We start from the raw sequence: 70,821 nt of genomic DNA, 5'->3' as shown, positions 1-70,821 counted from the left end.
TGTACTATTACATTAACGTAACTTTGTAATAGAGGAACATTTGAACATTTGGACCGCGCTAGTTATTTCGAATCTAGAGATGGCGACGCGGGTTTCGTCTGCGACCAAATTCCGCGGGTACCACGGTCGAGGGGGCTGCACAACCGGTGGCTGCGTTAGTTATCCTCTGTCTCGGAGAGTCTTCCCCTTCTGCCTGCTCTCGTCCTCGGTGACTCACAATGGCATTAAAATTACCGAGTAAATTCAATTCCCGGCTGGATATGTGTCCCGCGCGCGCTTTCGCGTAGCCCGCGCTCTGCCATGCGCGAGAAAAAGCGCCGAAAAATCATGGCGGACGGATGGCAGCGTCGAAGGGGGTCAATTCTGTATCTAAAAATAAGCGGTTCTGTCTCTTTCTAAGAGGACAGTTGGAAAGAGACAAAGCTACTCTTAGCATTTTCACCATAGTACTCTGGGAAAAAAAAGACAGCAACCCATTTTTGGGCCCACAATTAGTAATCGAATTATTTGGATTGTGAACTAATGAGTCGTGCTAAAAATTTTCACCTGTAGACTTCTTAGAAATTTTTTGTCAAACGCAGGTTTTCCAAAACAATGTTACCCTTCGATCGCCAATTAACGGCAAACGCCTCGCCTCGCATTTTCCACAGACTATTAAAGAAATGTGCGATTAATTAATGGAAACTTTGCCGGAATGAGAGCGAGCTAAAATTATCGCGTGCGGCATTACCGAAATTTGATTGCCATTGAAATCGCTCGACAAATATTTGCGCAAGTGCCAGTCTTCGCGAATCTCTGCTGGGGTACTAACAAGTCGATGATAAAGCAACGTAGCGTACGGTACAGAATGTGTACACACAAAATATGCATACAGAGTTTAAAGCAAAGATGCTTTTCTTCAACACTTTTTTTACGAATAGAGTAGCTTATTTTCTCATAATCTTCTTTCATTTTTATTTGACTCCCAGAGAAGTTTAAAAAAACTTGATGCTCTTAATTGTGTAGCTATTTAAAATTATTTTATTGCGATAAGTTACATACTGTACAATATTATAAGATGGGTCTACTCAATTTTACTATAATTTATAATTTAAAAAAATTTTTTTCTAAATATTTATTTAATGAATTTTCCAAATGTCTCATATAGTTTAAGTCAGTAACTGATGTAAATTAATACCAGAGTGATTTTTAACTACTCTCGATTTAACTACTCGAGCAAAAGATAACAAATGTTACAGCTGGCGAAATTGTCATACACAGTGTATGTACACAACTTGTCGAGATGTGACGAAATTGCATACAAGGTTCACTTCAAACATACAAATTATGCTCTATATAAAAGGTATGCGTAATAAAATATTAACAATTTATGTTAATATTTGCATCTACAGTCTTCTCAAGAATAGATTTTGGAAACTTTTACTGTAAATGTTTAACCTGCAGATCTACGTAGAGACAAAGAAGATTTAAAAAGAAATAAAACTACAAAAATTTTGTACCGTATATTTGCTAAGTTGTATTTCCTAATTCAATATAAGTTTTAGAAAATTAAAAAATTGCTTACGGGGTAGCAAAATCGTCAACGCTGGCGAATATGTAAACACCTGTCTCATTGTATTGTGCACTAGTTAATATCGTAAGTCAGATTTGCTCCGAAATGTTAAGTGGCGTTAAAGACACTAATTTTTCACATGTTTCTTCAACGTCTATTTAAACGTTCCTCGGACGAGGGTTCTCGAATTCCCAACTCATCGGAGAATTTCTCAGGCTGAACGAGGATACGTTTGGCCGGAAACACCCTGTATACGTCGCGCCACAGCCACGTAACCAGTAACCACTATGGATAGCTTAGGTTGGTTAGTTAGCGTGCAAGTACACGTATCAAAGGCACTCAGAATCCGAGCTTAACAAAGGCAGCTTCGGGTTTACCAACCGTGTCACGTAGTACGTGTATACCTTACCTGCCTGCCCGCGCGCTTCGCAAAACCTAAACCTCCTGGCGGGCCGTATAACTTTGGCCTTAATGCGTTAGCGGGATAAGTTTCGGGCGGGTCAATTAAAACTAATTATTCCCGTCGGCGTAATCGGAGCTCCCGCGGGCGATCGCGGCTAATTGTATACGCAAGGGCGTGTTTAAAGGGGGGGACCCGCCGTTGGTACCGGCAGAAAACAACACCGGAGGGTTTCCGAGATAAACTCGCGAAACTTCCCCGTCCGGTGATCAATTTCGAGGAATCGAGGTCTCGCGAGAATTCGACGTTAAACTTTAACGTCATTAACGCTATCGAAATTCTAACGGAAGATGAAGAATGAATTAACAATCAATGGGACGCAGATAAATACAGCGGCCGATATTCGAGCGAACGTCCGTATATAGGAATGTTTTCAATTAATTAAACCACAACGGACGGATATATTTCGATATTGAATTTTGCTTTGGCCCGAATATACATACAATATCTGTAGCGTAATGTCGTGTTATCTCTTTAGAGATGGGGGCATGAAGGGATCGAACGTATCTACAGCAAGATTTTATCGAGATCTTTCAATTAACCTTTTGAGATTCACACGTCTATCATGAGAGAGGATGTAATTTTATCGTGACAATTATGTTGATTCCATGATTTTCGTTTCACGCTCACTGTAATATTCTCTTTATCAGATATTCTAATTTTCTTTTGAGTTTGACCAATTCGTATTCTACTGTATTTCATGTTTTTAAAATAATTTCTTAATAAATTTTTTGTATCAGATCACTGAAGAAGACCCGAACATGGGTCGAAACGTTTGAGCAAAATAATATTTTTTCCACATATTAAACCGCGCACTGTGTTCCGCGTTTATTGGCTCACATTGACCTTTCCCCATCGATTCTTTAATTAAGCTTTTGTTCTCAATTTGCTGTGCAACTGACAAATATTTGCATCAAGGCACATAAAGCGAGAGAAACCCGTAGGGTAAGGTGACCAAATTCGGATCAGATACCAAGTGTGGATAAAAACTTTGATGAGTCGCAAATAAGTGACATTTTATAGTGATTCACTTAAATTCTGCTCTTTTATATATTTACAACTTTATGCTATAAAAAGGCATCGACGTGGTTTTATGTCGCTTATCAGCGACTCGTCAAATTTGATATCTAGTCCGAATTTGGTCACCTTAACGTTGGCCGCAAAGATGAATTCAAACTCGAAATATATTAACGTGACGTAGCCGGACACCACTTGGGTCACAGAGGAGTGCCGATAAGCATCGCAAATTCGGTCTCGTGCGCACTCCACGGTGGGGGCTATCACAAATTTCAAGCCAAATGTGCAACTAAGTACCTACTTAGGCCCCCGTTTGACGCAGGGGATTGAGATCGCATTTGAATGGGAGATTTGCCCGGCGGATTTTCGTCCCGAATTGAGCCATTGTGTCCTTTTAAAACGACCACCTGACGGCCCTTGACACGCTACCGTTTGCCTTTCTGTATTTTAAGCGCGCACTCGGGCACCGCGGATCGCACGCCGGATCTCGACTGACAACGGCGATCCCTAATCCCGTGGCCTGCCACTTTTCCGAGTCGCGTCTTGGTTTCTATTGCGTCGTTGCTTCACGAAAACTTGATACAATGTGGAGAGAAAAAGTTGAAGCAAGTACCAAAATGTATTATCGCGTTTCACAATTACTGTACTTAGTAGGTTTATAATCAAGCTCTTCTGATTTAGGGCCAGTTTCACTAACGTCGGTTAACCGTTAACCACAGTTCAGTCGACTCCCTATCTTTTTCTATCTTATTATTTAAGAAGAGACGGAGAATCAATTAAACTTCGGTTAGCAGTTAACCGATGTTTGTGAAACTGGCCTTTAATGTTAACATATGCATCTAAATATTCTTGTTGATAAAATCAAATTTAGCTGTACATTTATTGTTGCGCGTATAGATGCTTAAAAAATAATTTCCAACAAATATCGAACGTGTACTTTTGCGAGCTTTATCGCCTCAATTTTGGCAGCTGCATTAACACTATTTTTTCCAAGCCACAGCGCCAATCTGCCCTAAAGCATAACACGAAAATCTAATAGGCGCGTCCACGCCCAAAAAATTAGCTCAAATGAATAAATACGAGCAGGCTCGACGTGAAAAGAATTGACCCTCGGTGATCGCGCGTCCTTTTATCCAGCGCGTTTAAAAATGCATCGTCGATTCCGTTAAAATTCAGAAATTCGTGTTCAGCGGAGTCGTGATATCAATACGATAAAATAGAAATAAAACTGATCGGTTGGTTTCGTGATGGAAACAAGAATAAAGGACGGCGATTCTTTGACAATACTTTCTCGAGTAGCACGAGATGTTTTGGCACCCCAACGCGCAGAAATATTCGTCCCTCTTGTAATACGCCACCCCATCTATCGAATTATTTTGATTCTGCGATAATTCACCCTTAATACGCCGTCCCCTCGCTACGTAAAGCGAGAGGAAGAGGAAAATGGTGATTCGATCTTTTTGATGGAAATTCGAAAACATCGCGCGATAGTCGCTCTTCCTGAAAATTCGACACGAGAGATTAGCAGGATTTATAAAAAAAAACGTGAGATATATGCGAGCGAATCCTGTTGCAATTTCACGTATACATTTGAAACAAATGTTTGTTAAAACAGACGCATATTAATAAATAATATCACACCTCACAAATAAAAAGAATTGACTTAAAAACAATGCAATTTTTGTCGCTAAATTTATAGTTTTCGCTAAATTATTTTCAGAATTTTACAAAAACTGTGTTGTTTAAATTCACACAAATGAACGCAATTGCTCGGTATGTAATCCCTTTCTCAAAAAAAGAGATGTTATCGGCGTGAATGTCGTTAATATCGAACAGTTGAGGCCTCTTTTTCGCGATGCCGATTTTTCGAAGCGCGGTGTGCGTCACTTCTCTTTTAGATTCATGCTTCGCCTCGCATGTGAATTTTGACAGTTCGTGAAAGGACATACTTAAAGAAGGTTAGAGAATAAAGAAAAAGTTAAAGAAAAAGAAGTTAAAGTTTAACATTTGATTGAGTGAAAAAGAATGACACTGACAAAGTGAAATTTAATGAAAACATGACGGACAGTTTGAAAGAATAATCAGAATGCATTGAAATGATACCAGTTTAGTAAGAATGGATGGAGACGAAAGGTAATATGAAAAATAATTATAATGCATTAATTATTAATTCAAAGAAATTATTTAACTGTTAACTAACGTATCAAGTGTATGGAACAGTCTGCCCTAAAATGTAAAAATACGAATAATGCTAAATGACGCGTGATATATTGTTCTAGTCATAAATGAAAAGGAGAAATATTTTCAATTATGTTAATGAAGGCTCTGTGTAAGAACAATAGTGATTTGAGATAAGGGCGATAAGAGTCTTTGACAGATTTTTAATACGATATTTAAAGACGTTTTCACATAGATGGAAATGAACAAGAACACACCAATTTGTCTTTTTGAGTGTTAAATATCGACAAATTTAATTAACGTCGGACATTTCGGTTACTAAAGGTAACCCTTTTTAATGACAGGGTTTTCAATACATAAAGAAAGAATTTTGAACCACAAATTTATCACAATTGTTAGAAATGAAAACGCAACGCCGATTGAGAAATATTTTATTACAAAATCTGGCAATAATTCGCAGTAATGCGTTTTCCAATGCGCATCGCGACGCGTTATATTACCCTGCGGTTTCCCCGAGGAAAATCTCCTTTCGTATGTTCGGCACGATGATCGAGTGCCGAAGCAAGGGCTCTCTAAAGTTTGTCGGACGGCTTAGCGTCGTCACGCGGGCTCCCCGGCGGTGAAAGAATGGTCGTTAGCACGATTCTCGCGCGACTCGCCGAATCCTTTGGCCGTGTCGAATCGGATCGAGGGAGGAACGAAGCCGATTTCAACGTAATTTTTGGAAAGTACAGCCGGTCGCGTATCGACGCGCGCGCGATAATCCGTCGGCAGCGACCATTGTCGACGTGAAATTGTATTTCGTCAATTAGATTTTCGGCGTTTACGGTTGGTTAATCCAACGCGCCCGGCTCCACAATGGACGCACGCCACGTGGACAGCTGTACACGTCGCGGTACATACTTCTGCTTCGCGCCAGATCACCCCCGGGGACTGATTCCCGCATTATTATAATGTGGCCTCGGGCCTAATTTTACCAGATCACGAACCCGTGCCTAATGCATTGTCCGTATTCAGGGTCGCGACGCGCGCGAGATAGCTCAGTGGATCCGGATAATTGGTACCGATTCCGCTTCGATTAGTTCGCGATGAACGGCAGGCGCGGAATGATTTAAATATCTGTTTATTCCGATTGATTTTATGTTAAACTGGCTCGAGCACGAATTTTAGGCCCATGTTCTGAATCCTCTTTTATCGATGAAAGCGCCTCTAAAAGTGGCTAATAAGCCTCTGATTGGCTGCAAGCCACCTTTAGAGGCGCCTTTATCGATAAAAGAGGATTCAGAACACGGGCCTTGGTGTGTAATATCAGTGCTCTGGAATGTAACGATAAAAACGACGTAACTTGAAGAGATTAAGGTACACTTTTCTCTTGGCGCCATAACGAAGATACCGTAAGATTTCTCCCGAGGCGCGCAGATTCATTTATTTATCTCGTTTACCTCGTTCGCAATTTGCGGTAAAAGTGTTTAACATGATTTCAAATTGGGATATTAGAGATCGAGATAAAAATTCCTCGAGAAAGTCCCTACGTTCGACAGCGAAAGAAAGGCAGCCGCGCCGGCGAGTTGCCTGCGGCAACACTTTGCTCTTAATTGAAATGCCTCGAAGATCGTCGCTCGAACGGACGGCGGATTTGAATATTCCTTCGGCTAATTCCCGACCGACAAAAGATGTTATTCTCTCCCCTCCCTCGTCCCGAACTCGCGTACCTCTTCCTCGCTCTTTCGTCCCGTGTTCCCGGGGGAGTCGAAGTTTGCGCCGAGCGTCTTGGTTAATCACTATAATTGATATTCCGCTGATATCACCGTCGCGAGTAACGGAGTAACGCGGTAACGAAGTAACCCGATTAAAGGGGGCCTCTTATTGGCTCGCTCGCTCATTCTCTTGGATTGAATTATATTATTACCGCCGGGATAGAGCGAGAAGGAGAAAGAGAAAACGGGTGAGACAGTTTCTTGTCGCGAACTAGACAACGATCTTCGAATCCGAGAATACGACGAACAAACACCGATGAGGTCGACGTATCCTCGTCGATGCCCTCGCTAGCGAATTATTATTCGTAAAATGTGACAAATGTGACACAGACGTCGAGCGGACCATCGCAGGAAGAACTAGACATTTTTTATTAAATTGCAAATGAAAGTAAAAGCAGGAAATGTCTAATTTAATAGGCGAACAATTGAATCCTTAACGATCATAAAGGAATAATTTTAAATAGAACATAACGGTATCATGGGACGCGATTTAAAACGAAGTAAATAAAAATTGAAAACTAATGCGGGCTCTCAATGTTTTGATAAAACTACGCGTTATTTCCAGCAGTCAATTATCCATTGTTCACGTAACAATGCTAAGTGATCAATAACACGAAACAATGTATCAATCTAACGACAGTATCATCCTTGACTATAACAACGTCGCCATTATCCTTGGTGAAATATGGAGCGATCGCATTTACAAACCGAAAATGATGATTATGCCGGAGCGGCTCGCGCGTTTCCAAGAGCCGAGACAAAGGTGTCGTGACACCCGTTCTTTCCGGCAGCAGCGATTCGTTTAGCAGGAACAATGACGTATCGGCGACTTCCGGCACGCGGGGCAGACCGCCGGAATCCTCCGCGCGCGGCGCACAGGACTCCATTGCGGCAGATCCTGGGGAACCGCATCACGCAAGGGCGGTTACGAGTACGGGCCGCTGATTTCCGACGTTAATGACATATTTGCGACAATAATGTTCTGTGTAAACGAGTATATTATATAATGGCGAAATACGCCGCCGCGGGAAACCGAGGGGCGCGCCCAGGCTCGGACTGAAAGAGAAAAAAATCTTTCGACAAAAATTTAAAAAATATATTTTGTACTTAAATAATATCAGTGCATATAAATTTAAATTATATATACAATATATATCATAAATTATATATGTACATTATATAATTATACATGTATATAATTTTATGTTACAAATTGCGGCGATCATGTGACGCAAAGAGTTGTGCTCTATATTCTAAATTTTGTATATACACACGCATAAAATTGTATATAAACTTAAGTTTCTCTCATATTTTTGAATCAAGTGTTAACACATATAAATGTAAGATTAGACATTGGGTTATCCAGAGTTTTCACACGGGTGATCCAAGCTCTAATCTTTAAATTTTTCGCATCATGTACATGTTATTATTATTTTGATTTTTTGGTTAGGTTTCAAATTAGAAAATTGTCGTTTAATTCCTGAAATAGTAAAACTGAATACATTAGACTCGTAACTTTGAGTATGACAAAATATCTAGAGCCATTATAAAGCTTAAAAAATCAACACTTATCGTTGCAACATATTACATACTTTCAATCTGAAATATTTCCAAGGGTGCACCTTGACGTGTATCTTAAGTTATGAATTTTGCATTTTTGAAATAACAAAATTTACCAGACGTGACCCACGTTGTTCGCAATTTAATTCAAAATGCAATTTGCGTAATACAAAATAAAGAGCTGTACAAACGCGAATAATATCGCGCTGCCTCTGATACGCCGTTGAGAAATTTCTCATTACATTGCCTGTCCAGTCCGACCCTGAATGCGTTTATGAAACGTACGCGTGTAGACGTGCGCAGGTCGTTACATACCGGTCGTATACATATCGTGCGCACGAAGTACCACTCGTGCGTGTACACGCACGGGCCGACACGCGTGCGTTTTCCTTGCCGCGCCGCAGCGTGGGTGGAAGATACTCACGGTCGCAGGAAACAGCGCATCATGGTAATAACCGTCATCAAACGACAACCACTTAGAACCAGGTCGAGTTCCACGTGGAAAATTCGTTGTTTTATATCCGAATGCAGGGATACGGTGCACCGTGAATCGCCGAGGAGCAACACGGGAAAGCCGCCGGGGCTCTTTGCAAAGTTTACCAACGCTTTAATTTCTATGTTGAAGGACAATCGCAAAATGATACGATTGTATCATAAGTTTTTACTATTGACACGTTAATGAATAATTAACAGTCGATCTTACAATTATAAGCAATTTAAAATAAGCAATAAGATACATATCAAACATTTTATTTTCATAACTAAGAATTGACTAAAAAAAACCTTTAGAATTTTACGGAAAAATTATCTTTCCTTTTTTCTCCCGAATTGTGTCGCTATATTTTTCAGGTTTGTTAGGTAGAATCTATTATTGAACTGTTTCAACAAGTCTTCAGTTGTCCTTTCTTATTCGCTAACCTTATTTAAATAATTGATTCTGAAAGCTGTTAGATTTGTTCGCGCTTTTCTCTAAATCTGCAGCTAATCGAAAAAGGATTTGTAATCAGAGGACGTGAATAGAGTACTTTATTCCGTAGATAATAAGTAAGTAGGTAGCAATAAGTTCCTAGTCACGTTAGCTCGGGTCCAAAAATAATCGGGAAAAAAGGTGGTAATTTAATGACACACTTCGATTTGACGTTTATTGCCTTTTTGCGGGAATATCTGTAATTCCAAGCATGGAATGCCGTGTTGATTTTGTACCAGACATGCTCGTTCACGGACGCAGGAAACGGCGCATCATGGTAATAACCGTCATCACACGGCGACCAGTTAGAGCCGAGATGGAAGATTCGCGGAAAATTCACCATAGCTACGGCGAAACAATATTTCAAAATAATCTAACAGAGACGTATCCCCAATTGAAATAAGGCAGTTTAAAATAGATATCCGTACGTCCAACGGTTGTTACATAATATTTTTCTTATTGGAAACATTTTAAATTTTTTTATGCATGTCTCACGGTAGAAGAGAAGAAGAAGCGAGTTAGAAAGCTCAAGTTTCTCAGTCGTGTATTAACGACAGTACAAATTCTATTATTTTTCTCGCGTTTCTTTATAAAATATTTTACACGCATTAAAGTGCATATTTGATATAATTTTGTTTAATCTTACATTCCCGTGCGGTCTACTGCGAGCAAAGTTCGCGGTGTATAAATCAAATTAAACTTGTAACAATTTGAAGAACAATTGCAAAGATAATAAATTAAGGCTGCGGTCGCAGCCGAATATAAAAGTCATCGACAAGCCTCCAAGAGCAAGCGGGACGAGTAAACTGATAAACTCATTGCTGGTTAATGTCACCGGCTGATTACGCGAAGCCCACAAGGTGAATTTGATTTAGCTGAAGCATCGTTCGCTAACGAGCGGTCGTGATGTTGGCGCGGCATTAAACTGTCCGCAATATCCGCCATTTGAAAACGGGCCGCGAGCGAAATAGGGAAGAAAAAAATGAGAGCGGGATAGAGACGCCGCGGTGGAGAGAAAGAGAGGAACGGGACGGACGGACGGACAGAGAAATTACAGCCGCATGCTGCATTCAGGAAACGGCGCATTCTATTGTGCTTTTGTCATAGTTAAACTGTCAGGCCGATTCTGCGTCAAGCCAATTTATGCTCACGTGTCCCGATTCGTCCGCGATCCTCTGGCTGCTACACGTACCGGCGCACGTTATGCTGTCCCGCATAATTCCACGGAATTTTCTGCGGCTGCATACGAGACGTAACAAAAAAAATAAAAGAATGAAACGGGCGAACAACGGTGCCCGACATCGCGGAACAATTTGCGTGGGTGCCAAGTGCTCGTTCACACTCGCACGGACATTTTCTACGCGGGATCGCACAGATACTCGTTTATCATTTCATTGAATTAGTAATTTGTGAGACTGACAAAGTGCCGTTCCAACGAAAGAAAAAAATTATTTCAATTCTTGCTTACAAATTTGTGAATTTATGGACATGGTATTTGAAGAAATTTCCATTTGAATGAATTTTATGCAATGTTATTTGTCACAGCTATACAATTACAGCAAATACTATAACTGTATAATTATGAAAAAGAACTTGCAACGTCTCAATCAACACAACATTCAAAGCAAACGTTAAAAATATTTTAAACGTTCCTCTGACGATCGCTTGTGCACATTTCTAATTCCGGTATTTCCTATGATGAAAAAAGGATAGAACGAATAAGAAAAATGGCAATGTGAAAAAATTGCGTCGGCAATTTGCATAATGTCGAGTAAATTAATTAGCGCGTCTAGCGGCGACGATCACATCCAAGCGAACCCGATTCATTTGGAAGCCGCGAAGTTTATTCCAGCTTAACGATCGCCGCTCCCCCGGACGGCCCGCAAATCGCAAGAGGCCGGGACTCGGCGGCGGGCAATTAGCGTAATTAAATAATAATTGAAAGGAGAGAACGGTTGGTCGAGAGCTAGTAATCGAGCCACGCCCCGAGCGTTCGTGATATGCCGACCAATCGGGCAGGACGACAATTTCCTCCCGACTTGTCTTGATCGAAACTTCATAAAGAGTGTGCTCTTCCAACAAGAGCGCTCTAAATCCAATAAGCTTCGTTCACGAGCCTCACGATCATCGCTAACTAGTTCGACTGAACTTTTTTAATTATTCACCACGTAACGATCATCGTAGCCTCATAACTATGTCTATTGATCGTCGCGTTTATTGCAAGTACAGAGGACTATTTTTTAAATTAATAATCACGATCGATACGTTTGGTCGATAGGTGATAAATAAATTAGTCAAACCACGTGAACTTTGAATATTCGAATAAATAAAGGCAATTTTATTCTTCGATTAACCCTAAATAGACTTAGCTTAATATGTCGTTACGAGGGGAGTATTTTAATGTTACATGAAATTGGAAATTTTAATTTCGGTGGAAACGTGGATTCAAGAAAACATTTGTTGTAATTTGTTGTTCGTAAATATCTTTCGTGATTCAATTCTCTGGCAGTTATTAAAACACGCTTCATTATTCGGAATTCGATGAATTGCGGAGGAGGGCGGGGAGGGCGGATTCGCTCCTATTATGTATTTTAAATTATTCCCTCAAATAAATTGCAACGCCGCGAAAGTATCGGAAGTGCGAAACGATCAGCGGAGACTTTCATTCGCGGCACGTAACCACGCAATTAGTTCGAGGTGCTAAAATATTCTATGGTTTCAAGGAAAAGTGGTGTATACGCACTTAAATATAGGCGATTCTGCTCGGCGGACGCTTTCGATGGACGCGACGTGCATGAATAAAACATTATTTCACGGGGTTCAAGAAACGGACGAGCTTTAAAAAACACTGCTCTTCAAAAATAATAATATAATTCCTTCTTTGTGCTATATATATGTATAACATCACGCCATATAGCATGTAGATCTACAAGATATGTACTAAAAACATTTTATCCTGCTGGTTTATGTATTTAGCCCATTCTTTTTCGGCAAAATTCAATGGCAAAAGTGTCAGTAAATGGCTCGATCATTAAACCTCCGACTAGATATCTTGAATTGAGAAAGTGCATTTTTATTTATTTAATCTTATCTCACTTTTTAAACTCAAATAATAATTTTGAGCAATAAACTCGAATGATTTCCTAATTTTCGACGTTACATGAATTAATAATTCTTGTAATATCGACGTTGAAATGGCAGTCATTGTTTTCAGTGCTGCTTGGAAAAGTCTTCTATGCAGTAAAACTGTACCTCGTGTATCAAACCTCAGACTAAATATCTTGAATTGAGAAAGTGCATTTTTATTTGTTTAATCTTATCTCACTTTTTAAACACAAATAATAATTTTGAGCAAGAAACTCGAATAGTTTCATAATTTTCGACGTTACATGAATTAATAATTCTTGTAATATCGACGTTGAAATGGCGGCCATTCTTTTAATGTGCTGCTCGGAAAAGTCTCCTACGGAGTAAAACCGTATCTCGTGTATCATATATCATATTGATAAATGAGTGATATCGCTGAAAGTAGGTCGGAAGGGCAATTATGGTTCGAGTAACATCCAATGGTTTTTAAATGTATAAACGAAATAACTGCGTGACAGCCGTCGCGAGGGGTGGGCTTCGACATCTAGACACTCGGTTCAGGAAATTACGTTATGCCAGCGGGATACCTGTGATTGTAGTCAATGACGTCAGCAGCATCGGTCGTATAATGGAATATTCCAGTGTATGGCGCGTGCATTAACGATTCCATCAAAGCTCTCGTCGAGGAGTTTACCTTCCTACAACGTGGACGTAACGGTCCGAAATTCTTTGCAATGAAAGGTTACTTCCTTCTTGCGTGAGGCGCAAAGTGATAACTTTGCGCCGTAGCGAAAGATTATCTCAGGACGATTCGGGGCGTCTAAGGAAATAATAGACGCGTGTCTCCTTGCGAACGTTCAACTCCAATCTCTCGAATTAGCCATGTAGACGTCTCGAGAGCACGTTCGATCCAAAAGCGTTTCCACTTTCGAAGAGAAATCCTACGGCAAAAATAGAACGTGATCAAAGGTGAAAACGTCCCCCATTGTCGGTAGCGGGCGACCTGGTTCGCGAGAGTATACAAGGATCGCCGTTGTACATTCTCACGGTTAATTGACTTTTATTGGCGTTACGTCAGCGAAAATGTACGGAAGCGCGATCGCTGCTTACTTCCCGGTCTTAAGTTTCTAAGGATTTCACGGGCTCGGAGCCCGGGCTCGTTTCCCGGGAGAAAAACGGAACGATAAAGTGTCTTCACGACCATTTTGGTGGCGCGGGCGGCAGGATGTGGGGGTATAAAGTATATGCTCTCTTTTCTGGTGTCTCAGTGACTGCCGGGGTGCCCGGGGTGCCGAAGTACCCCGAGCGACGATGACGACGGCAACGACAGGCGGCGGGCGGGTGGGTGAGGTGGCTGGGGTGGCCTCGTATGTGCGGTCTGTGTGCATGTGGCTCTTGGAGCGGCACCAGGATCTTCCAATGAAATCGCGGCGCATATATATATCGGGTGGTACGACCCGGCGCAGACGCGTTAGACAAGCTGAAGCGGGAGGGTGCGTACTTCCACCCTCTCGACTTGGTGTGGCGGTGCCGTCGGCGTCGACGTCGCCGCCGCCGCCACCGCCACCGCCGCGGCCGGGGTGTGAAAATCAGGAGCGCGAGCTGCCGGAGGAGCGAGATGAGGGCGGCGGGGAGTGCCGGCGGTGAGTGAGAAACTGAAACACCCTCCGGGGTCCAGTGGACTGCGAGAGGGAGGAGGGAGGGCGGGAGAGACGGAAGGACGAGGGCGCGAGGGATGGTTGGCGGCCGCTCGAGTGAGAGGGAGAGATTGCCGCCATTTTACAGTGGCGCGGATCTGCATAACGATCAGAGACTGTCGTGTTTATCAAAGGTTTTCTCCGCCATCTGCATAATTTTCTGCCGCGCCGGGGATGAGGCGGGTGGGCGGGTAGGAGGGAGCGAGAGCGGCGCGAACGAGATAGAGAGGTGGCGAGGGGGTGGACACTCTTACTCTCCATTCTCGAGTGCATTTTATGTGCACGACTTATGAAACTTTAACGCCCTTACGAATAAATTACGCGGGTAAGCACCAACCGCTGCAGTGTCCCCCCGAACGCGTGATTGAGCCATTTGCATTCGAAGCGAAAACAGAGTTGGCGAAAAAAATATATATATACATGTTCGGCCTTAAATGCGGAAGCAATCGTAGAGCTTTGATCTGGTTTCAGCATCTGATAAGATACTGGAGTATTTTTATTCATCGCACGTTGTCTGAGGAAAACTACAGAACAATTTTCCTTAATCTTCACAGATTACATTTTAGAAAAGTTACAATGGGGTAAAATACAATGATAAATAGGCTCCAAAGGATAAATACAAACTTGGTATTAATAATTAAAATAATAGAAAAGAAAGTCATTAGGAAGCCGTCAGCGGATAAAAGGTGACGAATAATAAATATGAGATTCAAAATATATTATATTAAAGAGGTGGTATCGTAAGTATACGAACAAGTTAAACGTTTCCGTCACGAAAGTGACCCTCTTCAGTAACAATCTGATTAAGAAACGCTAAGTCATTATTTGAACGGCGATGGGTCGTTACAAATAAAGTTAATTGGAATTAAAATATATAAAAATCACAGAGCGTCAATTAAGATATAACAGAAAGAAGAGCTGATTTCACAGCAAAGCATTTGGGGTAAAATACGTCATATACGCAAGTGTTACAGTCATTTTTACGATACACAGCCGAAATGATATCCGACGTCAGCGCAACGTCCGGCGAGGTGATTGGACGTAATCTAACTTGAGCCTTTTTTTTATCAAATATTGAGAAGACGAAAATCGATCTTTGTCGAAATAAGCCGTCCATTGAGGACATATGCGTCATGGCATCACGGACGAACTCCCAGAGCAACCGTTGAGGAAGAAAAATATTTAGTGACAGTCCCCACATGCCGAAGGGACGGGGTAGCCCGTTATTAGGGCTCTTATTAGCCCAGCATATGGACCAGAAGGGCGACTTGAGATAGCGATCGTGCCAATTCGGCCCTTCCAGCGATCGCAGATACAGGCGGCAGTTTATAGTAACAGGTCCTATTTCAAGGGATTACAGATAGTCGTAATCTGCATCGGCCATCTTCCGCTTCTCGATCCATCGGGAGCGAAATGCAAATGCGCGCTCCTTTCCGACCGCAAGGGACGAAGGAAAAAAAAATGAAATAAAACCGCGACGAGAGAGTAACACTACACTTCATCCCCCGGTGGTGTATCGTTTCGTATATTTCGAGATCCGTCGATCGCGACGATAAAACATACATGATATTTCATAACGTCATCGGGTAATACGAAGCGCTCGTCGCTCGCCGAAACCGGTGCGTCATATTTTGGATGAATCACGCGACTTTAACCCTTTAACGGCCGCTATTTTTGCAATTCCGTTTAAGTTTCACAGTGGATACAAGTCGTATATTTCAAGTGGTGAGTAATATCGTTTTACACCGGAAGAATAAAATGAGAGCCTCTTGTTGAACCCATTAAAAATGTTATGATCTCATTAAAACATAAGAATGTTTCTTTAGTAATTTACGATTTATTGCACAGTGGTGTGCACTCCCTAAAAATAAATCAGTATTATCACTGAAAACAGTGAATAGCCGCTGATTTACAATCATAAGTACCCAGGAAAAAAATGTATATAATCTAATCATATCTGAGTATATTTAACTCGGGTATAAGCAGATATGAATTTTGTCCTTAGCTAATCATATACAACGTTCATGTGAATACACCCACAGAAAAAATTTTCCGGATTCAATTACACTTCAATGTATCATAAAATAGAATCGATATAGCGCCAATCATATTTATTATAGGGAAAGGAATATTTTTATCTTAAATGAAAAATTCTAAAATCTAGAATAAAATGATGCGTATCGTCTTTTGTCGAATATCGCGGTGTCAACTTCGCGCGTTGTAAGATGGAGGGAAAATTTATTCTAAACGCAAGAATATATAAACTTACATTTATACAAGTTACTCTTGTCTCAGTATAGTAAGTCAATTTTTTAATTCGATAGAGGAGAATAAGAATTATTGATTTTATTTTGATATTGTCTTATTTTTATACTAAATGAGGTTGTGAGAAATATAAATGCGTCAAGAATGTTTTTTGTCTCAGTGACAGAAATCTTTTCTGAGGATGTATACTACTGAAAATCGCAATGGAATCAGTGACTATTCACCGTTTTCAGTGATAATTCATGGATTGACTTTCAGAGAGTTCTCTTGCTCTCTTCTTTTAGAGAGCAAAATGGTTGCGATACTTTGCTTCAAAGCGAGTTTTATTCGATGGCCATTCCGAAACCATTTTGAGGGTTTCCGATCAATTTCTCAAGTAAGGTATTCCCCGGGGAGAAGAAGATTTCGGAACGTAAACCTGAATCTAAACGCGCGTTCCCAAACTCATTAAAAAGTGTCGCAACCATTCTGTCCCTCACCGTACACTTTAGATGTTTCCTTTCTACCGGCAAGAGAGAAGCTGGAATCGAGGCTCGAGCGGCCATTGAACGAAAAGGTGTCGGAGCCCTTAACGCGTACATAATGGCGTGAACAAATTCAAATTAAACCACTAGGGTGTTTATCGGTGAACCCGAACGAACGGAACGGTCGAGCGGTTACCGCGTTAGTTCACCTGATTTGGAGGCTTAATGAGCCCGTTGACACTTTGATGCAGGGCGTACCGCGTGTCGCCGGGGAATTGCCAGCTCAATAATTCAGAGCCGGCCGTAATGGAACTTGTCCGCGGGACTCGATCTATCATAGGAAATTGCACGGAGCCCTTTTACCGCCGCTCATAAGAAACATACATATTAGAGGAATAACGGCCAGCTCGCTCGCCTCGCTTGCTCGTAACCCGCTCGTCTGTCGTTTCGCCTTCCGAGAATTGATTAGATTCCGGAAATCAAACGGACAAACGTGTGGGTGAACTCGCGCGCGCGCGCGGACACACGTGTTTGCGCGCACGTGAGTGTGGGTGCACGTGGGGTTCGAATATTACGGCGTAATATTTGTGAAAAATGCAACGGTATCATTGACGCACGCGGCACAACGCGGCACGCCCTCGCAAATCATAACGCGCGCAATCCGAGCGTGATATCCCGTCCAATGTGAGGTCCGCCCCGAGGTGAAATGAAAAATAACAAGTTCGCATATTTCTGTGAACGTTAGCTTCCGCGAATTCCTAAATTTCCAGAGCGACGCATCTCGCGCGAGGAAATCTGCCCGTGCAGCTTCTCGCTACGAAGAAATCGAATCGGGATTGACGAAAGCGTCCGCATGTGAAAAGACGTGGGACGAGGAGCTGGCGCCCCCCCCCCTCTCTCTCTCTCTCTCTCTCTCTCTCTCTTTCTCTCTCTCTCTCCCCGTAGCGCGTTCCATCTCGACCGAAGCCCCGAAGTCGACCAGACTTTAGCGACGCACCTCTCCGCCTGTCGACAGCGCGAAATGCCTCGGCATCAAAAGCAAAGCTCAGAGGCAATCATGAGCTTTCGAATGCAAAACAGCAGCTTTCGCCTAGCGGCACTCGGCACTTTTACATTTAAATGTAAACTTGCTGAGTGCGCGCCGCAGAGCCGCCTCGCCGTATCCTCCTTCCCCTTTCTGGGGGGCAGCTTCCAACCCCCTTCCGCTCTCTCCCATCGCCCTTTCCTCCACATTTCTCCATCTCTCTTTCTCTCTCTCTATCTCCCTCTCCCCCTTCGTCCTTCGCCCTGCCGAGGACGCAGGCGATATGGCGGAGGCGCCTGGATTTAATATTTTACACCTCAAATGTTCGGCGCGCGCGCGAGAAATGCAAAACAGCCCGACAGCCACCCTTCTATTCCCTTTCCCTCCTGCCCCCCCCTCCCACCCCCCGTATTCTCGCTCCCATCCCCGGCATAGCCATCCACAACGACTCCCCCTTTCAGCACGGATTGGATTTAAAACGCGCTAATTTGTCGAGCACGACACGACCCACGCTTACAGGCTCTTACGTGTGGCCCGCGCGGGTCGCGCGCGCCACACGGACGCGTGCATGCGCGCGACACGGCGCGGCGGCGCGGCGTGGCGGCGCGGGTGTGTGTACGGGCCACAGTGGGCCGCATCTAAATTTAAAATCTGCTTTGCATAATGCCCGACCCCGTCGCTGCGCCCGTCGCCGACCCCGGGGCCGCCTAATTGCGGGCTCGTTCGAGCCTCGTGTCCCTTCGACACCTACGGCGGCAGCCGTTCCCGAAAAACCGGCTCCTTCCGCCTCCGCCGCCCCGTCCCGGGCTCACTTCCGTCGCTTTGAATCGCCGGCCGAGATAACGCCAGTGTCTTTCTGCCTCTCGGCGGTATGATCGATACCGCGCCCCACCGCGAGGCGAACGCCAAGTGATCGATGCCCGCTTACTTAACGCCCAGATTCTGGGATGACGCGTACCTTCGCGCTAACACGAGTGATTAGCAATGGTAGAGTCCTCGGTTCGATCCCTTCGGTTAAGGGAAATTTCAAAAAATTCCGCGCGCGAGGGAGTTTAAGCGCCTAGCGTTGGATTCGGTGTTTAATCAAAATTAAGCATTAATTTCAAGCAATTTTAAAAAATATATCACGCTGATGTAACGATTCAAAGACGTTCCCACAAAGGGGTAAACTTAAAGAAAAAACGTCGATGTTTTCTTGACCATACCTGGCATTTTTAATAATACAGAAAATCAAAATAGTCGAAATAGACGCGTGGACAACATCTTTATACTGTTATAGCGACAAAAATTTCATATGCCTCGGTGGTCGAATTGGTGAGGCGCCCACCTAAAATGTAGGGAGGTCCAGGTTCAAACTCTGGCTGAGGTAATATTTTTCGCAATAAATTTTCTGTATTATTAAAAATGCCAGGTATGGTCAACGTCACACTGACGTTGTTAATTATCGCTGGCGACATTGAAGAATTCTTATTAATTTGAAAAAAACGCCCAGATTCTTACGAGTCTCGGCGCGTTGTCGAAAATTAGACAGAGCTCGATTCTCGTGCAGCGACTACTGATCTTCTAGCTCTCGCTGCTTGTGGCGGACGATTGCTTAACGAAAATCTAAGTAGTATTATTAATTGCTGATAAATCTTAACACCGTTAACACCTTGAGTTGTTACGTACAATACGACGACGGAAAGCGTTTCTATTGTGTCTTGAGGAGTATGAAATTATTCCCTTCGTCAATTGGGGCAAGCACAATGCTGTTAGAAGCGGCCCGATAACAGTCTTTACGTCAGACTGACGCGAAACCATTTCTGGCGATGCTCATTGCAATTCAATTGAATTCGCACGCACGCGCACTTGTGCGATCGCGTGAAAGCCCGGTAGCGATTTTTACGCTAATTTCCAGCACAGCATCGCGCGTAATGGCGATGCTGCGCCATTGAATGGTAATTAAAATTGCCGCTGAATATTCAGAGCTTTAAAGGTGAATTTGCCGTCAGACACGGTACGTCGCCCCATAATTTACATCCATATAAGTGCGTCATTGGCGCGCGATATTGCGCGGCCAATTGCCAACAATTACCAATTACCAATTACGTAGCGCGGTAACGAGGCGGAGCGCGTGCAATTGCTCAAACCGCCGCAAACCGACGTACGTGCGAGAACGTCGATGCCTCCTTGCTCCCCGTGGCCGGAAGTCGATCGAAGGAAACTCATTTCGAACAGTTCTTTCCCGGCGGAGGATAACGATTGCGGCAATTTAGTCCGACGTTGCAGCGCAATCTAAACTGATACATCGAGTACGTATTATACGCCGATACGTCGTAGATCAAGATACAGTATTTCCTCGTAATTGAAGACGAAAAAAGAAGCCGTTTCCCCTTTACGGAATAGCGTAGCGTATCATTTTCAGGTGATTACGGCGAGTTAAGGCCAAATATTTGCGCTTTCTATATCCGTGTTTACCCGCGATTTTGTGAACAGTAAAATACGAAATGCTTATTAGCTCTTTGAGGCAGTTTTTTTATCTCTTCGCGATGCGCAAATTTCATTTTATTTGTGTAGACGGTAATTTTACCGAGAGCTTCCGATGACTTTTACTAGCCTTTAATATTATTGACAGAGTACATTGACTGTATCATCTGAAGATTAATACTGATTACAATTGAACTACCGTTGTTATCAAAACGTTGTAAGATTCCAAGATAATGAACATACACTTTCTTAGAATGCAACTCAAGAAAATTCGAAAATAATATTTGTCCAAGGTCTGTGCTTGTCGCTCGGATTCTTTAGAAATTTAATAAATTTAATAATTAAGGTGAGGTCCTTTTAAGTAGGGGCTAAGGTAAATTTTTAGAATTAAAGATTCAAGGGAGGAGTAAAAAATATAATGTCATCAAAGTAGGTTATTTTTATTTTTTATTTTTTGAATGACTAACAGTATTGATCCAGTCTATTTAGACTGTTTTACAATATATCATACAATCATACAATTTCAAAGAGACAGAGACTAATATCTACTAGGCATAACAGCAAATGCCTTAATGGATAAGTAGGTTATTACTGGTCTATGTAGGTGTATAGATTAGCTAAGTAGGTGTAAATTATCCTTAAAAGTGCCAAAATAGTACCAAAATTTCGACTCGGGTACATAGTAATTTGTATAATTTCATGCACGAGTAAATTCAATACGCGTTAAATATGAAGATTTTTTCGCCGAATGTATAAACAATATATAATACGTACATTTTAACAGTATTTTTCCGTTGCCTCGCAAGATTTTCATCCCCAATATGGGGGACTTGCACCCGGATGTGATTATTGCGCCCCGGTGTCCGAGGTAAAGTTCGTCACGGCGGCCACGACCGAGGTCGTTCCGCGATGTGCTTAATGTACTATTAAACGCAGCCATTGTGTCGGCGGCTGTCCATCGCGCTCACAAATTCTCCTTCCGCCGCATCCCCGTTCGCTCTGTCCTTGCGGGCTCAAAGGACGAAGATAGAAAAGACGAGCACGTGCCACCCTCGTTCCAACGAAGGAGATGTACCAAGATTTTCCCCGCCCCGTGTTCGCCAAACCTCCGGTCATCGGTCCGCGTTTTCGAATTTCCATTCAAGGGGAACGGGGGAAAAAAATCGTATATCTCGCGGGACAGAGGCGGCATTCATATGCTAAGACGTTTGGCCGAAATCCCCGGGCGATCCCTTGTAGAGCGAACTTGTCGACGTGGGATTCGCGCAATTTTATTTCATTTTCCGTAAACTAAAATTTTCCCTACTTCTTTTGCAAAGTGTATTTATTTGTGGATCATCTTTTACACTTGTCGATATCAAATTGTGCGTTTTAGTAATGTTTTGAACATTTTCTTAATGCTTTGTCTTCGTAATTTGTCTGTCGGGTGCCAAACAATTAAAATTATGAAAATAATTGCGTACAAAATAATTCTATTACTATAAAAATACATTGCTACAATATGCCAGAGATTCTTGCCTATTGATGCAGTAGAGACCACCGATATTAACGAGATTATTGAAAAACAACCGTCGGAAAGAATATGATTGTGAAATGAAGAGTGATGACTCATTAATGACACCCGAGAGTGTGCATCATGGACCACGTATTCTGTTAACTAAACGTTGCCAAATTTTTTATTTCCCAAGAGACTTAACGCATCGCGCAACTGGAAGAGGCCGCTCTGCACACGGAGAGAATTTTCTCTTAAAATTCATCCTGAAAATCATGCGATCGTGAGACGGCATTTTGAAGAACTTTATGAATTTTTTTAAAGTTTACCATACATTTTACAAGAAAATTTTCAAAGAACTCTCATAAAACTCGTTGAAATGCGTTGTCTCACGATTACAATATTTCAGGATAAATTTTTTGCCCTTCGTGTACAGCCGTAATGGCTAGACGAAGATTCAACGTAATGTTACAATTTTTATCTCGCCGTAAGTTATTGAATCTTGCAAATTTCTCGGAGTCGTTCAGCGAACAATCTCTGAATGGAGGCAAAGCGACGATCGCTAATGTAGCATCGCAAATGCCTGCAATTACCGAGTCGATGATGAATCGACTTTCATGAGCGGGAAAAGATGAACATTGCTGGAGGAAATAGAAATTTGCACGCGGAAGTTTGTTCAACGAAAATTTGTCCGCTGTACGTATTATCGTTAGCTGTTTCGTTCTCGAGCTGTTATTTATATTTAGCCTAATTGCATGAAATCATTTTCGACAATTCTTCAATTAGATCGCGATTGATGGGTAACCGCTTGTTCCACATAAAAATCAGCAGTATCTTTCCCGAGTCGAAATTTTGGTACTATTTTGACACTTTTAAGGATAATTTACACCTACTTAGCTGATTTATACACGCACTTAGACCAGCGATAATCTACTTTGATGACGTTATATTTTTTTACTCCTCCCTTGAATCTTTAATTCTAAAAATTTACTTTAGCTCCTACTTAAAAGGACCTACTTTAATGCTAAATTGGCAAAAGTAGAAATGTCCGACACTATCAGCTTGAAAGTAGGAGTAAATTTTGTACTTGCAGTTCGACCTCTTTTACTCTTAGGTCCTACTACATAATAGAATTAAAGGGTGTTTTTATTACTATAAAATTTACATGTGGACTTTGTTCTTTCCGATGACTGCGCGTGATTACAGTAGTCACAGCGCATACGATCGACAGCCTTCGGTCCACGTCAAGAATCGCGTTATCGATTCAAGACGCGGATACGCGGTTCCCTCGCGTTCGTCTATAAATTAGTAATCCCGGCTCAGCGTTGCGAATATCAATTTAGTGGCGAGCGCGACGCGCGATAAAACTGATATAAGGGAGCCGGACGGTCCACGACGGCGCATCGAGGAGAGTGGCGTACCTCTTGCCACCGTTACTGGCAGTTTCCTGCGATAACCCCAGCATTATACTCGTCCTCCCCGGCGAACGGGACGGGGGGGACTCACAATGGTCCACAATGACTGGGCCAACATTACGAATTAGGCTCGGTTACGCGTTTATTGCCGATTCCGGCCCGGGCCAGCGGCGTCGCTGCGTCCATCCCCGACGACGTCGACGTCGTGGCGAATCGACGGCCGGGCGTCGCGCCGCCCGGCACCGACGCCACTGCCGAGACGAGAAGTATTAGCATTGGTTAGCTTTATGGGGCGTTCAGTTCCGCCGTTCTCTCTCGGTTCTGACTCCGCGGCCCTCACTCATTCGCGAGAGCGAGGCCGAGGTAGGGAGAAGGAGGCAGAGAGCCGCCACGGTGCACAGATCAATAAAATCTGTCTGTCTAGAAAAGTAATGCCAAATCGGCGCTCCGCTCTCCCGGCACGTATAAATGCCACAAAGGAAGCGGAACAACGAGCGAGCGGTTTAAATCTCGTCGATAGGGCGCCGGTCTCAACGTGGTTTCGCCGGTCGTGGACCTTCCAGAAATAATTTTGAAAGACATTTTCGTCGAGAAATAGAAAGAAGAAAGATTAAATATATTTCGAGAAGAATCTCTCTGCGAACGAGTCCCTAGTGGCACAGTGCGTTGACCAAACATTGGTTAAACATTGACGCAATATTTGGTTGTATTGGGGCCAATGTTTCGTCAAAGCACTGTGCTACTAGGGAGCAAAGGACGCAACAAGATGCAAAATTTACCCTGGAAATCGTGTGATCAGTGGGACAACGTGGCATTTTGAAGACCTTTGTGAGAGTTTTTGGAAATTTTACCATACATTCTATTATAGTAAAATGTATACTAACAATTATTAGCAATTGTATGGTAAAATTGCAAAGAACTATCATAAAATTGTTCGAAATGCCATGTTGTTCCACGATTACATGATTTTCAGGGTAAATTATAAAGAAGAAAATCTTCTCTCCGTGTATGATTAACCCTTTGAAGCATGGTGGTAATCCACGCTACCACCTCAACTTCTTTACTTTTTGGCCACTTAATTTCTAGTTAACGCATTTAGGTCGGGTGTTTTGCGTCTTTTGGCTATCTTAGCAATAAAAGAGCATAAAAAAGTTGAGTAGTCTTTAATATTTATTGTAAAACTTTTACAAATAAGCAAATATGAAAAACAGAAAATTTTTTGAAAAATTCATTATTGACCAAGTTCTCTAAGATTATTTCTTGAAAACTTTGTACAATTGGGTTTTCGGGGTCGTTTATTACGAATCTGATGTCAGATTTTTTAAATTAAAAATGGCCGACCCAAAAGTGGCGGATGCAAAGTACATGTATTTTTTAAGTTTTCAAGTTTTTCAGCATTTTCGTTTGATGCAGCATTTAGGGACTTTTTAGGACGCTGATTACGAAGTCGACGTTTCCATTAAAAACTCGGTATCTACGGATCAGGTGTACAATTAGAAAATAACACTTTATAAATAAGAATCTGAAATCGACAAATTGTGCGCTGTTGTTTATATTCTATAAAAATTTTCAATTGAAAGTTAGATTTCACGGGTCCTAATAATATCTAAATAATGTTTCTTAGCATGATTGAATTACAGTTGAATGATGTTATCCTTTAAGTTTTGAATTCCGCCATCTTGAATCCGCCATTTTGAACTATGAAAATCTGATAACGGATTCATAATCAGCGACCCCAAAAAACCTTGTAAACTATATACAAAGGTTCACAAAAAATGGTTTAATAGAAAAATGCATGCTTCAAAGGGTTAACTAAGAACAAAACGATAATAGCACTGAGAATGGCTAAATAATCGGCAGAAAATTAATCACTGTCGAGTTTAGATAACGAACGAATGCCGTGGGACACCGCGATCCTTATTCGGTGCGTGTGTTTTTGCCGGATTATTGGATGCCCTTTTTTTTCTCTATTTCTCTTTCTCCTCGCTCTCTCGTTGTGGTGACTGGCGAGAGTCCGAGAGAGGGTGGAAATTGGGGCGCGGTAATTATTAATCAATTTCCGTATTAATTGTTTTCTGGGCGGCGGGCTTAAGTGGTATGTTGTGTTCTGGTTCTTGGCAAGCTCTGCCCCGTAACCAGCTAAAGTGTCATGCGAGAAGATTAATTACGTCGCGGGCTACGTTTTATGTGTGTCATACGAGCGGGTACTCTCTTCTTCGGCCGCTCGATACGACTCGAAGTAGGCGAGGTCACGTAAAATCTGTTTTTGAAGAAAATCACCGAGAACGACGGCGAGGCTCGCGGGCGTAGAGACGTGATTAGCCAGAAAGAGATTGCGGAACGACAGTCCCGACTCCGCATTTACATCGCTCGTAATCAATAAGCGATACGTAATATAAACATTAATAATCCGCTGCGTTTTTATCATTTCATTTTTTACAATTACACTTTCTAGCCCGTTTAATTTACGCATTTAGTGCCGCCAATTGTGAATAAACATTTTCAAACGACGTTTCAGCGCGATGTCGGAGTAAATAATTACTATTTGTTAACAAGAATATTCCTCATGTCGCCAGCAGTAATTAACAACTTCAGTGTTTTTATTGACCATATCTCGCATTTTTAATAATGCAGAAAGTTTTGTGCGAAAAAAACCCTGGCTGAGGTAATATTTTTCGCAAAAAATGTTCTGCACTATTAAAAATGCCAGATATGGTCAATAAAAACACTGAAATGGGTACTTGTATTGGTAATTACAACGTGTAACGCCGTATATTCCTTTGAACGGGGAAGACGCTGGCTGATTGCGACTTAAAATAGAGATAAACAGTTGCGATACTTTTAGCAACTAAGCATGAATCCCGTAAGACGGAGATCTCATTAAGCTTCCTTCGGAAGGCAAACATTTCTTCAAACAGACGTGACTCGCCGGTCGTACTCGACAACCGTCCGGCTTCCTTCGTTGCGCGGGGGATGAATAAAAAAAAGGGGTACATGAAAATAAAAGAGATCCACGGGAATGAGATTTCGCCGGTACTCCCGTTCCCGAGCCACGAAAGAGCCAAGTTAGTTTTATTTTACAATCCATCGGCTGCCGCGACACGCAGGGGTGGGCCCCGGTCCTTCATCGGGAACGCGAGTCGAGGAGCAAGAGGGAAAGAGAGGCGAAAGAGAGAGAGAGAGAGAGAGACAGAGAGACGGGGAATCTTTCAGGACGGTTGGGCGGGCGTCGCGACGGGGGTGGAACGGCTGTCAACTAGTGTTTTAAAAGTTTGCGACAGCCTACAAATTGACTCGCTCAGTTCTTTTTAAAAGCAGCGGCAACCAACCACGTCGCGCAACCCGCTTTCTGTCTGTCCCCGGCGCCAGGACCGTGTCGACGACGGAAAAATCCAGTCCTCACGGGGACAAGTAACTTAACGAAATATCGAACAGATCGTTTAACAAGAACATTTGTTTTCCCTCGTCATTTATTGGCTACGTTACTTGCTTTAATTTACTTTCTTTAGCAATAGAAAATTGATAAGTTTTATTAGTAACAAATTTGTTTCTAACAGAAATACCTGAAAGTAAAATTATGAATTACTGTGAAATGGAAATTTTCTTTATCAACATTTTATGACTATATGTTTCATAAGTTTTATTGGTAAATTTGTTTTGAAATAATATTACAAATTACTATAAAAAAATATATAAATTTTCTTTCTTAACATTTTACGACTAAATATAATAGTGAATATTAACGAAGTCGACCTTTACTCGTATATAAATGTTTGAAATTTATCAAGATTTAACTAAATACTTAGCGGTTTTTAGAGATGAAAAAGAAAGAGCCAAATATCAGACAGAATCATAAATCGTCTCACATTCACTTTTAAAGAAACACGCTATTTAATAAGATAAGAGATTATCTTCTTACACAACATAATAGTGCATATAAACAACATTATGTTATCAGAGTATCTCTCGTTGCAAACATAGATATGTTATAGGATACGACGAAACATCCCCAATAAATTGTATCGAGAGCTTTTCTCTATCATCCATTGTACACTTGATTACCGTTCTCAAGAGTATTGCGAAAAGTTGTGGCCATTCTCGGACAAATCGACCTCTATCCGGAAAAGGGCCGACCCTGCATAGCGAATATGCTTGCGTGCGATTCGAATCCAGGAAGTTTAAAAGTATTTCGACGTAAAACGCGGCCATTTCTCATATTTTCTATGCAAGCACGCTCCGCCGGGGGCGCATTTGATACACTCTATTAGTCGCATCTCCCGACTGATTTATGAAGTTACTCTCCGCATTATTATACATTTTCCCCGTTTCGAAACCGGGATTTACCGCAGCGAAGTTTAGTGGCTCGCGTATATTCCATTAGGCAAGGAAGATCAATGGATATTCCGCCGGCTTAACATCTCAATTCTTAAGAAATACGATGTAGCGTACGAATAAATCTATTAGTGATCGGTAATCTCGGCTAAATAACCAAGTATTTTTGGAACAAAAGTTTCCGCACGTCTTCTTTAAAATTTATTTTATATTTAATTAAATTAAAATTTAATTAAACTTAAATTTAATTTCACTCAACGGGTCGTTAAAATATTGTCCCATAAATTTTTTCGCACGCGTGCCACAACGAACTTTATACTTTGCTAACAAGATCAAATATGTTGCGCAATGATAAATTGCCAAGTTACATAAATGTGTAAAAATTATATCAATTAAGCAGTATAATCTTATACGTTTCGTAGAAAAATTCCCATCGCGCAGTCTAAACACGAGAGGCGTTTATAAGTAGATATTTATATAACAAAATGAGTCGGTTCATATTTAGTAAATAAATATACTATATACAGAGCATAAGTCTTAAGTTACGATGGCAAATAACGTCCGAAGTATTAAGAAAGAAACCTTTCAGTCTTCCTCTCGTATTGTTCTGTAAATATCTCCTCCTCAGGCCTGTACGTTCTAGCAACGATTTGCCTCAGGCGGCAAGTCTAACAGGATAGTTTCAGAATTATCCATGGTTCTTCATGGACTCTCTGCTATTTCGGTAGAATCGTCGTCGGTCGCGGTGATCCGAGCATCGAGAAATTTTGTGATAGGAAGGACGGCGATTTTATTTCGCTACTGGACGTTGATGCGACATCCAACACGCTCAATTCGCAATTCGCAATTCGGTTCTGCTCGTCGTACCATCGGGTTCGAGCTGCTTCCACGACCACCCAGAAGTACACGCTCAAAACTGTAATTATTGTCAGATGTAATTATTTAGAAGGCGCCATATTTTGGGGACTTCAATTTACCTTTCAATTATATTTGCGAAAGTCAAACGATCCTTGCGAAGGACTTGGTATAAGCGGATCACGCTTTAAACTCTTTACGTTTTAAATTGATAGTGTCTGTTTATTAATTGCTTCTCTTGTGATAAAGTTGCTTTGATATTGATCATAAATGTTATAATTTAAAACGAATTTTCTATCAGGCTTTTGTTTCGAGGACATCGAGTTAACAGCGTTTAATTGCAAGTATAGAATTTGCAAAGGTAATTCAAGATGTACATATTGGTATTTGGAACTTAATGCATTATTTACGTAGAGTCGCAAGAAAGATTAGAGATGTACTTACTCAAATAGATGCTGCATATCGTAGTGTACCAGATATATAAAGTAGTCTGCCGGTCGTGTATTACATGATTACACAGCGCCACGGTCTGATCTATTACGCTAATCATTTGCAAATACATCCAAGGCACGGCGCACATATGCCTCCTCTGTGAACGTACGCGGAAGTTACGCGGTCGTTAGCGAGTTGAGACAAGGCTGTTACGTGCCCGAAATACATCTCGCGGATAAAGAACGCTTGACGAATTTGTATTCGATCGGCGGCGTCGCTACGACCTTTACCGTAAGAAAATAATGCGAATCGCACTTGCGAGCAGAGTGTCGTGTAAGAAATTCTCCATGTTGCTGCCAGATATCTTGCGAAGAAAGGAAGGTTCGCAAAATTCTCGCGATACTTGCCGAAATGTAATAATCCACAAGTGTAAATCATTTAACAATTTAATAATTTAGATAAGTTCGAAATTGATATAAAGACGAACAATTAAGTATATGAGTTGTCCGACTGGATCAACTTTTCACGACAATTCTTTCTTTTATGATCGTTTCTTTATCCGTCAAGTAGTTCTTAACTTAAAGTCAATTAGATAAATTGTTAAGAAATAATTACAATATCTTAAAAACACTCACCGATATCGATCCCAAAGTGAGATACGCGCTTGCCAACAGAAACGAGACGGCGTAAATGAGGAAACATATCAAGGCGGCTTGCGCTGAAATGTATACAACGTTATTACTGTTCGTTTGCGGAGGCAATTTGCGCGTCTAACAATAAGTGCGATCGAGCCTCACCTTTTTTCTGCAGTTGCGTGTATCTTATTACCTGTATCCAATTCACTCCCAGCATGGCCCAAGTCTTGACGGATTCGAAAAAATCCTCATCCCCGTTTCTTGAGAAGAAGTTGCTCACCAGCACGTTTATTAGCAGAATCGAAGTGGACTGGAAAAGAATAAAGTTCACGAATAAGTATATAAAAATTAGTTAATACAGCGACGACGTGAATTTTCAAAACGGTACATATATTTTTAAATGGTTTTCTTCAAAGATGTTCGAATTACTATTCATCAATTAGTCTCGCACTATATTTCTTTGGGTTTTTCAAACGACTGATTTAATACGAAGCAAAGTGCATCTAAATTAAAAACAATACAAGAAGCGGTGTATCGTTGAAATAATAATTTCGTCCAGACACTTAAGATGACCTAGAAAATATCCGCGACCAATCGATTTGTGATCCTGAATTCAACAATAACTCTCACGTTATTGACAGGCCTTGACCATCGAAAATATCGTCTGTGTGCACAGAAAAAAGTGTCATATCAACCCTTATAACTCAAATTAACGCGTTCATTGTTTTCTATATATGCAACGATCTATAATCTTCTTAGAAGCATTTAATAATCTTACACGGAGAGAATTTTCTTTTAAAATTTATCCTGAAAATTATGTAATTGTGGCATCTCGAAGAATTTTACGAGAGTTTTTTGAAATTTTATCATACATTTCACTAGCAATTATACTTAGTGTATATTTTACTAGTAAAATGTATGGTAAAATTTCAAAAAGCTCTCATAAAGTTCTTCAAAATGGCCATGTTGTCCTACGATCACACGATTTTCAGGATAAATTTTAAGAGAAAATTCTCTCCGTGAATATTCCAACAATATTAGTCTTATTGAAATATTCTAATTGTCACTTGAAGAATACATATAATTATTTTGACAATAAACTCATTTAAAAATATATATTATTTTCCATCGAACATTGTTTTCCATTGAAGAAAACTATTCTGAAATAATAAGCATATATTCTTCTCGATTAAATTACATAAAATTGCTTCATTCAAGTTTTTCTTCCTTTAACGCAATCTCATTCCAAGATTTTCACGTTGAAACTAAACACATTTGCAACGGAAGATATTCTTCTTTTCTGCGTGCTCGCGCCAAAGGCGATCACGAGGCATTGTATTCCACGTTGGAAACCTACTTATGTGTAATTATAACAGCGCGCAGTCATTGTAAACATAAACGGACCTCGGCGCTTCTCGACGTCTCGTCCCGGCACGTCTCGTACGTTCGACACGCGATTACGTTCGATACTGCAATGCAACACAGAGACGCGAATCGGACGGCGCCGTATTCAACCGTGGGCGTGATGAAAAGAATACGGGGCGGGCGCGCGTGAAATTTGAAAATTGCGCGTTGCAAGCGGGTCGCGCCCGCGAGTATACGTGGAAAATGTTGAGCCCTGGAGTCGGAGACGGGAGATTGATTTTCAACAAACGCACGAGTTTTAAGTAGACACCACTTACCATCGTGTACGCCCCGATTATTCTCGCCGCGAACGACACGCCGACGCAGCAGAAACCACGGCTCTCCATGATTGGAAACGTCTTTTCGTCCGATCGCACCGTCTCACGTACACAAAATGCCCGATCCCACCGGCGTACCGCTTTTCGTGTTACCTCGAGCAGACACACAGCGCTTGCACGATACGTTGTGAAAAGTGTAAACACACATGGACGGAGGTAAACACACACGTTTAGAGCGACAATCTCCGAAATTAATCTCGCGCAAACGTTGTACCGCGCGAGCGAGATCCCGGCAACAATCGGCCGTACGTGTTAACGAATAATTAACGCCCGTTCCGTCCGTCGAATAACGTGACGATTGTGACGGACGGCGTGTGAGTGCCGGCTTCGACGGGCGTCACGGACATAATCGTTCCGTATTGCGCGACCGTCACGGCGACAATGTTGCCTTAGCTGTTCCGGACGCCGAAAAGACGCGCCAATGATACACCGTTGTAATCACGATAATCAAACACGTCAGCGTTTTTATCGCGCCTCTCAACGGGGGCGTTTCGACTTATCAGGAGAAAGTCGCGTTTATTAAAATACTGATTTTACACAAAGGTCCCGCTTGCGCGTGTTCTGTGCGCGCGCTAATTTTCAGTCGTAAAAGCTAAATCTTATAATTAATCGTTTTGACTTGCAGTGCAAAAATTATGTATACACGAACGTGCACGAGAAACATTGAATTGCGAGATTTTTCTTCTCAGAATACGTGCAAGCTTAAGATTCGGCGAGCAATAACCCAGCGAGAAGTGACTCGTCGATTGATGTCGAAACGATGCCGTATCGGCATCGACACCTTCGACTTGATGCCGAATCGACGTCAGTTTGACGGTGTTGACGTCGATTCGACATCGTCTCGACGAATCATTTCTCACTGGGTATATGTCGCTTAATTTAATTCTAAGTAATAAACTTTACTGTTCGAGAAATATAGAGAAAAGTCCTCTATTATGAGGTAGATTTCTAATTTTTGTGTGTGCAAATTTTGTGTATACAATACACAAAAATCTTTAATAATTGAAGCACTATTGCAACAGCATATTCCTGAGATCAAATCGAGTCAAAAAGTCCTGTATTACTTTACCCTCCGACAAACAGTTATCGAAATATCATAAACCAGACATTGAAAAAGTTATAAAATTTTCTTTTGAATATCTCAAAAAGTATTAGGCAAATCAAAAAATGTTTCGGACAAAAGTTATTCATATTAATTTGTAAAATAAGATAGTACAATAAACAATAGGGGGTTCCATTTAAAAACTTGGAGGTGATCCTCACGTGACCTTCAAATAACTCTTCAAGGTCAAACCAGTGGTACCATCTTATACTCCCCTCGAAACCATACAACTTTTGTCTGAAACATTTTTGTCTGCTGGGCTTCGGTTTTCAGATATTTTACTTTCCAAGTTAAAATGGGACACCCTATATATTATACGTGTAACTATACAATAAAATTGTACATATACGTATGTGTACCTATTACATAGAAATAGAAAAGTTTCATAAACACATATATGTATATATGTGTGTTTATTGCATATTACGTACATTATTGTATATTAACTTTTTTATTTCTATTAAAAACTTATGTAAAAAGTATTATACATATAATGTTATATATAACGTCTGCACGTTATATCGTTGTATATCAGTTGCATATTAATATAGCATCGTGCACAATTAACATTAATTTGAACAAAGAAATATATTTTTCCGTAGAAACACTAGACTCGGGCAAGAGGCTCTCTCCGAGATACGCGCATGCGCCAAGCGCCAACGCTCGCGCAGCTCGCCGCTGCCGCATGTCCGACAACGTGTTCGGCGTGTGCTCTCGTAAACGTTGCTCCACGGTCTCACGCGTATATCATTTCTCCGCGCGTCCTATACGTAAGAAGGAAAGGCGACCTGTGGTAAACGAGCGCATCGATGACAATTCAAGGCATGGACATCTGTTTGAACGTCACGGCGGGCCCAGCTGTCGCGACGAGGAAGGTAGGTGCTTGGTTAGGTTAGATTAGGTTAGGAGAAATCTGCAAACACGCGGGCGTGTGTGCAAAAGAACATTTGCAGAAATGTTGTGCAGTTGCGTACTGCGACTGAACGGGAACAAGCGAGAGCCCGACGAATAACGCAAGATAAATGTTTGTGCTTAGAACACATTGAGCAGAACACAGTCCTCCGAAACGTCGATTAAAAGATTGAAGAATCAATCGTTCCGCAAGGATGCAGCACACGGTAACAAGGAATCGCAGAGAAACGCGAGTACGCGAGGGACGGGGTGCACGAAAAGAATTAAACAGCGGTCATTATCGGCTATCTTTGCCAAGAGGTTCAGAGAAGCACGCTCTGTTGTCCCAGACGTGCAGCCATCTCAGGGTAAAGGCGTAGCAGCGAGAGCCGCTGCATCAGGAAAAGTTGCACAGTCTGACACGACGGACAAACGGCATGTGGAATCTAATAAGATCCCCTCGTGTCATCCCGACTCCACGAACGAATCAGCCGTGTCCTTCGTGAAGGCCACGAAAGAGCACGTTGGTAAGGTGCTGTTTGCGAAAAAGAGAGATGATTCAAACCGTGAATCGAAGAAGTCACTTTCCCAAATATTTTCAAGTCAGTTGAACAGTCAGAATGAGTCGGTTATTCTAAATTTAACTCGGAAAGATGATAAAAGTAATTCCAAGTCCGACGAAGAGTTCAGAATAGCTGATAAGTCACCAGTTCTCAAGTCCAGTCAGATTCCACCTGCCGAAAACTTCGTTTCTACAAATAAGACTGTGTCTTTCGGTAAGTCAGCAAAAGGACACGTTGGTAAAGTACTGAAAAGGAAAAGTAATTCAAAGGGTGAATTGAAGAGATCGCTTTCAAATATATTTTCGAGTAAATTGAAGAGTCTGAACAAGGAGTCGGATACTCTAAATTCAACTAGGAAACATGATATTCCTGCAGATAGCTTCGAATCGAGCGAGAAAGGCCAAGTGGCAACTGAGGAATCGCATGTTTTAAAAAAAGCAAAGGGAACAGATATCTTGAGTAAAAGGAAAGAGAGAATTGTAGGTAGCAATAGGGAATCGGACAAAACTCAAAAGTTAACGCACAGACCTGGCGGGAAAGTCTCCTCTTTATTTGGCAATAATCCCGATGTGCCAACCATAGGCCAGCGATTTGTAAGGCCTGTAAGTGAGCCGGTGTTCACGGAGATCACTTTCGCAGATCTCAATGTTCATCCGTTTATGGTCAGTACAGATTTTGTTGTTGACGCTTGCAGTAAAAATACATTTGCAGCTAGGTAACAGTTTACACCTCTTGTCGCAGATATCAAATTTAGAGCAGAATATGAATATAACTAAAATGACGACGGTTCAACAAAAGGCCATCCCTCAGATATTCTCGGATAAGGATGTTCTAATAAGATCTCAGACAGGTTCTGGCAAAACGTTAGCCTACGCTCTACCCATTGTTGAACTGTTGCACAAAATTAGACCAAAATTAAATAGGAACAGCGGCTTACTGGCCCTCGTGGTTGTCCCGACGAGAGAATTGGCCCTGCAGACGTACGAGTGTTTTGTAAAACTAGTTAAAGTGAGTTAGACAAATGCATTTCGAGCACGTTAGTATACTTGGTAGACGTCAAAGTAACGTTTGAAATAATTTTAGCCTTTCACTTGGATCGTGCCGGGCTACATATTTGGCGGAGAAAAGAGAAAAGCGGAAAAGGCTCGGTTACGAAAGGGATGTAATATATTAATATCTACTCCTGGTAGATTGTTAGATCATATAAAGCACACGAAAGCGCTGAGATTGAACAACGTTAAATATTTCGTGTTAGATGAAGCCGACAGGATGCTTGATATGGGATACGAAATGGACATTTCCGGGTAGGTTCTCTATTGTTTTTGATTCTGCTAAAAAATTACAAGTTATAAATGTTGTGTATAGACTAGCGTAATTATTATTTAACACGTTAGCAAGTAAGACAGCAATAACAAGAACATAATTACAGCGATTAGAAAATTAATTGGTAATATGTATTATGCAATTTAGGATAGTAGGCGCGTTGAAAATATCACGCTCTAATAGTGAATCGGGATACGACGCTATGAAGATATTTAAGGAGGGTAGTAAAAAGACGGTCACGGATAAAGAAATGGAAGGAATTTCAAAGGAACATAATACGAAGTCGAAAACGGGAGAAGATAATACGGGCAGCAGTAAAACGAGACAAATGTATCATTCAAGTGACGACAGCGATAGCGACGATGGCGATCGGATCGCTAGTACCGATCCGGTATCCGAGAAAACGAAAGAGGATGAAAGACATTCCGCCATGAATCGGGAATCTTGTTCGAAGGTGGAAAGTGTTGGAAACGTCGAGCGAGATTGTGAAAAACAATCGAGTCGGAGGACAATCTTGTTGTCCGCGACTCTGACACAAGCCGTCGAAAAGTTGGCAGGTCTCACGATGCGCAATCCGATCTTCGTTGACGCGGCTAAGGAGAATTTAGCGGCCAGCGGGGGCGACACTAGCGAGATCAACGAAGACCTGGTAGTCCCGCAAAGTGTAATGCAAAGTTACATAGTCACCCCAGCGAAATTAAGGATGGTCACGCTAAGCGCTTACATCGCCGGGAGATGTCAGGTAAAAATACTCTGACTTCGCTGTAGCGACGATACGTTGCTGCGTCGATTTACGACTTGCGTAGTAAACATTTTTCTTTCTTTAGACTCCAGGGCAACACAAAATATTGATTTTTATGGCCACGCAAGACATGGTCGATTATTACACTGAGATTTTGTCCTCTATTTTAACGAAACCGGCGGATGACGACGACGAAGACTCCGATCCGCTGGTTGACGTGGAATTCTTTAAATTGCACGGTAATATGACGCAGAAAGAAAGGACGGGGGTATTCAAAACTTTCAGTCAAGCGAAGAGCGGAGTACTGCTGTGCACGGTAAGTCGTGTATTTTATCGAAAATAGCTCTGGGCGCTTCGAACAAATATAATCGTACGCTAATTGCTAGCCCTCTTTATTTCTTTGGCACATTATAAATATCTAAACGTCTCAACTTACTCTCTAATAAACATTGCATGCCGTAAGATGTTTCACCTGAGTGCCAATATACTTGGACAGATTAAATATTATATGAGTAAAAAGTAGGATCGTGTGCGAAAGCGTTGAAAAATTGAGAGAGAACGGCAGCGAAAGAATAACAACGAAAGAAAAGCCGGGGATATCTGTCGGCACTCCCCGAGCTGTAAATTACTTCGTGGCTTATTCTTTCGAGAGGGAATTTAATACCTGTGGACCCACGCTGCGTTCGGCGGTTAAAAATTATGCGGGCGCATGAAGCCTTCGTAATGAGTATAATTACGACCATTTGTCTGTTCCCCGTATCCGTGCTTTCTTCACTTCGCGAAGCGAGTGTTTAGGTACCCGAAGTTTGCAACAACAATCCTTTTCTATTAATAATCATCCAATCTTTCGTGAAACCAATCGCGCTGCTGATCAATCGAAATCTCCAATGGGAAGTTCTTTTATCCGAATTATCGCGATGAACCCGAAATATTGACTCCAAAAATTCATTTTTATCCAATGTGAATGATTAATATTCAGTCACGAAACCTAAGCTTTCTATAAGGTATTACTGAAATGCTGCTGCTGTGAATTTTGCAAGCTACAAACAATTTCCTATCAGATACACAAAATAGCGATAAATTTTTGTCGCGACACCTAGAAATCTACCTGCGTTAGTGAGGTACTTTTTTTCCATGTTTACCTATTCGGCGACACATCCGCAGAGAGACACCTGTTTCGCTAATTGCATTCCGCGAGCGGCATCAATTAATCACGACGCGATAATGTTTTGCGAAGTAACGGATAACTTTCTTTCCCCCCGTCGCTAATTACATTCGTATTACATCGGCCGAATTAATCCGACGTCGAATAACAGAGCAACTTTCTGATTTCGCATTGAACTCTCGGCGACTGCTTTGACTGCCGTAATTATCGGTGAAAGCGATCGATTTCGTCATTAGACGCGAAGGGGAGGGGGGACCGTCGAAAATAAAACGACGGCGAGTCTCGCTTCTTCATCGAGATTTAGATTTTTGCCGTTGAAATACTGTTATGGCGCTCTCACGTGTCCGGGGTATCGCGGATATCGGAAGAACGCGCGCGCGAAAGGGAGAAAAAGGACATGCGAAATCGCGGCAGGATTTGCGAATTGTGAACTTCACGATCGGCGTCACGCAAACGGATGACAACTTATCGCGGAAATTAATTCTTTTTCATCAGGCGATCTCTCTCTCTCTCTCTCCCTCTCTCTTTCGTAGAGTCGACGTCCGATTCGAAAATTCTCACCACGGGTCCTCGTTAGGCCCCATACATTGCGATTAATTGACGACCTGTTCTTTCAAATTGTGCCTCAAACCCGTGTCACGAGTCGCCCCGCAAAGAAGAACAGCACGATCGGAATCTACAAAATTTAATTCTGAATGTAACGAACATTCGTTCGTCAGACTTTATAGCTTTCTTTCCCGGCAATTTTATTTATTCCCGGATTTCGCATAATTACGTCATAATTTCTCCGGCCAAACAAACTTCACATAAAGAAATACAGCGCGAATATAATAATATTTGCTGCGATGAAGCGAGGCAATTAACAAGTGGCAAGACTAAAGTTACGATCAAATATATTTTGTATTTCTTTAGAAGCACGAACAATGCTTAAAATCTCGCAACATTTCACGGCGATACAAACGTTAATGCTTATTACATTACATTTTGTTCATTTTTCAATGTTATTATCTATTTTATTTACTTTTTACGTGACTTTTGCAACTGCATGTTGTGCTAATGTGGATTAAATAATCTTCAATACGTGATCCTTTATTATAAAGAATGCCCGTTTATCTTCAGATCTCATTGCTTGCTCGTTAATCCTGCGATATCCATTTTTCAATATCAAAATTCGGGAAAGCCGAGTTTAATTGATTTCAAATTTGCCTCGTTGATTTGAAATACTTAGATGAAAGTCCCCTATTATGAGACAGGTTTCTAATACGAGACAGCGGGGTTTCTACTAAATTAATAGGCATCGTCTGTTGGTTCCACCATGAATTTATCGCCCTTGGAGTGAGATCTATTTAGCGGAAAATTCCTTGTTAGATTGTGTAATCGCCGCGAAAAAAACATTGTGACTGAATTTGAATGTTAAAAACCTGTCTCATATTAGAAGCCTATCTCATAACAGGGGTCCTTCCTTTAATTATCTAAAAAAGCAGGTGGGTTAATCAAGATCCAAACGTATTATTAAACATACGTGAATTATCACGCTGCTAAAAACACGCCTACGCATTTGCCCGCTGTTATTAAACCGATGAATCCCGGTCGCGCGAACGTATCGACGTTACGTTGCAGACGTCGGTGCGGGCGCGAGAGGAAGAACGAAGAAGGCGGAATAATTTACAGTGTACTTAGAGAGACGTCGGGCATATTTAACTCCTTAATGTTGATCCGCGGAATGCGCGATGGCAGCCGCCCACGTTCCGCGGCGTTTCGCTACCACGTAGGTTTTACGGGCGCGTTATTAATTTCCACGTTGAGAAGCCACGAGGGCACCCGCGGCCGGAATGCTCCGCGGCTCTCAGCGGTGGTGGATCCGGATCCACGATGTGATCTATGGCCCGAGTGAGATGTTTTGAGCGGGCGATCCGTTCTCGATCCCGCGGCCCGCGAGCCCCGGTCCCTCTCTTAAACGATCGTTTGTCTTAATCGCCGCCGTCGATCGCTCTTCGGCGCGCCGCTCTCCTTACGTGCGTTAAGATCGGTGGCAGGTATCGTGCCTCGTATCGTTTCAACCTGCCAGGCGCACTTGCTCCGAATCGCGAGCGCCGATTGCAGGCGATTACAGGCTCGCGTTAAACTTTCGGGAAATGTTCTTTGGCAAAGTTAAGTGCTAGAAACGTGCGAGTCACACCTTTGTGCGGTCGAATTGAATCTTTTCATGTTCGAATTTGAATCAGTCTTTCCACAGGCTCCCCGAGTCGAAATTTTGGCCCTATACTTTAATTCTATTATACAGTAGGACCTAAGACAGTAAAAGAGGTCGAACTGCAAGTACAAAATTTACTTCTACTTTAAAGCTGATAGTGTCGGAAATTTCTACTTTCGCCAATTTGGCATTAAAGTAAGTCCTTTTTTAGACGCTCGCCTAGAGTGTAGGGAGGTCCAGGTTCAAACCCTAGCTGAGGTATTTTTCGCACTAAATTTCTTTAATTAGAATTTGCCAGCCAAGCGTTGTCAAGCGATTTCCTACATTAGTTAATTAGTTACTAGCGTTAAATAATTCTTTAAATTTTTGTGGAAGTTTCAAAGGAGGAGTAAAAAATATAATGTCATCAAAGTAGGTTATTGCTGGTCTATGTAGGTGTATAGATCAGTTAGGTAGGTGTAAATTACCCTTAAAAGTATCAAAGTAGTACCAAGCATAAACTTGATGCGACTCGGGCTTTTGTGTGGTCGAATCGAGTCGAATCTTTTCATGTCAAACTTGAATCAATCTTTCCACAGGCTCATTGTATGTTGATTTGAAAATAAAAGCATAAGCTTGATCATTTTTTCAATGACATTGTTTATTTAAAAAATGATTTTATTATTATACAAAAATTATTACATTATTGGAGGAAAAAAGTGACCGATTCGAAATCGAATCGAACCTTCAGTGATTCGATTCGATTCGATTCAAAGCGATTCGCACGCCTCTTAAGTCAATAAATGTCAATTGAAATCGCGATAAGTTTTACGTTAATTAACGTTAAAAGCGTTTAATTTACTTGAATTTTTCATTTTCTACATGATAAACATTATGGGACTATTCGTGAAAGTTATGCAAGTCACTGACGTGTGTTTCTGTAAGGCTCTTTTTAGCCTCGTGAACATCAAGTTACATTAAAGTTCCATGCCGCAGGCACCGACTTCTCCTTCCGTTCGGCCGTTTTGCTCCCATTAATATTCTTAATTGCACGAAATAAATAGCTAGAAATCGCTTTATCGATGTTTATCGAGCGACAAGATGTAACGGAATCACGGAATCACGGGGCGAGCTCGAGGAGATTCGGCCCGCTCGACATTTATTTCGATTGGTCGGGGGGGTTTCCCTCTCTCGTATTCCTTCACGCTGGCGCCCGGATCGCGCCGTCGTCGACGTATGTTGAATTAATAGCAGGAAAAGACGTAATAAGAATACACGGATACACGTCCGTATCGTGCCGCGAAAGAATTCCGGGGTGCCGCGACGCCCCCCACTGGTGGTCTGGGATTAGTCCCCGGGGCCCGTCAAGCGGAGAGACCCGGTGAGGCTCTCGCCGCGGTAAATCATCGGCCGGCCGAACGTAGGAAATCAGGGCCGTGCACAAACGTTCGCCGTTGGGGTCTCGCAGCGGGCGCCCGCTGCCAGCCGCGCGCATTCACGTCGCCACAAAACGAGAAATCGCCGCGGTTTGTAAGACATTTGTACCAGCAGGTCGCAGACTCGCCGTTGCTCGCTCTTGTTCGTGGAACGAGCCACCTCTCCGGCGGGGTTGGCGCGCGATAACTACCGAGGACATTGTTCCGAACAAATTGCGGTGGAATGACGAGGTTCCGATTCTTGCCCGAATTGTTCAATATCCAAATGCTCTGTGTCTCGATCTGGTAAAGATCCGAAGCTACTTTTTTTTTCTGTACACTGAGAGGATTTTCTCTTAAAAGGGTGAGAACAAGATCGGCCCCATTTGCCTATGGACACTTGTTCTCACTCTTTGCCTTGAAAATCATGTGATCGTGAGACAACATGGCATTTCGAGGAATTTTATGAGAGTTTTTGTAAATTTCACCATACGTTTTACTAATAAAATGTAGAAGAACTTTGAGAAAAAGTTCTCTCCGTGCACTTCGCCCGACGTAATTTCTGATTGACGGTTTTACAGCAGTGGGTTTAGACGGCTTTGTTCTTAAGGCCTGTGTCCACGATGCTTGGTTCAAGTTCTAGTTCCGAGATATGTGTAGCCAATCAACTTGCAGCTTTTATGGAATAGCTGCGAGTTGATTGGCTACACATTTCTCGGAACTAGAACTTGGACCAAGATCTAGCATCGTGGACACTGGCCCTTTTTGTTCTTACGTTCAACGAAAGCTCTCTAGCGGTCATTCGACGTGCAATTTGTCGGTTAGGATGCGTAAGAAGACATTTTCTTCCTTGCAATTATCCAGGACGTCGCAGCTCGAGGACTGGATATGCCGAAGGTAGATTGCGTCGTTCAGTATACCGGTCCGATTTCGGCTAGGGATTACGTTCATCGAATCGGCAGAACCGCGCGCGCAGGTTGCTCCGGCGTGGCGGCGATCTTCCTGACGCCCGCGGAAGTCGAGTTCGTGCGGATGCTCGAGTCGAGGCGCATCAGAATCAGGCAGCAGGACATGAACGATGTCCTGGACAAGCTACTGGGGCCCTTCTCCAGGCACGGCTCCGTGCATGCAGCGGCTGTCGCTCTCCAAAATGACTTCGAAGAATTAGTATTGGAGAATCGACAACTTCGCGCGAAAGCGTGTAAAGGTGAGTGTAATATTTTGCGACTCGCGCTACGTAATAAAGCGTGTATGCTCTTGTTTTGTCATAAACAGGGCCAGTTTCACAAACGTTTGGTTAATCGGAGTTCAGTCGACTCCCTATCTTTTTCTGACTTATTATCTAAGAACGGGCGAAAAATCAGTTAACCTTTGGTGAAACTGGCCCTTAGGCCTGGTTGTCTAACTTTAAGCTTAGCTTAATTTGTTCTTTGTTTCTTTCTGTTAATCTAGAAACAAGCATGAATTAAACTAAGATTAAAGTTAAGCGACGTTTGGTCAAATCAGGCCTTAAACGTTATCAATACCTTGAATCGGATATAACGTTTACGGATTTGATATAGGCTGAAGTTAAAGTGGCTCGATAAGGCAAACTATCAGCATAGTAAATTGCCGCTATATAAATAATTGCGTAACCCTTTCCCAGTTATTAGCATATATATTCGCGTGTATGTTTTAAGAGGTGCGCGTGCAATAAAAGCTTAAATCTTTGCTTTCGTGAGCGTCGGCAAAGTGTTGATGAGAAGTTGCGAAGGATGAGTGAACATCTACTTTGACGCAGTTGGATTGTAACGAAAGCGAGCTGACTTTCAGGGTAGACTAAGCCAATTCCAACGAGCACCCCACTCGCATATAAAGCAACCCCTACGCGTACACGTTATGGGGCTCTTATTCCGTCTCTCCCTTCACATTTGCCTCGTTCGCCACTTGGATATTTACATAGTCTACGGACGAGGAGGGATGATCCTGTTTGCTATGCCATGGTTACTCTATTAGGGTCGTTATGGAGGAGAATTTATTTGCTGCAATAATAAATCCATTATACCCGGTCTAATACTCGTCAAGTGAAGACATTAGCCCTCTTCACGTTCACGTTTTTTTCCCCCGCGCTAAAATCTATTTGCTTTTCCATGTAAATGTCGGTTAACTTGTTGCTTTCTTAAATCATCGCCCGATTACTTTATTCAAAGCCACCGACAACTTTGTCGCTCATAAATGTGTGTACGCATTTCTAAATGTTTTCTTATCAAACTTGAAGAGCTTTAGAGAGATTTCTCTCTTACTGGGACGCGACAATATGTTGCGTATCTCACGAGAATTACTTTCGCGAAAGTGCATTAACGACCGGTGTTGCGTCGTCGATTGCCATAACCGCGCGAACGAGCATTTCCAAAAAGGAAATTCGGAACCATTAATCTTTTTAAGAGGTTTTCGAGCTTCGAAATTGTCCCGCATCAGCCGGGGCTTTACACGAAGGTTAGCCACGGTTTTTGAGCGCTTAGCCGCCCCAGATTTGAGTGACGTTACACAGCTAACCACTTGACCGTTCCTCCGCACGTACCGAGTGATTGATAGATTAATTGCTGCCGCCGTTCGTGACCCCGGCATTGCACTTTTCGCATGGAAACCGAGGGAGCGAATGAGAGGAAAGCAGGAAGTGGATAACAAATTAGTTAACATCTCTCGATATATCTACGGAGACCGTTTGCCGTCAGTCATTCGTTTGTTCTAATATGCTCCTATCTCGACGAAAATAATTGAAAATATTTCGGAAAATTTCTCGGGAGATAAAGAGAAATGTGAGGGCGATCACGTTTTTACCGCGAAATATTGTCAGATAAGATAGTAACATTCGAGTTGCGTGAAATTGATTAGATAATTATCTAATTGTGTTATGATAAAACTTGTTCTCAGATATTCCAATTTTTTTTTACTCGCTTTGCAGTTTCATCGCGATTTTGGGCAATCGTGCGTCTGGTGTCAGCTATTTTATACTTTACATTAAGAAAATTAGCCGTACTTAAATCGGATAGTGTCGTATATCGAGCATAATACAAGGCATAGTGCTGGAATTAGGATCGTAAAAACGTTCGTACAGAGGCGCAACAATGGGAAAAATAGCGCGCGGCACGTGGACACGTTCGCGACAATTCCGAAATTTATTTAATTCGCAACTGATGCGGAGACCGGTCGACGAGCGGAGAAGTGGAAATCTCGCTAATTCGTAACATTATCACCCCAATAGAGCCGAACAGCCTTCAATAGTAAGTACAGCTCTATAGAACTACCCCCGGCTGCGACCCTCGCCACTAACCTGAGGGATTCATCCCTCACTCCTATCCCATATATACGATTTGAGCCCCGTGTCGGTCGCTATATTCCATTCGTCATAATTCTCCGTAAATATTCTTTTTAATATTAGCACAATAAGTAATAATCGGACCACCTGGTGCAACCTATTCCGTTCAATTATAAACCGACTTAAATTTGTAAAAATAAAGATACGTAGATTGCGACAATCGCACGCATTCGTGCGAATTTAAGATTGCTATGAATTCACCTGCATTCCGTATTGTTTTTTATCGGCTTGTAGTCGAGTTTTCAAAAGAGCATCCGACTAAAAAAAAAGCTAATATTTTGTTGATCATTGTCATAATCGTAACACTGAACTGATCTTGCACACGCAACTCGTCGCGAGTTATATTGAACTCGGTGTATATCGTTCGCGCGCCTTTCACAGAGGGTGGCCGACACAATCCAACCACTGAATGTGACTTCCGCCAAAACCACTTACGCTTTGTGGCGAGAGACTCTTAACAATACGATACAGGATACAAATACAATAAGACGCAGTTACATCACTTAGGAACAATGCTACCCCACTCTTGCACCCCCTCCCCGCGTTCTTCCCGCCGCTCCGGCTTCTCAGTTAGACACCGCCCCCACGTGTGATTTATGTGCTAAATGGAGAAAAACATTTCTCCCTTTTCAACGCTGACACCAAGCCGCAAGAAAGACTCTAGCAGCGTTTCTTATGCGCGGAAGGGAGGAGCCGAGATTGGTAGCAGACGGAAATCAGGACGGAAAACGCTCGTAAAGTCCGGCCGCGAAAGAATTATGAAAATTAGAGGCACTTGGAAAGGATTCAAGCGGAACGTGTAACTAAATCCATTCGGTCGTATATAAATTCATTATGCCTCGAGAGAAATAGATGCCGCATCTAGATAAAGGAATACAATAGCGTTCAAACTGCATTTAGTTTATTCGAGAAAGTTTATTAATAATTGAACGATGCGAGGTGCTTCTTGTTTCGCACCTTGTTCCATTGCCACGAACCATCATCTTACGCGAGGTGTTCCTCGCCGCTGGAATATAGAAGTGTAAGCGATGCGTACGCCCGGAATGAGCAACCGGAAGCCAAATTCATCCCGCTCTATCGGGCCTGATTGCGAGAGATTTTTCGCACGGAACGCACAACGGTGTGCACATGTCGAGTTCTCTCAGGACCAGAGGTCCCCCGGGTTTCTCACCCGTGCGCACAAGCAAGAGACGTTAAGAAGGGACGCGAGGGTGACTATTAGCTGCGGCACTTGACTCGACTACCTCCTCCTCGCTGTTAATGCCCCTTAATAGCCCGCCACGGGGCGCGCGCAGCACACCCCACGGAATCGCGCGGCGATTCCCCAACCCCCGTGGAAACACCTAATGGAACTGCGATTAATAAGGGCGCACTACATGTAACTGATCATTACATCCGGGTGTTGCACGTGACCTCTTAAACGTAGACGAGATAAGTGTACTTGACGCGGCACCTCTCTCGATTTAATTCACATTTTAGGCCCGCGTTCTGGCCCGACTACACGAGATTCGTGTCTTGCTATCAGTTGCAAACGCATAACGATTCATTATGACAGTATCGAAATCGCGATTAATTTGAAATACGTATTTATTCCTCCGAGCGCAATTATCGCGCATCACGAGGATAATTACGCCGGTACATTTTTCCATCGCGCCTAACATGGCTGCGAATAATCTGGCGCACATATCTGCAACGGGAACAACGAGTGGGTGGAAGGATAATTGTTTTGCTTTACATAAGAATCGTTGTCTGCTCGTAGCCTACGTCTCCTGGGTGCGTTTCTATTCGAGTTATCCGCGCGACATGCACGAGGTATTCAATCGAAAGGATCTTCATTTGGGTCACTATGCCAAGAGTTTCGCGCTGAGGGATCCACCGCAACAGATCGGCAGGTTCGGTAAGAAGCTACGCGAGGAAGAGATTACGAGGCCCAGGCACAATAACCGTCTGTCAAACATGCCGTAAGTATAAGAACTTCTTCTTTTGCCTTCCTAATTTGCGAGGCGTGAACGTACTTCGCGAAGCATGACTGTATTTCGCCCGAATTAATCTTCTTGGTCGCACCGCTTACACCTGAGCGAATTTGGTTGCTTGTACTAGTGCGCGCTCAATGCTTGTTTAGTCAGTTCTTATATTTAAGGATTATCTTAAATACCTATTGAAATACTTAGCCAGTAAAATGATCTATACAGCATTCGTACGGATCATTTTTTGACAGGGTAGTTTTTGAACGTGCATTTAAACGACTATGAACGAGTCTGCACTCAGTGCGCACTAGCGCAAGCAACCGAATTCGCTATGAGCATCGTGACTCCTCTACGAGCCAATTTCACAAACGTCGGTTAACTGTTAACCGGAGTTCAGTCAACTCCTTATCTTTTTCTATCTTGTTATCTAAGAAGAGGCAGAATCAATTCGGTTAGCGGTTAACCGAGGTTAACCGAGGTTTGTGAAACTGGCCCTACACATGTTGGTGTGTCAGACGTATGAAACCTAGAATTTAACAGCATTTCCGAACGGCTCTACACAGAGGGGTGCTCGTGGTATAAGATACTCTCGGTGGTTTGCCGTCGCCTTCCGAGGGGCGATCGAACAAAAACCAATTTTCTGTTGAATTCGAGCTCGGATCTGCGATTCGTTAGAGCAGCGCAACGTCTCTTTGCCCCACGATCGACACATTTTTTTAGTCCCGTTTATTCGTATCGCGGCCGTCACGTACGGCGGAACCTCGGAAGCGCACACTTGGCGTCACGCACAGTTGCGGTAGACAATATGCTCCCATTTTGGGAGAGGACATCACAAATGGTCCGGCTGTTGACCCGCTCAGCTGAGCGGTTTCAGCCGCGCGATCGCGAAGCCCATCGTCTCCGGAGTGACGGTATTAATGACGGATTCACGCGTGGCTTGGCGTGTTAACCGCGACGCACATCCCCAGCCCTCCTCTTCCTCGCCGTCCACCCCCGCGCGCGCGTGTACGGGCGTAGGACAAGCGGTGGCACGCACACGCCATGTGCGTGGGATGGCTCGGTGCGCGGCTCCTGGAGAGGTTGGACGCATCAAAACTGTCGCTCTGTGTCATCCGTCATGTACGACGAACGGGCGGACGTGTTCTACGGTGGCTGGCAGCCATAAGCCATACGGCTCTCATCGTGCTCATCCACGCTGTGGTCCCCTTCCTCCCACCCCTTGAGTTCCCTCCATTTCACTTCATCTAACTCGCGTCGTCTCGCTCGCTCACGAGTACCTATGTCTTATTCCTTCTCTCGTTGCTCCCCCCCTCTCTCTCTCTCTCTCGCTCGCATTCTCGTGTTCTCGCTCTTTCTCCCTCGCACGTTCCACCTTCATGCGGTGTGCATTTCACATGGCACTCTGCTGGCTTCTGCCCTTCTCCAGGCTTCTCTCTCTCCTTCTCTGTCTCTATCTCTCCATTGTTCATAATTATACAATACGGCTATTAAACAGACTGATGCGACCGCCACTTCCGGTCGTGGCTGCGCCATTTACGGAAACCACGGGACAAGCACGAGCCTCCCTCCTCTCTTTGCCCCGGTCGTTCCGTCTCGCTCGCGTTCTCGAAATCCTGAAGCTGTCACCTACCTACCCGCTCGCATACTTCTTCCTCCCCCCGCTCGCGTGTGCCCTCTTGCGTGCCCCGATTTTTTGACACGAACGCTTCCCGCCTTCCATTCATGCATTATTCTCCATTATTCCGCTTTTCATTCCGAGCGAACGTAGCTCCTAATGCCGTACAAACGTGGAATGATATATCTCCCTACAAGTCTCCTCTATTTCCATTTTTAATCTGAATACGCTGAGTTTTACACCGGCCATGAATATCTTAGTCTTATCGTAGCTAAAGTATTTTACATCTGTTGCTTGCCATGTCTCCGGTTTATACACGCATACACTCACACAGATACACGCACACACATCTTTAGTCCGTTGCTCTTTCTTTTCACGGCCGCAAACGAGCCAAGTCCAACCACCACGGGCGCTGTACTTCGTAATTTCTACGCCACGACGTCCCTTCTACTTCATGTATCACGTCGTCTACATCACGCGAGTGCCTCCCGCGTTTTTACCGAGCTTTATAATTCCTGTGTTCTCCGGCGATCATTTGCCTGCGCTGCCATATTCGCGCTCTCCGTCCCTCCCTCTTTCTTTCTCCCTTTCGTTCTACGCACCGTCTCCTCTATCTGGCCTTTTTTTCGCGTTACGCGCGGCGAATCTTTTTCCCCCGGGAGACCGGCATTACGCATTAACGTGTTTAATGCGATTTGAATGGGCGTGCTTTGGGTGAGCACGACTGGGCAACCGACTGGTGCCCTCCGCACGGGGAGAGAACGAGTCAGTTTTAATGGGTGAAAGGCGGGCACTGAGCCGACGGTCCAATGGATCGAGAGACGACCACGGTGTACGCCTCTGTGGGTGCGATTACCTACACGTCTGTGTGCGTATCTTGGCCCAAGTGCGCTTGTGAATGCGTGCATGCGTGTGCCCGATGCGGTTTCACGTCGTCCTCCTCGCGGTCCGCCGCTGGACCGTTGTAAGACCGACGATGAGTTTCATCGATACCTTACAACTCGAACAATCAATGCCATTCCATGGTTTAGAACCGGTTGTTCCAACTCTTTGGTAAATTAACTATATACATATCTTTGTTTTTCCTTTAAATTAGACAAAGATAAACGTATAATTTAACTATTAATTATGCTCACCAAGAAGTTGAAAAAACCGGCCCTTAGAGATGTAGAATACAGTCAATGTTTTCCATTTATTTATTTTTCATTTTCAACTTACAGAACTCGCTTCAAAAGTAGTAGGGTAGATCGAGGCGAATCGGATCACGTTTTCTTCTATGCACGACACTAAACTGTAAACCTGTGCACGCACTGACTTTTATTTTAGGAGCGGAGGAAGAGAGGACGAAGTAAAGCCAACGGCACACGGTACTATTTTTCCTACTGGATTGCTTACGAGAGCCAATCAGGATTTAGCCTCAAGTCACCTGATCTAAAACTCTGCATCCCTATTGGTTCTCGTAAGCAGTCAAGTAGGAAAAACAGCATCGTGCGCCGTTGGCTTAAAACTCTGCATCCTTATTGGTTCTCACAAGCAATCCAGTAGGAAAAATAGTATCGCGTGCCGTTGACTTAACTCGCGCGCCAGAATAATAAGTTTCGGTCGGAATGTAACAAATACAGTCTCAATCCTGACGTGATCCGGTTTGCCTCGGTCTACCCTATCTCGCTCTGGAAATGGCTTTACGTGAATTCATGGATAAATTGCTCAAGTTATTTTATGTAATTGTTCGTATATGCATGTACAAATTATACATATCTATGTAAACGTATTGCATGGATATGACGATCCAATGCACATTTTGGAAGATGATTATTTATATAATTTTCCATATAATTCCATTGAAGAGTTAAACTATCGATCATCGCTGCCAAGTTAATAGCGGAACTTACGTATGAATTATCGGTTAAACGGGCGCTGCCATTGCAGACCAGAGAGCATGATAACGTGCACTTCGTGCGTGACGCGCAGCGGTGGACAAAAAGTGGTAGCGGACATGAAATTTGGTACGGCAGTTGGTGGAAGCCCAACCTCCGTTCGTCCGCGGGGTGTATCGTCGCGTTTTGATGCGCGCGCGCCTTTTCTTTTTCTTTTTCTTTTTTACCTCAATTTCCGATTACCGCGCTCTGTCCTCACCACATGTCGTTTACGTCGAATTATCGAAAATTGCGGGTTAGTCCTCTAATGTGAGAATTAAAGTGCGCGCCGGCCGCTCTTGCTTCCAGATCTGACGGGGTGCCGCAAAAGAAGCAGAGGACCCGGGACGGCAACGGGCAGAAAACGGGCTCACTGAAGAGGGTTCGAATGCTCAACACCTCCGAATACGATAGCGGCCTCGAATCCCTGAAGAAGCCAAAGAAGTAATCCCCGTGCCACGTAATTGTACGTTGACTCGATTGTGCACATTGTTGTAAACAGAAGCAGCGATTCCTGAGAACATGTTTTCAAATAGGTATTAAATTTTTTAATGTTATAAACGTTAATTAAATCTAATCTAATATATATATAATATATATTATATATATAAATTTTAAGTAAATCTAATCGAATTTTAATCTAATTTACACTTATGCATTATTTGTCTTTTCAAATACCCGATAGTTTTATTTTTAGTGTTTCTAATACAGAAAACGTACGTCTTCTCGCAGTTTTCTCACGTCTATCGTGACGATTAGAGGAAAATCCCCTGTTATAAGCTCGTAAGATATAGCGGGGGATTTCTGTTAAATTAATCGGCCTCATCTGTTGATTTCATCACGAATTTATTGCCCATGGAGCGAAATTTGTTTAGTTGGAAATTCAGTTAGATCGTGTAATCACTGCGAAAAAAGTTTGCGATTAAATTTGGGTGTTGAAAACCTGCTGTCTCATATTATAAACCTACCTCACAATGAAGGACTTTCCTCTAATATTTGCGAGTTTTACTATTTCGAATATTCCGTGGGATATTGTTTTTGATTAAATATATAATATATAGCAGAGACTTTCACAGTCAAATCCCGATGCGAGCAACATAACAAGCAATCCATGATTCTATAACGTATTTATTACCAATTTTGCAATTGATAACGATCGGATTTTTGTTTATTTCTCGTTTATTGCGGTTTTTATTTCTTTACAGTGCGTTTTTCATGTGATTTAGCGGTCGTTCTTGAGTCCTTCTGCGATGGTCGCTAATTGCTGGCAAATACGCTGCGGCAAAGTGCAGCACGACGGAAAGTGCCGGGTTTAGGGAAATTAACTGTAATGATATCGTGCTAATCGCACGGTACCGGCTACGTCGAATACGCGTTCGCGGTCACGAGATCGCGCAACGTTTTAACTCCCTTTTTTTCGCCGGCCGGTACTCCGCTTATCTCATTCTCCTCACGATAATTAGCAATCACCCTCTGATAGTACCGTACTTACAAAACCGCCATTTCGCCGGCGTCATAACGATATCACGCTAATTGCGCTTTCGTTTCCACTCCAGCACACCCGTCCGCGCGGTCACGAAATTGCGACTCGCGCTATTGTTAGAATCGAACTCAACGGCCATTAAGAACGTAAGTATTTTATGCCTCGCAATTAGATACCGCTCCTTGCCCTCTGTCGGAATATCTCGCGGTTCAATCGAAGTTTATACTCGTATTTATACGCGAAGGTGTGCTATTCTAATTATTTTTAACGCGCCTCGGGAATATTTATTCGTTTTTTATAATATGTATTCGATACATAGCTCGGAAGTTCTTAATTCTTTAATGTGTCAGTGCACGCACTTAGCAAACGTCGCCCGAATTCAAGTGTCGCTCGAAGATAACATAAATATTAAACGATTACATTGAATTTGATCCTAGTGCACTTTGGGGGTCGGTGTAAAACCGTGCTGGCGATAACGCTGGAAAGCTTGCATCGTGCAACACCTACGTGTACACCCTCGTATGTGTATCGCGATGGAATTAGGAGTTTCGTCGCCGAGGCTAATTTGCCAAAGGGTGCTAAAGAGCTAACGCGTCCTGCGATGCTTCTTTCCCGGCTTCCTCGGACTCGATTTCAGGCAGCGCAAGGGCGCCTGAGACACACATACACACACACGCGCACGCGTGTGATACCACAAAGGATCTCGGCACGTGATTGCGCACAGCTATGTGCCGGCAACGAACGGGAACGCATTTTTGCGGGGAAGGGGGCGGGGGAAGGGGGTAGCATCGGACACGGGGCACGTCGACGAGGGGGCCCCTCGGAAGGACCCCTCGCGGAGGGGGACGTCAAGAGGGGATGCGCGGGCACGCGGAGGGCATGATTAATACGCGAGCATTATTTTCGGATTTTTTGCCGCGCGATCCGCGAGCGCAAATTGCTTGCAAATAAAGGCGGCGTCGGGCGACTATCGCCGCCGGTAGGACGGCAGTGGCAGTGGCGGCGGCGGCGGCGGCGGCGGCAGGGACGACGGAAAGGAAGTCACGGAAGGAGGCCGAGAGGAGAGCTCGTCCCGAGTTTAATTTAATTTAATTATGCCCTCTTTCTTCGCTACCAGCGCGCCCGAAGATAGATGGCGGCCACGGAATCTCGCACGTCTCGCCTCGGCACGTTGCGCCGCGCCGCCCCGTGCGAGCGTAACCCCACGATTTCCGCGACATAATTCGATCTCCATCCAAATTACGCGAGTCTCAAATTAACGGCGAAGCCCTTGGGCCCTTCCTCTCGTTTTTCGTCTGAATTCCACAGATCGGGAAGGAGAGACGTGTGCTCCCCGGAAACGTTTACTTTCGAAAGAAACGTAGTTCGACAATTTGTAATACAGACTATTTTTTTCACCAATTTTTTTTTTATAATATTTTCTGCTACTTCCGATTGTTAAATGACCAATTCGGATGGGATACTAAACGCGGATCAAAACTTTGATGAGTCGCTAATAAACGACATTTTAAAGTAATTCACTTAATTTTGCTCTTTTATATGTACACTAAAAAAAATTTCTGGTTGAATATGGACGAATCAGATAATTCCTTTAGGATTTACCAGAATTCCTGTAATCCTACAGAAATTCTGGTAAATCCTAAAGGAATTCTGGTAAATCCTAAAGGAATTATCTGATTCGTCCATATTCAACCAGAAATTTTTTTCAGTGTATATTTACGACTTTACGCTACATTATCATAAAAGGCATCGACGTGTTTTCATGTCGCTTATTAGCGACTATCTGATCCGAATTTGGTCACCTTACCCTACCAATTAATTTTTTTCTGCCAAGCAAGAAGAGCAATGCGTTCGCGATTCATTCACTCTGTTTTGCGAAGAAACGCCACTCGACTCTCCTCGTTGCGTAACGCGGCGCGATCGCGCGTCCGTTTCGCTGTTTCGCCACAATTCGCGGCGATTTAATTCAATCGCGCGCGGGTCTCCGGCGCTGACGGATACGTTTTCGAGCGCGCCGCCTAGAGCGCGTTGTTACGCGGTTTGGCGCTTAAACGCCGCGCGAATTAAGGCGGACGCCGTGATTGATCGCGGTGATAAATCGATCGTCTTGGGCAACATCACGCCGACATATGTTTATCGCGCGATCTGATGAAAAGCCGCGCGTTCGCAATTTAATTTAATCGCGCGCGTTATTTCGCGCCGACCGCCGCGTGCGCGCGCATTTTCGAAACCCACCCAAGTGGCCATCTGCGAGCGGCCGCGCATTAGACGCGCGAGCGGAGCAAAGAGTGCGATATTTATTCGTAATGCGCATCGCAATTCGTCGTGCCGCGGCATCAGTCATAGTCATCGCGAGCGAGCGTGCGCGCGCTCATAATGAACCGTACGATTAGGATATCCCGTTCGTTCGTTCGTTCGTTCGGCGAGTTCTGCAGTGCCAGGGGAGTGTGAGCGCGACTCGTGGAGACCGTGTAAAAAGATGTCTCACGGGAACAGGGACGGATTTACATGTAAACTAGTAAAACCGCCGACCGTCGAGAAGCTTCACGTCGAGTAATTTTGTTGCGCAATATTTTACAGGTGGTTTTTCTATTCTCTTGACAAAAGCTAAAAGTTAAATTATATGACAACTTTGGTATTTTCTTGACCATATCTGGCATTTTTAATAATACAGAAAATCTATCGCGAAAAATATTACCTCAGCCAGGGTTTGAACCTGGACCTCCCCCTACACTCTAGGCAGGTGTCTCACCAATTCGACCACTGAGGCGGTTAAATTATATGTCTTTGGCTGAGTTGAAGGCGAGACAAAGACAGACAGGATTAGTTAACTTATCAGCAGGCTGGAGCAATTGGCCTGCAGTAGTTTTTTAAAGAATAGTATAAGATTTACACGATTAAGCAGTTGATCGGCCATGACTGTGTTTTTAACACAGAAAATTTATTTCGAAAACTATTACCTCAGCCAGGTGTTGAACCTGAACCTCCCTTCACTCAACCAATTCGACCACCGAGGCATAAAATTCTAGAGATAAATAGTAGCAACTACGAAATGTCTCTCATACAAGTAAACAGATATAAAGCAGGAGTATGAGATAAACGAAATAATTGGCGATAACGCTACAGCTTGACGTTGCAAAGGATAATGCAATATAATATATTCCTTATTGCGAAAATGTATTTAAAAAATTTCGCAATACATAATGAACGTACCGTGGAAAATTGCAACTTCCTGGATGAGATCAAGGTACTTCTAATTTCTCCCTTACACGTGTATCGCGAGCCCCGTGGGGTCAGGCCCCCGACCCTCATTATCCGTCCCTGTACGGAAAGAGGATAATCCTCATTACCGCGAGATATGCGCAGCTTGAGTCCGATTAACGCGACGAGAAAAAGGTGGGCCGGAGGGACCCGGGCAAGAAAGGGCCCCACCGCGGGGACCGACCGTAACCGCCCTACGCCCGCGTCGCCGACCGCTTCTTACGCGTGAAACACCCGCGGTGACGTGCGCGCGCGCGCGCACACACACGACTCTTTCTAATGCGGGACACAAAAACGTAAGCACTTATAAGAGGCGTCGATTATTCCACGTGATTACCGATTTCCGACCAGTTAACGACTTTTTCGAGTCGCTTACACCACCGCGCTCGCGGACGCTTATTACGAGTCATTACCGCGCGTATCCCGCTTATTGCCTTTGAATTTCACGCCTCGAATCGACATCGATCCCTCGCCCGAGTATTCGAAATCGAGGTAGAAACGAGGCCTGTAAAGACCTGTGTCCGCGATGCCAGAACTTGGTCAAAGTTCTAGTTCCGAGAAACGTGTGGCCCAATCAACTTGCAGCTTTTATGGAATAACTACCAGTTGATTGGCTACGCATTTCTCGAAACTAGAACTTGGACGAGGCCTGAACGAACGTTCGACGTAGATGCATCGGCGATCTTATCTTCGCGTCGTCGCGTGAATCGCTCAGCAACGTTTCCCTAGTGTGTTGACTAAACATCGGCTAAACATTGGCCCAATATCGGTTGTATTAGAAATGCATTGGCCGATATTGTCCAACGTAAAGTCAATACTAGGATTTATTGACGCTTGATTGCTGGTTCTCCATAATGAAAAATATTAGATAACTAGATGGAAAACTTAACTTTTCTTTCTGTTTTCTTTTTTTTCATCGAGAGAAATGGCCGCCGTAAATCGGCGCGTCTGTAATGTTTTAGGGGGGAAAACGCAAGAGGAAAGGCCGAGTCGTGCATTTGCTCTAATCGCACTGCTTTTCTATGAAATCAACGTTTTATCCGCAGATATGTTTGCGTCGTGTGACGTACTATTTACGCGGACAAAAGATATTGCAAACGTTACGGATGTTAAAACAACATACCGCTTGCGTGACCACGTTGCTTCTTAGGCATTCCGGGGTGTAAAGTCTTCATCGTTTTCCGATTTCACGCTCAGAATTAACGGCAATTTATTACGAAAATTGCCCGCCGCGGGTTCGTCGAGCCTCTCACTTTTTCCCGTCTGAAAGTGCTTTTTTTTTCGACAACACCTTGCAATTTCTAAAAGGCCGAATTAAACCTCCGTTACCAATACGAAAATAATTGGACGCAGCAACGTCTCGAACATTTTCTCGGCTCGGCGCTCTGTGCTCAAATTAATTTATAATTATACTAAATTGGAGATCGACAAGAGAGCAACGTCTCGCTACAAACGTTTTCTCGGCTCGGCGCGCCTTGCGCTCGAATTAATTTATAATAATATCGAATTGGAGACGGAGAAACAAAATTCGTTCTCGCGAGCACTTTCGCGCTTTACGACGGCCATTAAATCTTTTCTTACGCTAAGCGCACGGCGCGGATTCAATTTCCCTAATACGACCGCGTCACGATTCTCCAGTCTCGATTTTCACAGTCGGCGTAATAAGGGCACGAGAGAGAGAGAGAGAGGAGGGGGGGGGGGGAGGGAGAAACCGCTGTCGTAGCGGCAGGAAGACGGAGCAACCGTTTCCGCGAAGTCGACGAGTGAAATCCGTTCGAGGACGCGTTAGAATCGGTGCGATTAGCATTTTACGGGCCGCGCATATCCCGTGGAAACGTTTTATTGGCGTGTCGTGCGAAGGAGCCATAGCCTCGCGCCCGCCGGCGGCGCGGCGCGGTGGTTGCAGGTTGCTCGCAACCTGCACTCTTCCGTCGTTATTTTCTCATGTATACGCTCGTGCATATTGCAACGCGCGCTCCGCTACCGTCGCTTTAAGCTTCCCGCCGTTCGGCGGCCGTTGCCTAACGTTCGTGCGCACTCATCGACGTGTTAATCCGGCGAGATCGTGTCGCAAACTGCGAATTAAGGCTCGACGCGAGCCCCGAGTTTCTTTAATCGAATTTACGTTCCCAGCGCGTTACTCGGACCGGATACTCCTTACGCGTTGCTCGCGTGAAATTTCGGGATTTCATCTTGGAAAAATTAGCGCGGAATACGTCACATGTGCGGTTCTCGATTCTTTACCGATCTCGAGCTACCGGTTCGATCAAAATCGCACGCTTATGTATATTCTACAAGTTTTGCCTCCCTTTACTGTAATATGTACAGCTTTTGACGCTTTTTGCGCAGAGAGAGAGAGAGAGAGAGAGAGAGAGAGAGAGAGAGAGAGAGAGAGAGAGAAACTGTAAATCTAATAAAACTGAAAAAGCCGCGAGACACGCGTGATGCAACGTCACGTTGCACAGCCACGGGTATCGTCGTGTATACGCGATTCGTGGTAGATTTGCTGGTCGATAGGATTTCCCGTGCATTAGCGCTTTACTGCGCTCGTGATCGCGATAAGTAACAAGCTGTAAACTACTTTTCCCTGCGCGACGCAGGGACTGCGTGCGATTTTGTTGGACGGCACATACGATAATAGCCCACGTACACAGCGCGGTTACTTAACGTTCATTACAATTAACACGCTCGATGCGTTAGCTTTCCCAGGAGGAAAGCGAGAATAATGCGAGCTTGTAATCGCCGGCTCGTAGCAGTTTAGTTCTTATCGCTTCCTCGTGATATTAATCGCCGCGCGAAAATTATGAATCCCGACAATCGGCCAAGGTGCTTCTTTTAACCTTCGGCGCGCCGTATAAATGTCTTCCAAGTGAGATTCATCGAGACAAAGTAGACCTCGAGAGACCACGAAGAATAAGTTTTTCCCCCTCGCTGATGTTCTGGGAGTCCGTGATCCTTTCATTCTCGAAGTACACCTTTCGACAAAATCATTACACGGTGAGAATTTTCTTTGAAAATTTACCCTGAATCATGTAATCGTGAGACAACGTGGCATTCCAAAGAATTTTGTAAGAATTTGTTGGAAATTTACATTGCATTTTACTAGTAAAGCGTGCGGTAAAATTTGAAAAAGCGCTTCAAAATTCTTCGAAATGCCACGTTGTCCCACGATTACATGATGTTCAGATAAATTTTCAAAGAGAATTCTCTCCGTGTACCCTCATAATTATTACGCTGCCTGTGAGTCTGATACCAGGAAAGATTTTTATTGTTTAAAAGTCATATTCCAGAAAGCACAAAGGTATAAAATTAGAAAACTGAACGTCCGAAGAATTCTTGAAGAATCGGCCACAATCAGTTCGTCTTGAAGTATTCGTCTTGGTTGCGACACTGTTGTTCAAATGAGTCTATGAACGCGCATTTAAATTCAGATTTCCAAAACGTTTTCAATGAGGAAAATTTTACCCGAGAAACAGATCGGAAACGCTCAAAAGGGTTTCGAAATGGCCATCGAGTAAAATATTCCTCGGGGAAGAAGATTTTGAAACGTAATCCTGAATCTAAACGCACGTTCCTAAACTTATTTAAAAAAAAGTGTCGCAACCATTCTGTCCATCACTGTACATGTAACTTACCTAATCGTTCTTATTTTATTCTCTTATGAATTCTCGAAGAAAATTACAATTCAGAAAGGCAGAAAACTTGGAGAATACTTTGCGAATTTACTGTGCTATCTGGGATAGAAGCAACGAACACTTTAGTAAACAACTTTTAAACAACGGAAATCTTCCTGGCATTATATTTAGCGCGGTATATAACGATTACGAGGGTGGCTAATAATTCGGTCTAATTGTAAGGCTGTATCTCCGCCAATTAGCCTCTCCGAGAGTTTTCGCTACGCGCGAGAGCCGCGCATCCCTTTGAGATATTCAGACGGTTCATTAGTAATCTGCGATCAATTATGGGCACGTCTCTTTCTCGCCGAGCAATCGTGTGAAAATTGGTGTAAATTTTGCGGCGCATACAGTGAACTTCCGGAACGTGATGAGGTCGCTTAAATACCCTTCGCATGGCCCCGTTCCACTTATCCAAATATCTCGGCTTAAATATTCATCGTGCACACGAGGTTTAACGTCCGTGTGCAGCGGAAGCGAACGGCGGCGGTGGCGGCGAAGGCGGTGAAAGCAAAGCGATCTCGCCCGACGGATTCCGGGTGTCTTTGATGGCGGCCGTCCGCGCCGCGCGCCGCTCGCAAGGCATCGCGTTCCAGAACAATTAACCGATGGCAATTAAGACATCTAAATTAATTCGTTATAAACAAGCGGCCGGGCTGAATAGAGGCCCGTAATTGCCCGGGTTCTCACAACACAACCCGGGAGAGGATATACGATATACGCAGCTGCGCGCGTGTGCGCGCATCCGCGCGCAACGGCGCGGCGGCGCGGCGAGGTCGCGCCCGTAATAGCGACAATTACTTTATTTTGCCATCTTCCCGGTTCCCAAACGAGCGCGGCCGGCTGATTCCGTTTCCTCCCGCACCCCCCTCTGCCCCCGTCGCCGTTGATGAAACCGCGGCATCTCCGGCGAACTTTCTTTTCTCGCCGAGAAAACCGCGCCCGTTCTCGTCCCCCAATATCTCCCGCGCCTCTTTTAGGCGCGCGCGTCTTTCAGGCTGCGCGCTCGGCTCCTTATCTCTCGTTATATCCCGCGCTAGATGGAAATTACTACTCCCGAAAACAATGCCGTCCCGCTTATCCGCGAGTATCTCCCGTCGTTACTCGACGCGCGGCTCGCGAGCTAGTTTTTCCCCGAATCCGCGCCACGCCACGGGAAATTCGAGACTCGCGTCGCGCACACGAACGCGATTGTGTGCCGGGCATTGAAGAAAAGAAATTTAAGAAATAGCGTGACACAGCGGAAGTAGTTAAAATCCGGAATAATTCTCATAAAGCTGGAAAAGAAAGTTTATAATTGCTTTACGTATTCCCTCGCGCGCCTTTATCAATTCGTGTTTCGTATTGCAAACGAACGTGCAAAGTTACGCCTTTCCTAAGAACGTATACGTGAAACCGCCTCGTAATAACAGCAATAATAATGAGTAGGGGCGTGACATTTTCATGTTATTTTTTGGCATTTTTTGCGCTTTGTTTTTCCAGATTTTGTGTTATTTTTTTACATTTCTTGCGTTTTGTTTTTTTGGATTTTGCGTTATTTTGGAATGGTAACATTTCACAATCTCTAGCAAAATGATTGATATCAAAGTAACAAGAAAAAGGTATTAATCCTTCAAATACAATATTTACTTGCGTTAGAGTTGATTTTGAACAATTTTCAACCCTTTTCTCTGATACAAGTAATACAACGTTGACATTAGAAACGTTTACTAAGGAAAATTGCGATTTTTGACGTTACTTGGACGCCATTTTGCATGGTGAGGGTCATTTTGCGTTTTAAAAACGTGTCAAAACAAAGTTGGGGACTCCAAAATATTAAAAAATGACATTAATAACTTTTCTGGGGCATTTTGCGATATTTTGCGTACAAAGATAACATCAAAATGTCACACCTCTAATGATGAGGAATTTGTTGACGACGCGAAATAATTAGTACACGTTGGAAAATAGTTTTCAACATCACGTTGCAATATCGCGTCGCAAAGTGAACGTACAGTCTTGTTCATCAATGCCTGGACCTCAGTGTTGCTAGAATGCTTGTTTTCATCATTTTTATTCCCATCTATACATCAATGAGCTTCAGCCTGTAATTCACACAGCTTCTATACAAGCCTATGGTAATGCGTACATATAGCCTGAAACTCAGTGGTTTGTATAGATAAGAAATGTGATGATAAAAATGCAGGTCCAGGCATTAATTAATAAGACTGCACATACGTTCAAGTATAATGTGCTATTAAAAAAAAATGGAGGCGACCTTGAGATCTCTGAAACACCTCCACTTACCGAAAAACTATTGCTAGCATATTACGGCACTTTTGATGCCCTACGACATTCGTAATTACAATTTTTTCATAATAAAATGGAAAGAATTCCAAAGGGTAGTGAAGGCATCCAAAAAGATAGTACGTAGTAAGGGAAAAGTGCCAATTTCGACCCTTTTTCGGGTCTTCTTCAATGAAACTCGTTTAAACCGAATAAAGTATGAGGCAAAAAGAGCCGACGCAGGACGTTAGATGCGGATTTTTTCATATTTCTAAAAATAGCGGAGATATTCGAGGTGGACGAAGTTGTTGCCGCACCCTGTATAAAATATTTGATTAATACATAATGCCTAAGATTTTAACATCCATAGACATGTCGTACATGCAGCTCGAAACATTTTACGTAACGAATCTGCCACACGAAAGCCAAGAGTTTCCTGTCGCAGCGATTTGTCGCGCGATAATTGCCACCTTTCGTGTTCGATAAATGTGAAATTTTGTCATCTGCACGAACGCGCTGTAATAAAAATAAAATTCTAACAAAAGAACCGGCTTAAGGGTAAATGTAAGACAGAAAAAGAATCATAATTTTCCATTGATTCGCCGATTAGTCGAATATTTTCCCGGTTTCTGGTTTACCGCCGGATTAAATAAATCCGTCAAGAGCATATATTGTTACAAGCGCACAGTCTGCAGGACTTTATGTAACAATTTCGTTATTGCGCGGCTCACGGCAGTTTCCTGACGCGATAACGCCGCGCGGCGCGCGCTAATTGTCGTTTTTCACGTCCGTTTCCTCGTTTTAAACTATCCTGCCTATTCGCCGAGCGACATTTTAGCGCTAACTAGTAGTAGTTTAACGATGCACCGGCAGCTTAATTGGCCGTCGGTCGGTTTATCGTTCCAGCCATTGCTCGCGCTCTTTGTTTCTCGAAGCCGCAGACTACGCAAATTATTGCGGATTAATATCTCGCGAAAAGCGCACTGAAAGATACCCGCCGTAATCTTGTCACAATATCGTAATTGACGTCATTATAAAAGTACCGTTTGCCGACACATTCATCTTGAAATAAAAACAAACTTATTTGACCGTACGAGCACAAAAAGTATCTAATATAACATGTAAATCCGTGGTAATGCAAATAATTATTCAAAGATCTTTTAACTGAACATCTAAGTTTATACTATTTATAAAGTGATATACGTTCAATGATGACTACAGTACAGATTATATATGTTTTTGTCTATTTAAAAAAGAATCCTATGGACTGGCGATGAAATTAATAACAAAAAGTTTCCAATTTCTAGATATTATGTTTATTAAACAACCGTTTTAATCCAACGCCTGTTTTGCTCGTCCCTTGACTCGTCGACTGGCCTTTTATTATCACTTATTTTTGAAATTAACTATTTTATTGTCATCATAATCTGTTACGTATATATTTGAAATCATTATTATATTTGCATATTTTTAAAACAGCTATTAGTGGAATTGAGTCGAGAAACGTTTAACCGGCGACGCAAGTCCCATAAGCTTCGCCGTAAAAACGGTCGGAGTGGAGTAGAGAAGAAAAAAAGATATATCGTGGAAAAAAAAGGAAGAAGGTCTCGCGCGACGGTTCGGAGGGAAGGGCGCTCGAAAATTATTCCGATATGAAACTCATCGCGCGGCGTATCGCGTCAAAGGAGCCAATTTAAAAAAGCCCCTTCCAAGATTATCAGCGCCTCGTTGCGGCGGGATTAAAATACAAAAAGAAGAAACGGTAAGGGGGTTGGAACGTAGGCGCAGGACGTAGTAAAGGGGGAGAGTGGGAAGAGGTGCGCGGGTGTGAAAAGGGGGATGACAGAAATGCGTGGGATTGGTAAACTTCCCTGTAATTTGTCCCACCGTCGCTTTGAGCCTCTTTTAAGCGACCGCGCGCCCCTTCCCGCATTTTTACCTTTCCTCTTTCTCGCCGTGTCGCAGAGCTCGAAAGAGAAAGAAAGAGGTCATCGGTAGCGCCCTAAAAATCGATGGTACACGAGGCAGATTGCGTGGCGAAGGGAAGCTCGTGATTAAAGACGCTTCAGCTTGTTGAATATTCCACGCGGGATCTCCATTAAGAGATCTCATTGCGAGGAGTTTCGTTTTTTTTTTCGCGATTATTGATATCTAAATCTGCGAATTTGCATAACAGAAGGGACTTGGGATAACTTTACACATGTTTTATTTCAAGCTTATTTTTGTATCAAATAGTCTCGATTTGCGAGACTATGTAACTCCGCGACTGCTACTTCTATCGCACTGTCGACAACACTAGATACCATCCACGTGATTTTATCTTCCCTGTCATGTCGCTCGTATTGATCGCAGTGACAATTGACCGAAAATAAGAATATTATACCCTAACAAACGTTTTTTTTTATCGTATAGTGATGCAAAATGGTTTTTATTTTATTGGTCTAGTAATTTACTTTAAGAAGTTAATTCATTTATTTTTCGTGATTCATCACTTCAAAATTATTGATTCCCTGACAACACTGCAAAGAGAAACGCTAACGGTACAGCGATGGTCAGAATGGTTGCGACATTTTTTTTCATGAGTTTAGGAATGTGCATTTATGTAGATCAGGGTTACGTTCCAAAATCTTCTTCTCCGACTGCGCACGCAGATTCTGAGAATATTCGAAGGCTATCGCAAATGTACAGGGTATTATAGCGACGCTAAATATATTTTTAGCACATTTTAACGATATCATGTACCGTTAGGGAAAGTTGACTTCGGATTAATCAAAAATTCCCCGAGACGAAAGGCGAACGACTGGCCGTGCTCCGGGACACCCTGTATATTCGCGGCGTCATTATCATCGAGGCGGGCGAACGCATCCGACTACCAAATTAACCGCTAATTCGCGTACGCGCCGAAGTCGCCGACACCTCGAAGGCACGTTTCGAGGATACCACCGGAACGTGCGATAAACGAATTACGAGAGCCATTCGTCGACCGCGAAACTCGTTTACGACGCCTTTAGCACGGAATTCGCACTTTCGCAGCTTGCGAAGTATCCGAATGGCGCCAGGATGTTCTGCACGATGACCTTTTCAAATTTGAAACGCGAGAGCGGCGGCAAAGCCCGAAGGCTACGCCGCTAAAGCTGACGCCAAACTATTCCAGGAAGTTCGAGATTCGCAATTCGATACTCGTGTGAGATTCGCGGGAAGGTGTGAACGGGCGTATTCGTCCAGTTCGCACTCCATTGTTCATCGTTTGAGCCAACTCGCCAGCGGAACGGTTTCCTTTCGACAAAATCGAAGAGCGCGAAGCACGCATAGTCTACATCATGGTATAACCAGTAGGGCCCACACTCCGTCATTCGGTCGGTTTTGCGTCGATCCCTTCTGCGCATCCGTCATTTTGTGGTCCAGCCAACGAGACAGTTGTGTGGTAGTGTAGCTTCGAACATTACAGTGAGAAATGATTCGTCGAAACGATGTCGAATCGGCATCGACTTTGTCAAATTGACGTCGATTCGACATCAATTTGATGGTGTCGGTGTCGACTCGACATCGTTTCGACGAATCATTTCTCACTGTAATGTTGACCACAAATGACCCACAGAATCGATGACTTTGTCAAAAATGTTTCGCTGAAAACGTCAATTTCTCAGAGGTTACTGTCGACGATCTCACGTTCGTTAAGACGCAAATATTTTTAGAAAGCGTCGAAAACATACGCCTGTAGCCGTTAACTTCATTTATCCGGTGTACATGTCGAAACTCGATCGCGCGGCATCACCTAGGGTTTCACGACCGTTATTCGTAGACCTCACGATCGCCAGATTGCATCGGATTTTACATCCGGTCGTGCATAACGTGATTACAAAAAAAAACGCACAAGAACGTAAGACACAATCCGATTGACGGCACTCATCCAGATTACAGACAAAGCCGCCTTTAAAAATCGATCCCGCGGAAAAAAAAAGAAGGGAAATTCAATATCTCTGTTTGCATTGTATGCGTTATGCATATTATACGTCCTTGCGCAACGAACCGAGCGGTAGGTGCTTACTCACAAACGCTCGTATGCACTTTGCGTGCGCGCGCGTGTGTTGCGCGCCGCGTTATGGATCCCCGAGTCGTTAATTAGAGCGGCGACAAGCAGAGGTGCGCGGAGCTTAAGTACTCATGCGTCGCTCGAATCGACTTGATTAATTGATCGATGCGAGGTGGATGATCGCGGCCGTGATTAAAGCACAAGGAGGAGTATCGCGGGGCGAGTCGAAATATTTGCTACCGGTTACAGCGCGTCTCGCCGACGTCCATTACGACGCACCTGTCAGAAATCAGAATCGCGCTTGGAAACGTTGATGGATGATTTTTCTTCAGTTTCTTTTTCTTTTTATTGGAAATGAGAGACGCTCCGATCTGCCGAAATTGGCCGATCGTGAATGGCCACGCCGATCTCTGCGGCCGGCGGGAATATCGCCGCGTCATACGTTATTGTAATTAACAGAATCCTTCCCTGACGGCGCGCAGAAGCGCGGCTTTCTTGAAATCATTTCCTGCTTCCGCTTTCACCTACCGTCGCGGAACTGCGGAACCGCGTAATTAATTTCGTAATGAAGATCCGTATCTCTAAACGCGCCGAGCTAAATTACGTTTCTTTCCACGAAACGAGGCTCCTCGCGTCCAAACGCGCACAATCGAGCCCGCAGATAATATTCTCTCTCTCTCTCTCTGTCTCGGCCAAATCGACAGATAAGCACCGGGGTTCGTTCTCCGGCGAACTTCCGGAGAAATCACTCGAGCGACACTCCGGCGATGCATTTAATATTTTCTTGGCGAGGCTAACGAATGTGGTCTAATCGATCGGTAATGGATGTTGCCGCGAATCCCGCACGGAATTCCCGCATTGGGAATAAAACCCACTCTCGAAATTCGTCAAAGAATGCGCCATTAAAATTGAATGCGGAGCACGACACCCCGTATACACCGCGGTACGTGGCAGCGTTAGACGTTTGATTAATAGCGTCAGCGCTCATTGGTCACGCTACTAATAAAGGAGCGTTCACATGTATTAAAACCTCGCGCCGCCGCTCGCTCGCTCGCGAGCGCGCGCGGCCACGTCCTCCGCGTTGCGGTCGGAGAACGACGCAATATAACGAGGGAATGGCGTGCCTCGCTCATAATTGAGGCGAGCACCTACAATCCAATCGCTCTTAATCATTCAAATTCATCTCGCCTAGCGAACCGCGGCGGCCATTACCGACCGCCGCGCGCACCGACTTGCGGAAACCGATCTTTACATCCTGCACGTGGATTGAAACTCATTGACACGCAAATATAATTTCGATGAGCCATCGGATCGCGCGACGCCATAGCGTACGCTTTATGAAATACGACAAGGCGTTTCCGCAGGTGCTATATTTACGCGCGCATATACCGTCTCTCGGAAGTTCTTTCGAGAGGCGCGGACAATTTTGTCGCCTCGATCGACTTAATGGACTTTTTAATTAGATTTAAAAATTAATAATTAAATACGCCTAAGGACCGCATGCGCGATCGCGCGGAGGTACGTACTTATCGAGGTTACATTAATTTCCACGCCTTATCGTCCCTGCGCGCGATAGCCGCCGCGGGAAGACGGGACGTGAGCGAGGCAATTAATTCCGATATCCATTTTTTATTAGTAATTAACAGCAAACCGTGGCATGACTCGCACTCGTGGCGCATCGGGCCGATTAATCTTCCTCTCGCGGATTTTCCGCTCGCATAAAGGCGCGCAGGCTCCTTGAGGGAGATTCGGTCGCGCGCCCAGGAAAAACGGCTGCGCCCCTCGTAAATTAATTTCGCTCCCGTTTCGCCCCCTCTCGCGCACGCGCGCGCGCGCCGGCGTGAAAGAGAGAGAGGGCAAGGGGGGGGGGAGAAGGGGGACGAATCGCGGCGAGCGAAAATGGCGGAGATTACGCGAAATTATGTAAATCCGCGGCATTGTAAATGGGGATCCGTTTTTCGTTTTATTGGCCTGGGCCCCCGGACCCCCCTCCTCCCCCCTCCCCCTCGCGCTTTCTCCGCCACTCCCGGGCATCCTCGGTCATATAACTGAGACAAAAGCCCGCCTAACGCCGAAACAAAGGGTGCAGGGGCGAGTAGAGATCTCTTGAGGGCACACATGCAACGAATTTAACTGCTTCCCCAGACATTACTCTTGCTGAATTTCTTTTATTCGCCCGTATTCCCCCTAACTGTCTCTTTCGTTGTCTACCTATCTCCCCCCCCCCCCCTCTCTCTCCTGCGTTCCACGCCCGCGTTTCGTTATGATATACTTACGGGCCTTTAGAAGGGTTTATATCAGATTAGCCAGGACAAAAGCTACCTTTAGGTAACGATAATGCGACGGCCTCCTGTATTAAAGTTTCAATACACGCGCCCGCCATTTCGCCTCCTCGATAACACGGGGCTGTGTGTACCGTTGCATCTGTTGTACAAAGAAATGCTAGTTGTTGTAGTTAACAATCTTCCAATTTGCCGAGGCAATTTTTCTTCCTTCGTACACGTAATCGCTATTAATAATAAAAAAATTACCCGCGCCGGCCTGACGGAAAGTAGGCATTGTCGTCATCTCGCTCGCGATTATATACAAATACAGCGCGCTTCATTGCGACGATTTATGAATCGATGGCAGGCTCAAAGGGGCCTCTTATTCAGCGACGTTCATTATTTCCCGCGCAGCAAGTCGAGCCTTTTGCAGCGGCTTTTAAAAGGTGACAAAATCCCCTTAGAGCGCGCCGCTCGAGGGTGGGCTAAGTTACAATTAATTAATTAACTCGAACCCCTGTAATTCATGCGGTAAGTCAAACTTAATTAATTACCGCCCGGACTCGTGACTCGATAAAGTGGGGACGCGACGGGTGGGGCCTTTCCGTCTTACAGACTCGTGATATTTGCGACGACTTTCGCTCATCGATCGCGTGTCGCGCGGATGGAAAAATGCGCGAGCATAAATTATTCTTTCTCCCGCGATCTGCTTTCGGAAAGCGATCGGTTGTCCCGGCGCGAGGATAAAGCGAAAAACTGCACGCGCGAGTCTATCGCGCCCGATTCCTCGACACTCGACGGGCGAAAAGCATTCGGGTTTATTATCCCCCCACGCCAATGAATTACGGCGAAACGTCACTACGTGGAAAGGCTATTAATTACAAACCCCTCCCACCATTGTCCCGCTGCCCGATAACTTTTCTATTATCCTTCTAAAAAGGGATTTAGGACAGAGTAGCCCCCGCCCGTAAAATTCGACATCACGGCGCCTCTCTTTCCTCACGTACCAAGGGTTTGCTAAATACTGCTAATTTTCTCTCTCTCTCTCTCTCTCTCTCTCTCTCTCTCTCTCTCTCTCTCTCTCTCTCTCTCTTCCGTGAGATCAAACACTCTATTTCTCACTGGGAAACGTACGTGTGTTATATCGACGTATATTTTTTTATTTGCACTTCCTAGAGTTTATAACATGTTTGCAGAGAGATGTAAGATATACACGATTAATTTTCAGCTTCCTGAGAAATTCAACGGTGATTTTTACATATTACGGTATCACTTCCTGGTTCATAATTAATCAATACTATCATCCGGAATTAATCATATCGCGAGATATTGTTAGCATTTAGCACCACTTTCTCTTTCTCTATTTATAATGAGATCGGCAACGATTACAGCTTTAATTGCAGTGTTATAATGAGACCGTGTTTTCAAACGCCTAAGGAGTTCGAGTAACGCTTATAAAAGGTAGATTTTATCGATTCAATTTTCATTTCGCCGACAATTTTCCTCACGAACCGTTCCGATTCCTTGGCAGCTATATAATTTCATTTATATAACACTCTTTGTACAACAAAACAAGTGGCGATTTTTACATATTTTTTTACATAAAGATCTAAAAATCGCCAGTGTTATACGAACTGATTACTTTCTAGACGTTTTCTGCAATGCAACTTGGTTACTTTTCCCTTCGCATCGTGCGATTTTAGTTATAAAATAGAGAAAATGTTTTTTTAATCTTGGCACAATAGTGATTAATTAAACCGAAAATAACAAATGACTCATTTTGTCGTAATTAATTCAACCGGCGTATTTGTCTTTGTACAGATGATTTTTTAATAATACTCATGGGAATTAAAAGACACTCTGGAGTGCAATCAGTATGAGGTAGTGTTCATTATCGTATTATTTTAGAATACAATGAAAAAGGTGCTTATATATTTAACATATTTTTCTTTCTGGAGACCGTTTTTTTTAGATTTTTTAGAACATTAAAAAACATTTTTTAGACATTTACGATGTTTATAGAACTAATGGACGGTATTTAAAAGAACTATCTCTACAGGAAGTATTTATCATCGAGGGAGAAATGTGTTTCAGGCTTATTAGTAGAGGAAAGTCCCCTATTGTGAGATAGGATTCTAATATGAGAAAATAAGTTTTCAACGTCTATATTCAATCACAAATCTTTTTTCGCAACGATTACACGGTCTAACAATCACTTTTCCACTAAACAGATTTCGCTCCAAGGGCAATAAATTTATGGTGAAACCAACAGATGACGCCTATTAATTTTGCAGAAACTCCTTTGTCTCATATTAAAAGCCTGTTTCCTCGAACAGGGGACTTTCCTCTACTATGTTCAATGTCCACGAACGCTTTCAGTGATTTAAACTTGTAACAATAATTAGGCATTTATTGCACCTGGACAGGCAATCCATGGCAGACACTTTCGTCTGTCACAATTTCCGCCATTAAGCACCACTCGTTATCGTAAAACCGTTTAAAAATGAAAAGACATGGCCCCTAATATTTTACATTTCTACCAAGTTTGAAAGAAATCGAACCTATTTGCTGTGTAGCTACTTGAATACTTGAGTAGGTTTCTTTGTTAGCCGCATAAATTATGTCGAGTGTTAAAATAACAAAAAGGAAAAAATAAGAAAAGCGTTTGGGTCAGGGCCATGGCTACTGTGAGGAAACTGCTCCGATCTTTGGAGTTACCTGGCATCAAGGTACTTCAAAAGGGCCGCTCCAAAGCCGTAGTTGTCCGGAACTCATTTGTTTTGGCGTGAGGCTGACGCATAGAAAGATCGATCGACCGGTGTCTTAACCTCAGACTCCCACGAAATCGTTTGGTTTCGATAAGAAAAATTCTGGGGCATTAATTGGACGGACATGGTAATTGAGTCGTGATGGAAAACTGATAGTCCCTTCCAGAGCGACTGTAATTTACTGCTCCGTCGCGACGGAAAGCTCGATGCGTCGCGTAGAAGTCTCTTCATTCTCGATAGCTGTCACGTGGAAGATTGGCTGACGGCAATTAAGTTGCGTCGGAGATAAGGCAGTCATTAAACAGAGATTAATTCAACTTGCCTTTTCTTCTTTACTAATAAGATCGGCGCGAGGTACATTGTGGCGAAACACTGTGGCAGCGGGCAATATATAAAATGATAAATGTATGATCGAGAGTGAGCAACTAATACAAAACACATTAAATAATTCAGATATTTAAAAAATAATTAAATCAAGTTCATTTTATGTAATAACAGATATATGTAATTAAAGGCCGAAAGTTAACGCGCTAAAATAAGCGTTCATTCAGTAATTATTACAAAAGTTTCGGCCTTTAATTACATACATCAGTTATTTTAAAACTAGAGGCCACACGATAACATATTTTATAAAAATTAATATCAGTTGCAACGAAACTCTCCGCCTGAAATGCCTTTTGCACTTTCTATATCTGAAAGTCAAAAAAGGACGCAAGTCTCTCATGGGGAGAAATTATGGAATGCTGTTGAAGATTTTCGAAAAATCGCTCGACGGAGGGAGGGATTGATACGATGCGATGCGATGCGATGCGATAGCAGCGAGATTGGATAGATCTACGAGGAGCCGCGCATACGGTAGTCGAGAAACGAAGTGAAATTATCGATGCGATTGCCACTGAAGCATCTCCGTTCGACGGGGCCACCGACAAAGGGGGTCGATCAACGATTCTCTCCATCTCGCTCCGTCGCCTACCCCCACTCGGGCCCCCTCCCACTTCTTTTTTACGAAAGATAACCCACGGTGGCCACCTTTTTGTTTGCTCAGCGAGATTGCTTGGCCCTTGCTCGGAAATTGACCGAAGATTGCGGCCGACCGACGTTTGCTCTGCGGCCACGGCCTTAACTTTGCGCCACCGCAAAAATATCATTGGCTTCTCTTTCCTCTCATCTTCTTCTTCTTCCTGATGCACCACCTTCTTATTCGGTTTCTTCCAACCTGGGAACGAGCCCGCGTGCGTTCTACAGTAGCCCCGTGAGAGACTTCGACACGCTAGAGAATCGTTTTTACGGCCTTGCACTTATCGATACTCCAACCGCATTATGTAATTGACATGTTAGTTTATATTATAACAAAAGTGACCCTTTTATTGCATATCTGGGATGATTCTTGTCAGTTTATTATTGCAAGTTTAACGAGATGTTTTTTTTACATTTTAATATGTTGTT

The 70,821-nt window shown here is 43.4% G+C and overlaps 2 protein-coding genes across 5 annotated transcripts; one reads left to right on the top strand and one right to left on the bottom strand.

Moving 5' to 3' along the window:
• Nucleotides 1-27,027: 27,027 nt before the first annotated feature.
• LOC105565468 lies at nt 27,028-31,768 on the bottom strand. Its single transcript, XM_012018706.1, has 5 exons — nt 31,338-31,768; nt 29,818-29,965; nt 29,656-29,738; nt 29,033-29,177; nt 27,028-28,649 (listed from the first exon to the last, which is right to left on the bottom strand). The coding sequence occupies exons 1-5, from the start codon at nt 31,404-31,406 to the stop codon at nt 28,450-28,452; spliced, it is 645 nt and encodes a 214-aa protein (XP_011874096.1). The 5' UTR covers nt 31,407-31,768; the 3' UTR covers nt 27,028-28,449.
• A 1,333-nt stretch (nt 31,769-33,101) lies between these two features.
• LOC105565467 (probable ATP-dependent RNA helicase DDX31) lies at nt 33,102-50,526 on the top strand. 4 transcript variants are annotated; one of them, XR_001009195.1, is made up of 10 exons: nt 33,102-33,374; nt 33,536-34,615; nt 34,695-34,961; nt 35,037-35,257; nt 35,424-36,018; nt 36,104-36,334; nt 41,636-41,978; nt 45,889-46,090; nt 49,937-50,163; nt 50,360-50,526. XR_001009195.1 is itself a non-coding variant. In XM_012018705.1 (9 exons), exons 1-9 carry the CDS (start codon nt 33,309-33,311, stop codon nt 50,073-50,075), a joined length of 3,144 nt encoding a protein of 1,047 aa, XP_011874095.1. In that variant the 5' UTR covers nt 33,102-33,308; the 3' UTR covers nt 50,076-50,305. The 4 variants fall into 4 exon arrangements, 1 of the variants encoding a protein (XP_011874095.1); XR_001009193.1 differs by having other exon boundaries at nt 50,325-50,526; XR_001009194.1 differs by lacking the exon at nt 50,360-50,526 and adding an exon at nt 50,313-50,331.
• The last annotated feature ends 20,295 nt before the right edge of the window (nt 50,527-70,821 follow it).

The sequence above is a fragment of the Vollenhovia emeryi genome, unplaced genomic scaffold (genome assembly GCF_000949405.1).
Source record: "Vollenhovia emeryi isolate VEMERY1.0 unplaced genomic scaffold, V.emery_V1.0 DF939152.1, whole genome shotgun sequence".
Taxonomy (NCBI): Eukaryota; Metazoa; Arthropoda; class Insecta; order Hymenoptera; family Formicidae; genus Vollenhovia; species Vollenhovia emeryi.
The sequence above is the reverse complement of the archived record's forward strand: the minus strand, read 5'-3'. Positions and strand labels throughout refer to the sequence as shown.

Excerpts from the sequence above, each read along its gene's own strand:
- LOC105565468 (XM_012018706.1), bottom strand. The coding sequence starts at position 31,406 with ATGGAGAGCCGTGGTTTCTGCTGCGTCGGCGTGTCGTTCGCGGCGAGA. Across the intron at positions 29,178-29,655 it reads TCACTTTGGGATCGATATCG|AGGAGGCATATGTGCGCCGT; the intron begins GTGAGTGTTTTT and ends GTACGTTCACAG. Across the intron at positions 28,650-29,032 it reads GATATGCAGCATCTATTTGA|TTTTGAGCGTGTACTTCTGG; the intron begins GTAAGTACATCT and ends CAATAATTACAG.
- LOC105565467 (XM_012018705.1), top strand. The coding sequence starts at position 33,309 with ATGACAATTCAAGGCATGGACATCTGTTTGAACGTCACGGCGGGCCCA. Across the intron at positions 34,616-34,694 it reads TCAATGTTCATCCGTTTATG|ATATCAAATTTAGAGCAGAA; the intron begins GTCAGTACAGAT and ends CTCTTGTCGCAG. Across the intron at positions 41,979-45,888 it reads TCGCGCGAAAGCGTGTAAAG|CCTACGTCTCCTGGGTGCGT; the intron begins GTGAGTGTAATA and ends GTCTGCTCGTAG.